Source organism: Polypterus senegalus, chromosome 3 (genome assembly GCF_016835505.1).
Source record: "Polypterus senegalus isolate Bchr_013 chromosome 3, ASM1683550v1, whole genome shotgun sequence".
In the NCBI taxonomy this organism is placed as follows: Eukaryota; Metazoa; Chordata; class Cladistia; order Polypteriformes; family Polypteridae; genus Polypterus; species Polypterus senegalus.
The window spans coordinates 56053920-56126008 of NC_053156.1; the positions used below are offsets into that span (position 1 = coordinate 56053920).

Below are 72089 nucleotides of genomic sequence, written 5' to 3' on the forward strand. Positions count from 1 at the left end.
TTGGCAGGTGGGCGTGGCACCAATGCCACATTTGAGTACCGAGAAAGAAACAGAATAGGTGAGGGTTAGTATTCAAATATAACTATCATGTTACTTATGTTTTAGTGCTAATGACTAACAACAGAGATGCAGTCTGTACAGTTAATCAGCAGCTCTAGTCAGGATATGCTAAACTGAAATAGTGAGTCTTCAGCCGGGATTTAAAGGCTGAGACTGAAGGGGCATCTCTTAAAGAAGCAGGAAGACCATTCCACAGTTTAGGGGCCCTGTAACTAAAAGCTCGACCTCCCACTGTTATTTTATTAATCCTTGGAATCCTAAGCAGACCGGCATCTTGAGATCTTAATGTGCTCAGGTTTGTAAGTCATGATAAGTTCAGACAAGTAAGCGGACCTTGGCCATTTAATGCTTTATATGTTAAAAGGAGGATTTTGAAATCTGCCCTAAACTTAACTGGGAGCCAGTGTAAGATTTAAGAACTGGAGTTATGTGTTCATATTTTCTTGTTCTTGTAATAATTCTTGCAGCGCATTTTGGATTAACTGGAGGCTGTATAGAGAACAGTTTGAACAGCCAGTGAACACCGCATTGCAGTAGTCAATCCTACTAGAGATAAATGCATGAATTAATTTCTCAGAATCCTGTTTATTTAGAAAGCGCCTTAATTTCCTAACATTTTTAAGATGGAAAAACATGTTTTGGACAACTTTGTAATATGCTTTAAATGACATGCTAGAGTCAAAGATAACTCCTAGATTGCGGGCTGATTCAGTAAAATTAATTGGGATTCCAACTGAGTTAAATGATGACAAAATATTGCTGTGATCAGCGTCATTCCCTCCAACAATTAACATCTCTGTTTTATCTGTATTTAAAGACAAGTAGTTCTCATTCATCCATTCCTTTAATTCACTAACACAACTAATTAAAGACAACATCGGAGAAACTTCATTTGATTTAAATGAAAGGTATAACTGGGTGTCATCTGCATACGAGTGAAAATTAACATTATGTTTCCTAATGAGAGATCCCAGTGGAAGCATGTAAAGTGAAAACAGTAAAGGTCCCAGTACTGAGCCCTGCGGACACCATATTGAACTTCTGTGTATAATGATGGAGTACTGTCAGCACATTTCTGTACATATTGGAATCGATTTGATAAATAAGAACTGAACCAAGCGAGCACGGGCCTGTAAGCCCAACATCGTTTTCTAGCCTGTGCAGTAAAATAGAATGGTCAATGGTGTCAAATGCTGCACTTAAGTCCAACAACATAATTACAGTGGAATTTCCTTCATCAGAGGATATCAGAATGTCATTTACAACCCGTGTTAGTGCCGTTTCTGTACTATGACCAGTGTGAAAACCAGACTGGAATTTCTCAAATAAATTGTAATGCGTAAGGTGTGACTGAAGCTGACTGGCGACTACTTTTTCTAGTATTTTAGAGAGAAATGGTAAATTTGAAATAGGCCTATAATTATTTAGTATGTGTGGGTCTAGGTCTGACTTTTTAAGTAAAGGTTTAATGACTGACACTTTTAGTGCATCAGGTACTGTGCCATGCAGTAATGAACTATTGATAATGGTTAGAATAGGGCTGCAAGAACATCCATTGCACTTTTTACTAGTTTTGTTGGCACTGAATCTAGGGAACAAGTAGTGGGCTTCATTTTAGTAATTAAAGTTAAGACTTCCTGCTCAGTTACAGGATTAAAATTATTAAAGTGCTGAATGCAATGTGAGACAGGGTCTGCTAAGCTAGTATTTGGTTTGTACTGTGATGCTGAGATCTGGGATCTTATATTTTTAATTTTCTCATTGAAGAAGTTCATAAAGTCTGTACTGCTAATATCTGTTGGTATTTTGCACTGTTGATCTGAATTCCCATTTGTTAATTTAGCCACTGTTCTAAACAGTACCCTAGGATTTTTATTATTGCTATCTATTAATGTAGAATAGTATTCTGAGCGAGCTTTAAAGAGGGCTTTTTTATATTTATTAACACTCTCTGTCCATGCAATTTGAAAGACATGTAGCTTTGTTGTTCTCCATCTGCTCCAGTTTTGACACTCTAATTTAAGAGCTAGTGTTTTCATTAAACCAGGGAGAGTTTCTATGTGCTTTGATCACTTTTGTTTTAGGGGAGCCACTGTGTCCAGAGCATCTCTCAAGGTCACATTATAATGTGATGTTAGCTGATCTAAATTGTTTTCCACATTTACATTTGATGTTAACTGATCTAAATGGTTTTCCACAATTACACTCAACTTACTCAAGGCATCTATAAATTTTGAAGCAGAATTACAATCTAGATGTCACACTGTCTTTGTCTTTGGTTAGGATGAAGACCATCTCTTCTGAAAAATCCAGGCCTTTCCCAAAAATCATCCCAATTGTTCACAAACGCTATGCTTTTATTTGCACACCAGGTTTCTAGCCAGCAGTGAAGGGAATGCAATCTGCTATAAATCACATCCCCTCTATACAATCTTGGTAAGGGACCAGATACAATTAAATTCCGACATTTTCTTTTAGCTTTGGTGCATAGAGAGATGAAGTTACGCTTTAATACCTCAGATTGCTGTAAATAAATATCATTAGTGCCGACATGCAGCAATAAGGTAGATACTTATCATCTGCAACACGGTCCAATGCGGCCACTATGCCAAAAATCTTGGCCCCTGCGAGGCACTTAACATTAACTGCTGGTTTAACATAGTTTGGAATTCTAACATTCCGCACAATGGAATCGCCAATTATGAGCACTTTATTATTCTCAGTTTCCACAGGCACGCTGCGGAGAGCTGAGAATCTGTTGTGGGTCCGAATTGGTGACCTGTTTTCCGGGGGATTACATTTTGGATTCTTAGACCCCCGTCTTACTGTTACCCACTCGCCCTGTGGCTGAATTGGTGCTGCTGATTTCGGCCGCGCAATGACTACAGTGGGACCTGAAGAGACTGAAGCCGAATCAGAAGTAGCCGAATTGTCTAAACAAACCGAGTCAATCCAATTTTCGGTTTGCCTAATCGCTATCAAATTCCTAACGAGGTCCTCCAATTCGCGTATTTTCCCGACCAACTCTAAATTAACTGATCACTTTTGCCAGGTGAAGCTATCTGCACTGTCGGCCGGAAAACCTGAACTATACATGCTGCAGGACACACAACATATAAACGTGCCCTCAATGGGCAGAGAGCAGATAGAACTTACGTTAAGTGTTGAAGTCATCTTTGCCGTTTTTATAGGTGCTTCGGCGCTTTCTGTGTTCAGCTGAATCACTAAGAGACCGTCGGCTTTAAGTTTCCACCACCCGCTGAGCGATCGACTTTAATTTCTCACTGCTGGTTATTTCTACTGGTCAGCTGCCGGCTTTACCTCAGATGAACTTGCTCAGGTGCTTGCGAAGGGCTACGTGCCTGTGGGAGACGCCGCTGCTCTGTGCTTCCGCTCGCTGATCCGCTCTGTGCTTCCGCTCGCTGATCCGCTCTGTGCTTCCGCTCGCTGATCCGCTCTGTGCTTCCGCTCGCTGATCCGCTCTGTGCTTCCACTCGCTGATCCGCTCTGTGCTCCAAGCAGCCTCCAAGTGTTTCCAATCCTTCAGTCCATGATTCCTTATCACTTCCGGGTCAGATAAAAAGTCCTTTTCTTCACCCTGGAAGTATGTCATTCCTCTTGTCCATGTGACTCAGACGTACTTCTGGGGCGTAGGGCAAATAGTCTTTGTTCCTTCCTGCAGCATCCTCTAACGGCCCGGATGGTATCCAGCAGGGCTGAGGATAAAAACTCCATTGTCCAGGATTCCCTGCTGGTCTTCGGGGCACCTCCATGCTGGCGGCCTGGGGGTATTGACCGGCCATATGCCACTATATATATATATATATATATATATATATATATATAATAGAGCAAAATCAGTTGAGCTATAAAGCACTGTAACTTATTATTTATGGACTGCTGATTAATTATTCTTATTTCTTGCAACACAAGAGTACTTATGGCATAAGAAAATACTTTGATCCCTTCAAAGCTGAAAGTGTGTAGTATAATCGCTGCTTATAAGTAAAGTTGTCATGTCTGCTACTCTAAGTTTCTAGTCTCTTACTCATTAGTGAACATTCAGGAAAATTCTCTCTGCAGTACATTGGTGAAGGAGCTGAAAAAATTACATATTTAAAATTTTTAGATACTTGGAAAATGTAAAGACACCCAAAGTGCATGCTTTTAGAATTAAATGCAGGCTGTAGGGGAAAAAAAAAAATCCATTCTGCATTTGATATCTTAAGTCAGAATTTGATGTCAGCCAGTTTGACAGAATCACAAATGATAGTATCAGCATGTTTACTTTATGTTGTGTACTTTTTTTGTGTATTTTCTTAGAAAATAGTCATATATGAAAGTCTTGCCATACAAATGTTGCAATGTAAAGCATGATGTGTTGTGCTCTAACAGTTTCAGAGTTAGGTTGTACAATGTCCAGAATATAATGGAACCTTGAGATACAGTTGACTTTCAAGAAAAGGCTTGTTGGTTTGCACAGAGTGAGAGAGGGTTGTGTCGATTTTCATCTGTTATTTCAGAGCAGTGGAACTTAAAGGGGCTTCCAATAATTTTCAATGCTGTCATTCAGTGCAGGGTAGTAAATTAGGCAATTGTTTGCTGTATACACTTTAGTGCTGTCATTAGACTATTATGGATTTTGTCTCAACTGCCTATGTTTTAAAATGAAAATGCATCACAATAACAAAGCCTAAAAAAGGCAAGGAGTACAAGAATAGGCTATTTTGTTTTCTATTAATCCTTCATATTAAGTAATTTAGTAACTGCCGAACCTGCTAAATTAAGAGCTGCAGTTATAGCCATTTTCTCTCAAATGCTGATTGGGGGTTTGCAGCTGGATTTCTGTATCCTTGTTAAATCTGCTGTCTTAATAAGCCCTGTGTGCCAGTAAAAATGGGCAATATTCACCTTGTCTTCACCATCACTGGCTCTCCAACAGCCACACTTTCTGCCTCTAAACCAAGTATCAGTCCCATCTCCACATTTTAAAATGCGTATTGTATTATAGAGAAGTAATTGTCACTTTCTTTGTACTTTGTATTCATTATAATCCACCAGCAAAAATATTAATCACTTTATCTGCATTAGCAAGCTTTCATTGAGGCTTATTAGACATTATTTTTGTTTAACATTGTGATATCAAAAACAGTTTTATATTTTAAATTTTAATGGCACATTTGATTAGTTTGACTGTCAACTCTAAATCAGCTTGTATAGATGGTGTATTTGTTGGTTCCCTGAAATATAAAAGCATCCTGTCTAGGGTTCATTTCTTCCCTGCGTTTGATCCTGCTGGGATAGGCTCATTACTGTTCTCTAATAGTCCAGTATTCTGCTTTACCAGCCTCTATTTCCCGTTGGGATTAATAAAGTATCTATCTATCTATCTATCTATCTATCTATCTATCTATCTATCTATCTATCTATCTATCTATCTATCTATCTATCTATCTATCTATCTATCTATCTATCTATCTATCTATCTATCTATCTATCTATCTATCTATCTATCTATCTATTTCACTCATGGCACCTAAGCAGAGTGTTCCTAAATCATCTGTCTCGTCATCTGTCATTTCCAGGACATCTTTAACCTAACACAACTGTTCCCACTGACCGACCCTACTTTTATCATGTCCTGCATTCCAATTACAGTATGGGTCACCTTCACTTGTTTGTTTGCACTGATGTTCCACATCTTCCTCAGCTACTGCTTGCTTTACTCTTCCTACTGTGTTCAGCTCCATTCTATAAAACAACTCCCATATTCTCATAATGTACTTGTACTGGATGTGTCCATTCCTCTAACCTCTGAAATCACAGCTTTCTGACACTCTGTAGAGCTCATGGATTAAAATTCCATCTTCTCATCATCTATGCCTTTGTTGAAAGTAAGACTCAAATATAATTTCTCCTGTTGCTCATTGTGCATATTAATGTGTGTAGGCAGCCATGAAGTTTATTCAATATTGAATATGTCACTGTGATCAGTGGACATAATAAAGTTCTCACCAATATAACCTGCTTATGAAATATTATTCTTTCATGTACAATTTTTATTTTACTTCCACTTATTAATATTATGTTACTTTGCTTACTCTTCCTTTTTATTATACATGTTTACTTTTTTATTTTCACAATTATGCAGCATCAGTCTCTGAGAAAGTATTGCATGGGCTCAGCCAGGAGAAATACTAGAAAGTTCCTTGTTTTGAAAGATTTCTAGAAAAAGCAACACAAAGCTCATAATTAAATACTGATTGGTTTATTAAACCAAAACAATATTATCTTAAAGATATAAAAAGTGTTACCACACCCTTACAGCTGAGAACCCACAACCACTGGACCTCAGCCATGCTACATCACCTTAAACCATCACCTGCTCAACCTTGGGACTTTTAAATGGCAGGTTTTCATTAACTTCTACCCTCTAAACTTGTGCATATTAAGAACACATCTGGAAAGACAACATCCAGAGCACTGAAATATATCAGGTAACAGAGAGAGAGACTGAGACAAAACATCCTATGTGCTGCAATTGCCTCCATTCTGTGGATTTTCCAATTAGGTTTCCCTAGCACAGTGGTTCTCAACCTGTGCGGCAGGCCCCCCTAGGGGGGCATGAAGATGTGAAAAAAAGGAAACAAGACTCAAAAATATGAAAAAAACATCTGTTGAAACCAAAACAAATTAACTTAAACTACATTCTGATACTAGAACAATAAATATAGTTAGATAAATGTCGAAAAAAGTTAAGTAGGTATAATAAAATATGCATCTACATTTCAAAAAAATGTTAGGGGGGGCGCGATTAAAACTGTTATGAAAACTTGGGTTGCAAATACTTAAAGGTTGAGAAACACTGCCCTAGCAGAACCTGACATGGATTGTATGCTGCATGATGCTTTAATACCATCTAAGTATATAAGTTGTATTTGTGTAATGATTTGTTGTGGTGGTGGTGGTTATTTTGCTGCTGTTACGGCTTTGAGGCAGTACTATAAGCAGATTACATTTCACAACTGATCATTTTAATTGATATCAGGAGAGGGCAAAATACACTGGGTAATGATGTGGAAGGTGATTGGTTAAATGTAAACCCATGTATTGGCCACATTATAACATGTATGAAGATTTATGCCACCAAGATATAGAAAGGTTGTTGTTTTTAATTATTTTTCCAAAGCAATATCCATTTGTTTTCTGCTAAAGTCTTACCAGTTAGAAGATTTTCTTAAATGTGAAAAAGGTCTACCATAATTTGTTTTGATTTCATCAACAAAAGTTCAGATTTCATTACATGTGTGCTGACTTTAATATCCACTGCTTTAATTTCTATTTGTGAATACAAAATAAATTACATTTTTATTTTGAGTTAAAATGCTCTCATTTTTGAGGTAATGCATGTTTTAGTGTTTACTGCAGAGATTGCTAATACATGAAAAAAGCATTTGTAAATGGCACTAATGCATCTCTTTTATTGTTTTCTGATTTGCAAACTCTTGAAAGCATTAGATGTCATGAATGAAGGAAAGTTATTGTTGTATTAAAAATAGCAAAACAATTACTCTTTTCTAAAAAAAAGCCAGTAAATATTTTTTTACAAAATATTAATTAGATAGTGAATAATCAACCTGAGCATAAAGAGAGCAATGTGTAAGCAAAGCCTAGAGTATGGATACTCAACTCTGGTCCTTCAGGTCCACAGTGGCTTCAGATTTTTGTTTCAGCCAAATTTTTAATCAGAACCCATTTATTTTCTACTAAAACGATATGCTTTTGGGTTTAGTTTCAGTTAACTCACTTATTACAGTTCAGAACCCATAATTGCCTAGTTTAGTTTTAAACAGCTGCATTTAAGTTATAATTGGTGCCTGTTTTCACAACCAGCCATCAGTTAATAATGAGGTGCAAAGGACAAAGGAGCCACCAGCTCTCTAGATAACATGTCTCTGTTAATAATGTATACTGTATACTGTACACAGGTTTTAAGTATCTGTGTTAATACAATATTTTGAAATAAATTATTGCAGAAGGAAAGCGCCACAGGGATCAAATCTGTTATGGAACACAAAACATATGAATAATGTTCTCAGAAAATGAAAAATGTATAATGTGATAAACATTTGTTGTCTTAGAAGAATGAAAGCACTAACAACCCTTATAATTAAATGACAATTTTCATTATCTGCTTGGCCTAGCATATTGATTATGAAACTGGTTAGAATGAAAACCTGCATTCACCGAGGACCTCCAGTACCAGAGTTGAGTACCCCTGTCTTAGAGCCTTTCTACCACCAGCACAGATCACAACAAATGCTCTTCTAAGCAAAGTTTTTATTTGGTCAAGTTGGACACAATATTTGGTAGAACAGTTACAGTATTACATCATTAACATATTACTTTTCATGTAAATTGTTACATTTCCTCCAGGTACACCTAAGGAACAGTTTTCCCAAAACAGGAACAGCCACAGCAGGTTTGTGGCAGGATGGCATGCTCTTTTAAACACTTAATATTTAGTCTGCTTTTTTAACCTTACAAAATCATACTTTTTGTTGCCCAATAAACAAATTATGTCCATTTAGGTCAGATTAGCCTGATATTAAATCATCTTTACTGACCACCTTTATCTGTACTGTTATTTTTAAACACCTTAATTCAAGGTGACTTCCAAAACAGTGATACACATGCAGTGAAGACCACTATAAAGAAAAAAAAACTATTGTCAACTGAATACACATGCAATGCAATACATTTTAGTGGTTGGCAATTAATGCAAAGCAATTGATAATTGTCATACATGTGTGCCTTCGGTAGAGGCTCTGGTGTTGGTAATCCCATGCCTATCTGCAGAGGTGCAAATATAACACTACCCACAACCCAAAAAACATCATGCCTACAGTGAAGTATGGTAAGAGCAGCATTATGCTATGGAGCTGCTTATCATAAGCAGGGGCTGGACATCTGGTCAACAAAGAAGGAAGAATGGCTGGTAAAAAAAACACAAGCAAGTACTGTTCATAGGACAATCATCTCAAACAAAGCCAAAGAAATCATGGAGTGGCTTGATGAAGAAGAGGTAAACATTCTGCAATGGCCCAGTCAATGCCCTGATTTCATCCCTACTGACAATATGTGGCACTAGACTGAAACTGCAAAGTGAAGACCTGCTTTCTCCAAAAAACTAAACAGCTATTATTGCTTAAATTTTGGCAACCCTAAAAAATTTGAGCAGTGGCGTTTTTAGAATGAAAATTCTAGGGCCATACCAGACTTTTTCTATATGTGTGCGGACTTATCTAACATTTGCAAGAACTTACCTAATTAATAATGTCTGTCACTCTTCTGCTAATGACTAATGGAACATGCGTGTTCATGCATTTATCACATCACAAAAAAATAAACTACAAAATAGGATGCTGGTACGTGGTCTGTCTCAGTTGGCAACAGACCATTGTGATTCTCTTGGACATCATCATTCTCTGACAAAATACAGCAATATAGACTTAAACATGAAGTAAATTGAGGACTTTGTAACTACCCGCTGCCCATATATTGGTTATGAATTGCCTAAACTGAAAGATAACACCTCAGTTTTAGAAATGAACAGCTGTTAGGTGAAAAGTGACAAGCCATAATCACATTGAAATAACATGTAGACTACATACACTACCCGACCTGAACTGTACAGTACATATCTGTTAACAGCGTCAACTACCATGCTGTCAGGTGTTTGACGCTGCAAAGGCCAACAAACAATTAAAGAGTCAACTTTCCACATAAATATCTGTTCTTTCTGCACAAAGACCGTGAACCTCTTTGAAACAGCAGCGTCATTCTGCTGGCTTGTTTTCCATGAAGTGAAATGAACACATGTAGGCTTCCTTGGTCGATTTTTTAAATTTAGCATGGCCTGCCTCTGTAGTAGGTAAGGCTCAAAATGCATTCCGGATATTGATAACGTTTTTGTTCCAAATGACTGTACGTATCATTAAGGGAACTTATGGTACTGGCTATTTGCTAATTTGCACTGTATTACTTTGACTGGGAAACATTTAAAAACTGTTGGCCCACATTTTAATATGAGTGATGACCTTTAAACTCCAGCACTAAACGGGAATGGTTCAGGATGCACATGTGCACCTACAGCCAACACTGAGCATATGACAGAAAATTAGAAAAAAAATCTTAGGAAGACAAAACTGAAGGTTGTTGTACACATTTTAATAATAAAAATACAACTTCTAAGAGAAATGTTACTTAATGTAAACAACTTTTGGTGGTTCTTAATACTGAATACCACTGGTGATGATTGAATACTTATGCACGCTGCATTTTTCAAGGATTCTTTCTCATAAAACATTATTACAATAAAAAATTAATTTTGTGTTTCATTGGTTTTACATACAAACATCACAAAACAGAATTTAAGTGTAGGATTTCTTATTCTGTAAAAAATAGAGCTGGCCAAGGGCCTGTATTATTTTTCAAGGCACTGTATATACACTATCAATTAAACGTTTGGACACACACAGAAATGTTCATTGTTTGACAGAAGTTGATAACTTTTTAATCAAGATACCATTAAATTGATTTAACATTAGTAATGTTGCTAATGGCTATTAGTGCTTGAAATGACTGATATTTTATTTATTGTTCATATATGACTGCAAAGTCCCATTTTCATCAGCCACTTCTTCAGCATCCTAATAGCAAACTCCGATAGCTTATACTTAATTAGTTGTTTCAAATGCTAATTAGTTATTAGAAAAACCCTTGCAATTGCTTTAGCGTGACTGAAACCTGTTATTTTTTTTCACTTGGGTTGCAAGGTCCTGGAATTCCTAAAGTTCTGTTCTGGGTTCAAAAATGGCCAAAACAAAACATTTTTTTCAAGAAACATGCCATTCTATTGTTTTTCCATGTGCCAAATTTCCAAGAAAATGAAGACTTTGTACAAATGTGTCTATTATTCTCTTGAGAGAAGAACTGGATCTAACCAGGACTGAAAAAAGAAAGTGACAGCCCAGTTTCACAACTGCATAAGAGGATAGGATACAGACATCAGACAGAATCTAAAGATTGAGAAACAAAGCCATACAGGTTCTCAGTTGGCTTCTTCCTTAAATACATAGCAAATACTAGATTCATCAGTAACAGTGAAATATTGACTCCAGATGCTGGTGTAAAAGACAGAGTTTCAAAGAAAACACCATATCTAAACCTGAGAAATAAAAAGTAAAGATTAAAAAGTCTGAATTGGTGTAAGCTGTCCTAATTTTGGATGTCCATAAGACATACATAATGAATAATGATAGTGTCAGATATTTAAAATATTAAAATGTATACTTCAGTTTAAATGTTTAAAGTCTAAGTATTATCACTTGTAATAGAAATTTGTAATGTTTCACTCTCTGATAGAGGTCCATAGACAGCTAGATTGCTACTAAAGGATCAAAAATCAAAAACTACATCATATTCACAATCATTGACCTTGAAATAGTGTTAAACAATACCTCACATGCTGATTTTTTGAATTTGTAATTTTTAGCTTTTTAGGAATAGTCTTGGAGAGGTAGGATTAATGGCAAATAATCAGATATCAGCAATATTATCATATTCATGATTAGCAACCTCGAAATAGCATAAAACAACACTCCACATGCCTACATCACTGATCTCAAAGTTTTTTTAAAAGGAGTAAATTTGACTACTGCTGTTCCATTAGGTGGTGAACCCCTGGTGTCGGTTGATGTGACATGCACAGCTTCAAGTCCTTCTGATCATTTTTGCTGAAAACACCAATTATTTTACACTTTATCATAAGGGTGTCATTTCCTGCATCATTAATGTCATCATTAATGGGGGCTCCCATGATCTCAGGAATCCAGATCCCAGATTTACAAGAGCCCATCCCCCTTCTCCCACTGTTCGTTCGTACAACTCGCATGAAATTTATCAACAATTTATCCCTTACCAATGCCCCCACCCCATAACTGAGCAATTACCCCCAGCAGGACCACACCACACCCCTAAACCTCATGAGGAAGCACATTTCCATCTAACCTACATGTGGGACAAGAGGCATAATTAGAGGAAGGACTAAGCCACTGTTAACTGCTAAAGCTAATAACTCGCCTGGTCTAGAAGGTCAAAAATAGGGGAGAAAACTCCAAAATAGGCTGATGTCTTGCATAACTTGACATCAAGATGAGTTGAACTGCACATAATATGGGGGCTTGTCTTGTACTGGTAAGTCAGGACAAAAAAAAAAAAACTGATGATTTTGTTTAAAAATGGGCAAAAGAACTCAGACATTGGACAGAAGATGACTGGAAAAGTGTATTATGATTAGCACCCTGAAGTCAGGTTTCAGCAGTGCTAATGAAATTACAAAGGTTTCTCTAATAACCAATTAACATTTAAATATAACTAAATATAAGCAAGAGGAGTTTACCATTAGGATACTGAAGGAATGGTTGCTGAAAACGGGACTTCACAGTCTTATGTGAAGAACAAAAAAAAATTTTAAATAGCCATTTCAAGCAGTAATAACTATTAGCAACACTTGTAATGTCTGGTCTAAATTTTAAAATCAATTTAATGGAATCTTGATAAAAAGTTATCAATTACTATTAAAAAAAACTGAACATTTCTGGATGTGTCCAAACGTTTTACCAGTAGTGAACGTGCAAGCTTATATTAAGGGCTGATAAATAGGACGGTTTCGTCGGCTTCGTAAATTCATTTCTGTGAACGATTATATAGCAAAATGAATTTTGTTTTAGTTCTGCGAGTGCTGCTGTGTTCGTATATGTTATGGAGGCAAAAGTATAGGTGTCTTTTTATTCCTCGGTCAAATTTGGCATTAGCATCCGGCAATCCTGCCTTGCGGGAATTCCAGAGAGAGAGACTCGTTCGCATTCCGAAGCCAGAAGTGTATTACCGCCAGACGCCTTGAGAAGGTGCTGCGGGTGTAATGGAACGACTTCCCGCAGGCGCGCACGCGTAGACGAACACCCTAAGCGCGCGTGCTCACGAATCCAATAGAGTCTACGGCTCGGGGGAGGGCGCGAGTGAGTGAAGGCGGGGCACACCGAGTGGGCGGCACAGAGCTGGGTTCAGATCCAGGTATCGGGAGGGAAAAGCCACTGGCTCATCCTTTCCTCTGTGCCCTGAGTCCAGCTGACAGCCTTTTCGCGGTCATTCTCACGATGAGACTCTGGGGTGCCTGTGCTTGCCTTTTTCTGATGCTCTGTATATCAGGGTTGCGGTCGGAAGAAGAAAGCGACAAATCGCAGAAAGTTGTAGAACATGTGGAAACTGAAATTCTGGTGAGGAAGCGCCGGGTGGTAGTAATGGGTTTTAGGGTGTGCGATAGGGTTGATTCTTGACGCACCGATGCCGGGTAGCCGTGCCGGCGAGACGGGATGCTATGGCTGGAGTTTGTGTATGCCCTCAGGCTCGAGTTTGTGTGTACCCAGTTATGCCACGTTTATGCACCGATGAGGCCAGTTGGGATACAAAGCGCTCACGGTTCCCCACTGGAGGAGATTGGAAGGGGCGCGGGGGGTTATTCTGTTTTGTGGGCAACTTAATCGTTTCCATTTGCTTAATATGCATTTTCTCTGTGTTAAAGGTGGAGCCTGAAACGTGCACAGAGACTTCCGACGTCGGGGACACTCTACACATTCACTACACGGTGAGACGCTTTCGTTTTCTTCCCGGAAAATAAGTGGACATGAAGTGCTCTGGAAAATTCAGGGGTCTAGGGGATTGGGGATGACCTGTGACTCAAGGAAAGAAAGGGGAGGTGAATGGGTCCGTACGAACCCCGTATTGCCTGAGCGATGCCAATTAAACTGAGCAACACGTCAGCACTGTGCCGCTGATTGTGGACGTGACGTTTACTAAGCAGCCTAGCGTCCCGCACAGGGTTCGGATGGTTTTCTGTTCTTCCGATAGCCTGACATATTGACGATTTTGGCATTCAGGCCTTGCCTTTGCCAGTCACACAAGAATAATACAGGTTGTGACTGTCTCTCAAATATTTCTTCGATGTGCAGATGGTTCCAGGCGTTACATGGAACTCATTCCTCGATGTTCAAAGGCCATTGACAGATTCACCACCTGCCTCAACGATATCAATGATTGCAATATTTTAAGCATCTTTCAATTTTTTTTAAACTGAAGTATGTTATATTGGGTCTCTAGTGCAGTTCCTCCTTTTTGAAGACTTAAGTTGTGTCAAATCTGTGACAAGCTTAGACCTTAAACTTGTAGCAGTAAACACATGAATCTAATTTTGTGTTACTGTCACAACTCGACTCTATATTATCATAGTATTGGCCAAAATCTTTTTTTTTTTTTTCACCTTTTGCCGGCATAATTGCAGGTTTATCTATCGTACACTTCCCTAGTGAATTATCTACAAATTGTAACAAGTACAAAATACAGGACTAGAGACTAGAACTTGGAGAAAATTAAGACACTGCAGTCTTTCCGTTAAGAATCTTGTGTGTAACTGCTGTTAACCTAGAAAGCAAATTTCCTTGAATACTGACTCTGACAGTCACAGTGTATGGACCTGTGAGACTATGTGCCAATGGTGATGCCAGAAAACTACATAAAGCTGCATTTACAAATTTTAAAGAACTTTAAGTTAGTTTTTGTGGTTTCTGCTCAGCTAAATCTCTTTTCATAGGACTTCTTCAATTGAAATGCACACACCAAGTTTGAAGGGCCTCATGTTCCCTCTTGTTTTTAAAATTGTTCTTCTGGCATTGCTTCTCTGAAATGGAGTGTACTGTTCTTTACGTTACAATGATTTTGTAATGTTTGATTTGATTTCTCTATTTGCATACAGTGCATCTTTAATTTCTTCTCTAAATATCAGGTATTTTATAGGCCCTTCTTACTGCCTCTGTATACTAGATGTTTTTTGTTTCTGTTACTACTGCATTTTTCATTTTGTTGTTCTCATCACTCTCCCAGTTTGATAACTTATTCCTTATGAGTTTTTGATCAGTAAAGAACACAGGTGTGGTAGTGAATAAAAGACTGATCTCTTTATGTCATGGCAAATGGTCAGCCACAACATCTCTGATTTTCAAATCCATGGCAAGTTCTCAACTGTCAACTTCATGGCTTTGGTCTATTCCAGGTGGTTATGTTTATCATTTTGCTTAAGTGAGTAGACTGTCAAGTTTTACATCTACTGCATGGGCTTATGTAGTGATAAGCCTTAATGTAATGTAAGGCAACAAAGATATTATATGTTGTATTGTCTCTGTTTATAGGCATAAGAATAATGTAACTGTTATAATAAGCTTGTCAACTTTTACCCCTTTGAATTTCTAACCAAGATACAGACAATGTGGTTTTCTGTTGTATTACACTGCTAGGGATTTGGGTCAATGTAATGTTCATTTTTACTGCATTCATCATAGCTTAGTGAGATTTTACAGAAGCTGTAAATTCAATATTGGTCTCTTGCTTACATAAAATAAATCTGATTTGTGCACAATATATTCTTCATCCGCTTTTAGCAGAGAATACCTTCAGATTGAACTTTCACAACTTTTTTAAATCAACATCTCTTAATTTATTCCTTTCATAATGTGAAAAACATAATTATATTGCACATATTTTTAATTGATTTTTTTAACTCTTATGAAAACTACTGCATAGCATCATTCTTTCGTTATACAGTATGTGCACCTTGAACACCAGTCGGTAAGCTTGTGGTGGAGATTGATCTTTCATCCGTGTAGTTTATGGGCCCATGATAGAGCCTTTTATATTACCATTTTGACTCTACTTGCTTAATTACATTTGCCTGAGCACCACAATGTGTGACAGAATGTCACCTGGCAATGTGTATTTTTCAGAATATCGGATGCTATTTTTTATATGGTGTGAAAGTTTATGGTCCATGTTTTAATGAAAAGAGTAACTATTTGTCTTAAGTATATTCATATTCAGATTCCACTTAGGCTTTCATTGCAGAATTAGTTTTAAAATAATTTCTGGCCTCCACTTATTTCTGTCATAATTGTGAATACCTTTATTAGGTCTCTTCTTAATCTCTGTTTGCTTAGGTTGATAAGATTTCTTTAGCCTCTCTCTTTAATTCTTTAAAGTAAGATTAGAAAATGACTCAATGAATGAATGACTGTTTTTGAGTATACCTTGTGATGACCTTGTGCATGGTTACAAGTATGTCCTTTTCTGCTGTATTAGGCTCTGGTACCCATCAGCCCTGCACTGCAATGAAATGTTTGAAAAATGAATGCATCATGTTCTCTGGGCGTACTCAAATGCCCTTCATGAGTACTAAGAACATGTTCTACAAGCATATTCTGTAGTTTAATTGCAGGTTTTCTAGATTTGTACTCCACATATTGAGGAATTAAAGCTCCATTTTAACCTTTTAATCGCTTCTGTACACTTGTTATGGGTACTGAAATACATTTGCTTCTTTTCACTGAGGTTTTTGACAATATGTAATTTATGGGTCTTTCTTTTACTTGTTGTTTGCGCTTTGTATTTCAGAGTAGTACAATACCTTACATGTGCCTCTAAAGTCCAGTAAAATTCACTTAAATGTTGCAAATATTTGAGTGGTGGCCATGCAGCCACTTGAATTCACCAATAACTGATATAAAGCTTATACGATTATAATACATAGAATCTTATTATATAATACGCTACCATGGCTGTTTGTTTGTCTGTCCAGGATTTTAAATCACCTGTAACTCGCAAACCATTTGACCCATTGACCTGAAATTTGGTACACAAATATAACGTGACATCTACTATCCGCTTTCGGGGTGCTGATTGACCTCCAAGATTATTCCTTTTTATTTTTATTTCATTATATTGTAGAGTCAACTCTCGGGAGCGGGGCAACTGTGCAGCACATGCGTATGGTCACTGTTCTAATCCCTACCACCTTTGCCGTTACTTCCCCTACCTCTTCATATCTTAAATCATTCTTGAGGCAGATTGAAGACTTAAGTGCCAGTTTATGTGAAAAATTAAAGAAAACATACTAAGTAATTGCAACACAGCAGTTTTAATACGAAAAGATGCCAACGAAAGAAGAAAAGAAGACCTACTCAGGAAGCAGCAAGTATATCAACCTCTGAGCAAACAAATGCTCAACGTACAGAGAAAGCGTATGAAAACTGTAAGTCAAGTATATTCACTGCACGTTATCGTGCAGTATGCTGTTACTGGTAAAAGTATAATTTTTTTACATTCTATTTCATATTATAAATAGTTATTTATTTTAACCATTCTGGGCAGCTCTTTGAGACTATGTTTGTACAGATTTTATTTTTTACATTTTAAAATGTGTCTTTAAACATTGAAACATACTATTAAATGAGTATGTGCATTCTGCAATGCCTAATATTAAACCTGGAAAGTGTAAATGACTATGTCAGAAACCAGACCCAAGGTCCCTGGAGCTGTGAGACAGACATGTTAATCATTGTCCTGGTCCTGGTGTGAAATATGCTGTTCTTTCAGATTGTTATGGGAAACATTGAATTGGGATTTTTTGATAATTTTAATTAATGAAAACCTACTGCTGTTCCCATATTCAATTCACTGCCTCTTGGTGGTGGTTGTTTTATTCTACAAACATTCCAAACAGCTATTTCTGTCACATATTCTCAGCTGATTACTAATAGCTTTTTATCACTTGATTAATGTTTAAAACTTGAAAAGCTTTTCAGAAAGAAATCACTAAATAAAGTGCTAATATGTTCACTTAAAAGCCTCTGTGTGGGCAGAGACAGGTGTGAAACACTTGTGAAAAGAAAAAAGACACAAAATAAAGGCTTGGTAAAAGAGTTTCCTATTTCACAGGCAAGTATTGACCATCACAGACAAACTGCTACATTTCCTCCCAGAATGTATTTTCATCTCTTCACACTCATGCTCCCTATAACATGGAACTGGGCTAATGTTTGGCCAAAATGGTGGCCTAAGAGGCAGTTTTCAGTTTATAAGCATTAAAAAAACACTTTATCTGAGACGAAGCAATATTTCTAATACATCACATTGTATGCTTTATCTGTCTTCCAAATCGTAAGACCTAACCTCTTTCATTTTGAAAGGGTTATGATTTCAAGATGGCAAAAGAAGGGAAAATGTAACACTAAGTATAGCAATAGCAATATTGATTATCATGTCTGGTGAATGTTGTCTCCCAACAGCTGTAGTAGTATTGTGACACGTGCAGAGTTCAGTGAAAATTTTACTTGTTTGCCAACTTTATAATAATAACTAGCCATGTGCGCCCAACTACGTTGCGCGTGTTAAAGTTGTCTGTGAAGGGCTCCCTGTTTAAACGCAGCTGCCAGTCGTGAACTGGGCCCTTCGTCGCACAGCATTATGATTTTTTTATAAGGGAAACAAAATTACAAAAGAAAACCCTTGGACATTGATTCGATAGGAACGGCCTACTCGGAATCACTGTCCGAATAGTAATTATGTGGTGGTGTAGGAGCATTTCTGCTTCTGTCCGTTCACAGTCCGTCTCGTTCTCAGGACGCTATCGTTTCCTCTCACAATGTCTTCTCAATCTTTCTCCAGTCTCGCAGGTTGCTTTGTGGCAATCCAAAGAGTAAGGCAATATACATGGAGCAATGGTTATAAAAGGGGGACACATAGGTATCCAGGCTCTTTAAAGCATAAATTGGGATCACTTCACTGACATGTGAGCAAGCCACGGTACAACTGTGAGACGCGCAGTACTCGCCGGCTACAACGTAACAATAGTAATTTCCGGAACGTGCTGTTACATTGTCATTCATTTTACCCACTGTCTTTCTTTCATTCATATGTTACTTAGGCACATACCTTTTATCTTCGGCAATCTCATTCTCGAACCAGGCCTCAGGAGCTAACCAGCGTAACACTGTCCACCACCCCTTTCATTATTCCGGCACATTGTTGACATCTGTGAGTAACAACAACGTACTAAACTGGAAGGGTGTCTACGCATGCATGGAATTCACGCATGGACACACAAAGCTCAAGATCTAAATGAAGATTATATATAAAGATTAGTTAATTTAAAGCACAACAATTTGTTTAGTTTGAATGTCTGTGTTTTGAGGTGTGACTGGAGTACTACAGTCTTTAGTAGTATAAGCCTGGAGGAGATTCTTAATGCAATGTCTATGTTTTAGCTGTCTCTCTACTGCCATCTAGTGCTTCTTCTTCTAATTCACGGACAAACAAAGATCAAGATCCAAGTGAAGATTATATATAGAGATACATTTTATTTCTGTAGCTCCTTCACCATGCTCAAGGCATTTCACTACTCTCTGACACCATGATCAATAATAATATATTGACAGAACATCAGAAAATTATGTGTAAACTTATGTTTTGGTTTTGTTTTCAAAAAATATAAATGGTCAGTTTTGGTTATTTATATATATATATATTTTATTGTGTCTTCTATTTTTCTATTCATTTTGTAAAGCACTTTGAGCTACATTTTTTTGTATGAATATGTGCTATATAAATAAATGTTGAATAACCCCCCCAATTACATTGAGTTACCCCACGTAATTTTTCTATATATTACCTTTGATTCTTGTAAGTCTAAGCATTATCCTCTGATGAAGGTCCCTGGCAGGGGCTGAAAGCTCAGGAATAAAAACTACTTTATGATACTGTACGTGATTCATTTTCTCCCTTTGTGGATCTCCAGCTGCAAGTATATATATATATATATATATATATATATATATATATAGCTTTTGTAAATGTACAGAATACAGAAGTATTATTAGTGGAGCGTAATGGAGGCATTTCACCTTACAGAATCTGTCTGCATCAATTCTTTTTTGTGTCAGTCTCTTTTAAGAATTTAAAAAATATATGTAGATTTTTAAGTTGCATATATTTTCAAAATAATATTAACATTTGTTATAGGGGCACATGATGTCATCTTTTTTTGCATTAAGCCTTTATTATTAACAACAGGTTAAGATTTACTTGTATTATTTTGTTTTAAAGGGAAAGCTATTAAATGGGCAGGTTTTTGATACCTCTTTATCTCGGGACCCCCTGGTTGTGGAACTGGGAAGAAAGACTGTAATTCCAGGTGAGAAACTGGTGAATGTTCTTTTGATGTGAGAGCATGGACCCCTTTACAAGCATTGGTAGTCATGCAGCTAAAATGTAGTATCTAAAAAAATTGCACTGATTATGTTTAATTTTTGAAAAGCTACTTTTATCTTTTACTGGGGGGGGGAAAACTTAAACGGTAAGGAGTCCTTGAATGAACAGAAGAAGATGCCTTATTGGCTGCGACTGTAAAGTGAGTGACCTTGTTTCTAATCATGGAGGGACTTTGTGGTTAATAATTACTGCCTGCTGCCATTGTCGCCATTTAATACTCTATGTACTCAAAGTTTCATAGAGTTTGCAGTAGTCAGCCATAGATATGAAAAAGGACACATTCAGCATGGATTTCTTTTAAATAAACAGACCGACATTTAAACACTTCTCATCTTTGAAACACTAGACTACCTTGTAATGTAGTACTTGCTGTTCTGAAAATGACTTTGATTGTGTTACCCATGAGAGGTGCATTATAACGGATACCCTGGCATGTATGAATGCCTAGTATGTTAAGAAGCAGACAAACAGATGCATGTACAAGGACACTTCCCACATTTCTTCATCTATACCCTCAAGCTGTGAGATGCATGAATTTAACATTTATCTTTATTGTGTTCTTAACTAATTTGATATATGTGTAAGTATTTTTGTTAAAATGATTGTACAGTATATTTGTAAGAATGATTTATTATAGCAATTTCACCAAATCAATTTTTTATGCCTCTGGCATTGTTATATCAATACATAGTATTAAAGTAAAATAGATTCTTATATTTTGGTGCTTTTTATAATGTACTTTATAATAGTGCTTGCTGTGAAGTTTAACAGATAAGCTCTCTGGCCTATCTGTTTTAATCCTCTGGTGTCAGCACTATACAATATTTCCTGTCTCTTTTCTTTACTGCAGGTCTAGAGCAGGGTTTGCTGGGAGTCTGTGCTGGGTGAGTCTTTACTCTGTGTTGGGTTTATTCAAGAATAAGTTCATATTAGCTTTGGAATCTTTTTTTTTTTTTTTTTTTAATGGGAATCCACAGTAATCGGGGCCACGGGACATAGACATAACATTCATTCTCAGCAGTAGGATAATTAAACTAATTTATTTAACCCAACCCTAGCTTTATACCAAATGAATAATTTGTTTTTTCAACATCAGTATTGTGTTTAGTTATATTAGCTACATGCATGACCCTTGTTGAGCATGTTTAACGTCAGTTAATTGGTGTTCAAAATGGGCATGTATGTTTATTAAAATGAAGAAGTATACATGCAGTAGAGTGTAATGGTACTCTGCTCAGTCTGTGTATACTATGGAGCGGTAAAATAGTATAGTTTTGTACTTCTATTCCTTGGTGCACATTTGCTGTGCAAAAAATGAAGCAAAGGAAGGGGAAAAGGATTATTATTTATTTATCCTGGATGAAGGTATTTTTAAACTACATAAATCCCTTTATCTATGATGAGAGCTAAACTTAAGTCACATTTCTCTTTAAAAGCTAATAGCTCCTCAGTGGCTATTACCAAGAATATCATGAAAATGATAATATTTTATTGTCAGACAAGTGTGAAATTTTTCATGCATCACAGCAGCTCCATCTACAGCACCATCCAAATAACCCCAGCTAAAATTAAAAATACATACATTTAGCATGACACCATCACAAAACACAATATTTATGTTCAATTGAACTAGTGTGATGCATAAAGGAGTTCCTCATGCACCTTGCTTCTGTGCTGCACTGTACTGTACTGTACTGTTTGTGTTTTCAATTTTACAATTTTCTGACTCATGATCTTCATGTTTTAAAAATACAGACTACACTTCCTCTTCATGCCCACTGCGGTGAAAGAAGAGAGAATGTTTTATCTGGATTGGCCACATTGGAAGATTTACACATATTTCTCATGGGTGGGGGTTAATTTGTTTTGAACCTAGTTTTGTAAAACTTGACTTACTTGTATGGAATGTTATTTAATTTTAATAAAATCCAGAAAAAGAGGGAAAAAATTTATTTGATCTTGAGGGTTAGTTCCTGCTTTGCAGCTAAACTTTTCATAGGCCATAGCACCTATGACTCTGGATTGAGTTAAACTTGTTCAGTAATGATAAATGGATGTGTAAACGGCATTTGTCCATAAGTGTATTATTTGCTGTGTAACTATATTGCTTATCCCGAGCCATTTAACTAGGAAAAGAGTTAGGAATGACTGTATAACCCATTCAGCATCAGTAACATTCTGTGGCACAGAGCAACTGACAAAAACTGAACTGGAACTCTACTCTGTTGCAGGAGTTGCATAGGAGGGGGGCATATAAAATAAATGCTGGGAAGTTAGTGGAGGTTAGCCATTCCCCAAGCAGCTGCTGTAAAACAGCATAGCTGGCTCTACTGTATGATGATATCCAATTCCAAGATGAATAGCATGCACTGAAAAAACGTCAATTAGGTGTGCTATTTACAGTTCACAACAGGAGATATATTCTTTCAAAAAGATGTTGTTTATTAATAACATGCAGTCAACAAAAAGGCACTACACCCCACAATATACAGTAAATGTTTGAGGGATATATTTCTTTTAAATCTGAACAATACAAGAAACACAACCTGAAAACGTCGACAAAAGTGAAGCAGGCAAGCTATGCTTTCATGGAACAGGATGGCTGATGATCACTCACATACTTAATGGAGCTAGGTGGAACCATGGTCATACAAATGATGTTCTTAGTACGTATTGCATGCTGTTGACACTCGTATCTACTGTATATTCAGTGGCTTCATGCAACTTTAGCTTTACCTTGTATTGAATGAAGAAGTAATTTTAAAGGTTTGTCCTAAACCTCTGAGAAAGTCATCCTCATGGTAGTCTTTAATTCTTTATCACTCAGTGTGTTTCTTCATGGTGGTACCACGCTTAGGGCTGCTGCACATTAGAACTCCAGGAGACAGATTTTTAAATCCCAACACCGTCATATTTTACACATTCTTTCAGGTATATGCCAAAGATATATATAAATATACAGCGGGAAAATAAGTATTGAACGCTTCAACGTTTTTCTCAGTAAATATATTTCTAACGGGGCTATTGACATGATATTTACACCAGATGTCGGTAACAACCCAAGTAATCCACACATACACATACAAAGAGATCAAAACAACTAATTCCACTAATTAAGTTATGTGTAATAAAGTGGAATGACACAGGGAAAAAGTATTAAACACATGAAGGAAAGGAAATGCAAAAAGGAATGGAAAGCCAAGAAACCAGTTGAAATCTGTCAGTATTTAGAAAGCAATCTGCCCCCTATCAGTGCAAATTAATATTAGCTGGTTTAGTCCTAATTGATGGCCTATAAAAAGGTTTCTTATTACCAAGGGGTCACACAAGAAGCATCTCATGATGAGCAAAAGCAAAGAGCTCTCTCAAGTCCTTCACAACCTTACTATTGTAAAACATACTGATGGCATTGGTTACAGATGTATTTCTAAACCTCTGAATGTTCCAGTGAGCTCCATTGGGGCCATAATCCAGAAGTGGAGAGAACATTATTTCACCGTAAACCAGTCACAACCAGGTGTTCCTCACAAGATTTCTGATAGAAGAGTTAAAAAAATAATCAGAAGAGTTATCCAACAGCCAAGGACTACTTGTGGAGAGCTTCAGAAAGACCTGGAATCAGCAGGTAAAGTTGTTTCAAAGAAAACAATAAGTAATGCACTCAACCACCATGGTGTCACCGCTCAAGACTCCACTGCTGAAGAAAAAGCATGTTGAAGCTTGTTTAAAGTTTGCTGCACAACATTTGGACAAGCCAATGAAATACTGGGAGAATATAGTCTGGTCAGATGAGACCAAAATTTTACTCTTTGGATGTCATTGCATACACCATGTTTGGAGGAGAAATGGCACGCACATCAACCCAAAAGCATGCTGTTTTTCAGCCTATTCTACTGGCAGACTTTCTATAATTGAAGGAAGGATGAATGGAGAAATGTACCAGGACATTCTTGATAAGAATCTGCTGCCATCTACCAGAATGCTGAAGATGAAACAAGGGTGGACATTTCAGCAAGAGAATGATCCCAAACACACAGCCAAGGAAATTCTCAATTGATTTCAGAGAAAGAAAATAAAGCTGTTAGAATGGCCGTCAATTACCCAACTTGAGTCCAATTGAAAGTCTATGGAAAGAACTGAAGATCACAGTTCATAGAAAAGGCCCCTAGAACCTTCAAGATTTGAAGACAGTTTGTGTGGAAGAATGGGCCAAAATCACACCTGAGCAATGCACGTGACTAGTTTCTCCATACAGGAGTCTTGAAGCTATCATTACCAACAAAGGGTTTTTTTTTTTTTAAGTAAGTATTACATTTCAGTAATCATGTTCAATACTTATTCCCTGTGTCATTCCACTTTATTACTGTTACCGAGATCTGGTGTAAATTTCATGTCTACTGCTCCATTAGAAATATATTTACTGAGAAAAACGTTGACGTGTTCATTACTTATTTTTCCCATTGTATATGATAAGTTGTCACTTTGTACACACTTGGCTTCAAACACTCATTAAATAGAATATCTCTCTCTCACTCTCTAGCTCTCTCTCTCTCTCTATCCTCGTTTCAAGATCTAACAATGTCAAATTTTATTACTCACAGGCAAAAATTAAAAGTTACCATTCCACCTCACATGGCCTATGGCAAACGTGGATTCCCACCCTCAATTCCAAGTAAGTGTCAATTTGGTTCCCTTTTTCTGTTGGTACTATGTGTTGGACGAATCATAAAATAAAATCAGTTTCATTTTAAGTTAGTTATTCCATTAGCTGAGCAGTTGAGGGTCATCAAGCACCCAATTTGAATTATTAAAAATAGATCATTAACACTCCCTGCGTAGAGTTTGCATGTTCTCCCCGTGTCTGCGTGGGTTTCCTCCGGGCACTCCGGTTTCCTCCCACAATCCAAAGACATGCAGGTTAGGTGGATTGGCGATTCTAAATTGGCCCTAGTGTGTGCTTGGTGTGTGGGTGTGTTTGTGTGTGTCCTGCGGTGGGTTGGCACCCTGCCCAGGATTGGTTCCTGCCTTGTGCCCTGTGTTGGCTGGGATTGGCTCCAACAGACCCCCGTGACCCTGTATTCGGATTCAGCGGGTTAGAAAATGGATGGATGGAACAAATTAAATGTGTAATTTTCAATCCTTTTCTCAGAGATGCAATACAAATACAAATAGAAATATGTGAAAGGTAGTGGATATCCTACAGTTAAATGTTCAGTCAGTAGTCTTCACTAAATCCTTGGACCCTCTGTTAAATGACAGTGTCAGTGGGTTGAAAGTGTAGATATCGACTCCTGCAGTCGACAGTGACTGGATAAAAAAGAAAGCCATCGCACAACAGTTACCTGTTGTTGACAAAATATCATATTGTGCTTATACTGTTAGATATCACAGTTGTGATACATCTTCCAATATAAAGAAAAAAATCAAAACACTCTCCAGTACCATGTGACAGAGTTAAACTCCATTAATACAAAATAGAAAATCAAACTTGCTTCTAATATGGTGTCAAAAGACAATCTATGTTATCCAGACTGCATTGGTTCCTAACTAATGTGCATAACTTGTAATATTAGTTTACAGAACTGTTGACCTATGTTATTGAATTACTGAATCACTAATTATAATAAAACTCATACAATTTTAATTTATTGCAAAAAAGACTAAGAATACAGTAAATTTAGTAAGCAAAAGTAAAACCTTAATTCAAACGTTTATTTTCCCAAAGCACTAACTGTCAAGGAAGTAACTGAATAATAGTAATGTCTTACATAAGGCAACAGTTTATTTTTTCTGTACAGCAGTAGCCTCTATTGGCTCTATAATATACAGCCTGTTTCAGCTGTGCATCAAAGTTTCCCTTGCACTTATAAATATGGGATTGGAACTCGGTGGGTATAGTCAGTGCAAAATGGATGGCATATTATTTTTTTGTATAGTTTGTGATTATTTTGGAATAATTTTCATTTATTTCATGCCAGGTGAAACTTATTAATAGATGAGGTAGTAATATTAATTTGCATGCAACTTTTTTTCCTGCACATTTTTACTTACTGTTGGTGTGTTTTGGGAAGGACTGATTTTTTTGTGTGCAAGGAGGTGTGTTAAAATGAAGTTTAAAGTTTTTTATTTAGTCATGTTTACATACTGTAAGAAGATGTAAAAATTGTCTTCTCATTTGACATAAAAAGCACATAAAGACAACAACTTTACAAATTCAAAAACATTTACATAATTTACCAGTTGAAAAAGGTTAATGATATACAGTATGTACCCTATTTATGAAGATACTCGCTATACTTCTGATATCACCTAAAGTGCGTTTTTTTTTGGGGGTTTTTTTTTCCCCTCGTTAACTTATATGGAACTTAGGGAGAAAGCAGTTCCTGGGGTAGTCTGTAAGAGCTGTATCTAGTGGGTTGCTGTCATCAACTGAGATGATTCCCAGTTTCTTCACCTCCCTCCAGCACACACAAATCAACTTGTCCACATCAACTCCAATAATTTTGGTTGTCTGTTCTGCACGTGGCTCCTTCTTTATCCTCTTTATTGAAGTCATCACCTATTTTGGAATGACATTTGATATACGCTCGGCCTAATTTAATTTTAAACATTGTTTTGATGAGTCATTTCAGCTTGAGCTTAAACAGGACGTTATTGTGGTGTTGTGGTCTTCTGGTAGCACCCTATTTCATGTGTATTGTGTAACAGTAATTACAGTTTGGTCACTTAAGACGAAGGGTTAAGTCAATAAAAAGATGAGAAATTTGTTCTTTGTTTTGTGACCTTGAATTTCCATCTAGCCTAGTTGATGTGTTTAGTGGTTGGCTCACTGCATTTTGCTTTACCATTCTATTTTGCTCCAAGCTCTGGTTTTTGGTTTTGGGCTGCTTTTCTGTTTTATTCTCTAGTTTTATTAGGTTTTTAAGGTTTTAGGTTCTTGTTTAAGGTTGCTATTTATAGTTGTCTCTGTAAAAATTCTAAATTATGGTTTGATTTTCTGCCTTTGCCCTTGGTTTAGGAACAGCTGTTCTTCACTTTTTGTTTTGTTTTTAATATTCAGGATTGATTTTTGTAGAAGATTTTCAATTGTATTTATTCAGTAACAGTTTCTAATTTCTTCCCAAACTTTTAAGCTTTAAAAAAATCCTTTATTATCTATTACTGGTAAAGAGAATTTTACTTAAGCGTGAAGGAAGGTCTTTGGGCTAGTAGTAGTAGTAGTAGTAGTTTTCTTTTTATTGATAATAGTTGGTTGCAAACATTTTTTTAAAACATTTAAATTACTTAGCTGACACTTTTTTCCAAAGCGACTTACAACATTTGAGATACAATTGGTTATATTTATTTATTTATTTTTTTTGTTTGTTTTTCCAATAGGAGCACAGGCAAGTGAAGTAACTTGCTCAGGGTCACACAGTGTCAATGGTGGGATTTGAACCCACAACCTGAGGGTTTGAACTCTAAAGCCTTAACCATTGTACCACACGGCTTGCCTTTTTTTTTTTACTTATTAATAAACTGTTATGCTAAATAATACACCTTTTCCAGAATGTTTAGGGTTCTTTAGAGTTAATTACTAATTTTTGGTTCATTAAGTGCAATAAAATCCAACTGAAAACTATCTCCATAAAAAGATTCTTGTGTTGTATGTTTTTTAAATAAGTTACAGACTCTTCCCAGTCATTTAATTTTGAGGACCTGGGTTGGGCTTTAGTTTTGGTCTATTCTGGGTGGTCCTGGGCTTAACTAAGCCTCCCTTCTAATAACTTGCTATAGTATTACTTGCATATTCCCCATGAAACAGGCAATTTAATTTGGGAGTGTATTGAAGGATGCACAGCTACATGGGGTGGGGTGCAGGAATATGCTCGACATATATTTTTTTCTCCATAAATACTGCTTTGTGTGTGTACACAAGTGGGAATAATATGGAAGACTATGGCATCATTAATTTAATTGCTCGTTCCTATGAAAGATTTTGCGACCGAGTGTTGTGCTCACTTACTGTACTCTTTTGAAATGGATGCTTGCTTAAAATTAGAGCTAGGTTAGGAATTTCTTTTTCTTTGGGAAAAATGCTGGAATATTTGTCTGGTTAACCATTTTTGTAACCACAGCAGTTAGGTAAGTATTGACATTGGCTGCATTTGGTTAGTATCTTCAGTTTTGAAGTCAAACTACTAACATATTACTTGGCACCAAGTGGTTTTTCATGTCCCAGTCTAAATTAAATAGTTATCCTTATTTATAGCTAAAACACTTTCCTCCTCATCCAATTCAATCAAAGGTGACATTTGTGATTGGAGGGTACAGTGTCTGATATTCCTGCAAAAAGTTTCAAGTGTATCAGCAAATATAAGTTCTGTGAATTTAGTGAATGTCAAAACAAAATAAAAAACAATGTGATGTTACACAGTCCTACTTCCTTTATAAACATGAGCATGACTTCCACTGTCTCCAACCAGATGATTATGTTAGATACCTTGACTGAAGTGGTTTTAAGTGCAAGTTGACTACATTAATATCTACATTATTAAATTATTCTGAAAAAATAGTAAAACAATAGGGTGTCAATAGTGTATGAACTGAATTGTATAGTTGTATAAGTATAGAAATAGATTTATTTAATTAATAGTGTTTTTATACGATTAATTCAGTAAACAAAACAAACAAAAAAAAAAGGAACAGTGCTTAGGTGGCTAGGGTAACAGAAGACCACTTAGGGCAGCATTGTATCTAAATATCTGAACAGAGATTGGAGTGAAATAACCTTTGTATTTAGTAGACTGAAGTTGTCAATGTTTGTATTAACAATTTACTTTGTTAAATAGTTACGATATCAGGATAATTCTTACCTTTTCTACACCACTTTTCTTTATGACAGTTTATGGTGGTAACATGTTTAAGAAGATAGGACCAGATCACTTTCCTCTCCTAGCAGTTTCACCAGGGGATTTACCAGGTGATCCCACTTTATTTAAGATCTCTAATCCGTTTAGCAGGTTCTGATTTGGCAATTGGCTCCATTCCAGTGTGCTGTAACTGTTACATATGCCAAGGTGCTTTGAAAGCATAATCACTAGATGCTTAAACTACCTCAGCTGGCTCATGTGAATCTGGAGTAGTCAGCGAACCCTGCGGAATTTGCTTCCTTGTGAGTATGAGCACAGAAGTATTCACCCAACTACGCAAAATGCATTAAAGCCAATGGGCAAGGATGAACTGAAATAGTTTTTATATTATATTATTAGTTATATAATAGTCTAATGGTATTAAGTGTCTCTCAAATATGTTGGACCAGTTATTGTTGGCAGAAGTTTGATCTGAGCGGTGAAACAGAAATACTAACCACTTTGCCACCGTGCCTCAAACAAAAAAAGACGCAGACAGAATGAAAAACACAAAAAGAATGCAAGAAATGGCCTTAAAATGAGCAATAATTTAAAAAAAAAAAAAAATAAAAAAGTATATATAGATCATTGTGTTCACGGAGTTCTGATCTTGGGGCATACGTTAACTGTGCGACAAATCAGAGGTGTGGGACTGACTCCTTCCATTACAGTCATGGCGCTGGGTGCAGCTGGACCATCTTTTTATTTGTTTCCAATCTCTGTGCAGATTCTTCACTCTTTTTTCTTCCATCAAAAACATATAAATGCCTTGTAAATAGTAATAAATTGTTATTGTTTTTCATTTCACAGTGTCTCATGTTTTCTTTCTAAGGGAGGAGGACAACTCCCTTAAGGCTTCCTTTGGCTTATAGCTGACGCATGGCTAATTATACATGCAAAATTAGTTATGTGGCATAAGCCAGTTTACAGGGATCAGTGGCACTACTCCTGCTAATATTCTCATTATGGTCAGCTAATGTACCCCTCAGATTCAAATTCTACTTTTTTTATGCATGCAGATGCAAATCCTCTGGAGTACCAATCACTGTTAAGATCAGGAATGCACAAATTAGATCAGGTAGCGATCACACAGTATTATAATACACATACCTAAACTTCTGTGCATGGCTGGTACAGCTCTGGCCTTGCAAAGCATCATGGTGTGGTGCACTGGGAAACAATGTTCATCTAAACAAACTGCATGCCAATTTTCCAGAAATATATTCAGTGAACAACATCACTAGTGAACACATGAACATATTCACTTCAAAAACCACTTTGTCCAATCAACACTAATTTGTAGCTACAAAACTATTATGTTGGGATTTAGGATCATCAAGTTCCACACCCTATCACAGAACATAAAAGGCACTGGAATGTCATTTTGTCTGCTTATATCCACAGTCTCATTCTTTCAGCAGCAAGCCAAAATTCTGGCACAGAGAGGTGGATGTGGACATAAACCAAATAAAAAATTGAGAGTTTAATTTAAAGACATAACTCTTCCCTTATTGTCTTATATTACACCTTCTGTACTGTAGACACCATGTCAGTCTCTTGGCCATTCAAATATTCCTTTCTACCTTTCCTTATTAAACAATGTCAATGGGTATTTACACTTGTGGTACCTACTCCTCCATTACCTTGCACAGAGTAAACCAATTTTTTTCTGGTATATAATTGTGACAACGAGCAGGAAACCGTTCTAGTAAATGCTGGAGACTGCAGCCAGATGATTCTTAAATGATAAGATTATCCTCGAAAACCTGGAATTTTCAGAACTTTCTCTCTCTGAAACAGGATACTGGCCAAGGTAAAGTTGCATCTTTATATCCTCTTTATGAGGATCACAAACCAGTTGGGGGACAACATGCATCCCACATGGAACACATTTGACTTAACACTAGAAATGTGTACATAATTGTTAGTGTACAAATACAGAGAAGATGGCATGAGACAGCTTTTTGGGACTCTGTACGCTCACATCTCACATAAGCTTAGCAAGTCCTAAGCAGTCAACAGCACGCTTCCATGAAACCGGTTGCCTAATGTGATATACTAAACCACTCACTCCAAGTAGTCTGCGATTCACTCAAGCTTGATTTAGTCATAGGTGTGAGTTCTGTATGTATGAGAACTGACAGCCAATAAAACCTCATCTGAAAGTACATTGCATATAGTGCAGCGACAAGAAATAAGAAACAAGCAAGTTTTGGAGTACCAGGTGAAAACACACATGAAAATAATACAGTTTGCATGCATTCTCCAGTCCTTGAGTTGGGAATCAAACCAAGGTGCCTGAAACTGTGAAGTAACATTGCAGATCACAATGATGCTGAGCAGTCTTAGATGGATAGATACTTTATTAATCCCAAGGGGAAATTCACAGTCCGGAATGGGAAGAAAGAAGAACAAACAGAGCAGTATCGCCAGCGGGAGAGCCATGCTTGCAATGGCCGACGCTTGGGAGGAGTCACGGAGCGGCCTTACAAGTCCGGAGAAACCTCCAGGGACCAACGATCGCTCGGAGGTACGCGCCGGGAACATTATCGATAACCCGATTAAAATAACACACTTTGTCCCGTGCATGTACCTCGGAGATGATCACCTGGAGGCTCCGCGGGAGACATATCAGCAGCATACTGATAAAAAAAACCAATATTAAATAGTGATAAAAATGCAGGTATAACAGACAGTAACTTTGTATAATGTTAACGTTTACCCCCTAGGTGGAACTGAAGAGTCGACATAGTGTGGGGGAGGAACGATCTCCTCAGTCTGTCGCTGAAGCTGCTCCTCTGTCTGGAGATGATACTGTTCAGTGGATGCAGTGGATTCTCCATGATTGACAGGAGCCTGCTCAGCGCCCGTCGCTCCGCCACAGATATCAAACTGTCCAGCTCCATGCCTACAATAGAGCCTGCCTTCATCACCAGTTTGTCCAGGCGTGAGGCGTCCCTCTTATTTATGCTGCCTCCCCAGCACAACACCGCGTAGAAGAGGGCAGTCGCCACAACCATCTGATAGAACATCTGCAGCATCTTATTGCAGATGTTGAAGGTCCAATACAAAATTATTCAAGTAGAAAATAAATGGTGGAAGTATTATGGATTTATAAAGAATCTGCAAATGTTTTGTAATCAAAACTAAAATAAACTAAATGTACATTTGAGTCATTTGGCATCACAACAGAGAGAACATTATTATTGAAGACAGAAAATAAGTAAAGATGGGAATCATAAATATAAAATAAAAAGAGAGGTGGATTTTCAGATGAGATTTGAAAGCTAGAATTAATGTTCCAAATAGTAGGAGCTACGCTCGTACAATGGCACAAAAGGTGTGTTTGCCTGCATAGCATATTCGGCCTTTGAGAGAGAGAGAAGGTCACCCTCTTAAGATCTTGGGTGTTCTGGAGGCTGTATTGATTATACAGAAGACTATTTTTGAGTGCCTCTTTGTTGACATTATAAGTGCCAATAGTAATGGCATATTGAAAGAGAGAGAGAGTGGTCCCTTTACCAGCAGCTGGAGGGAAAAAAGTCAGCCAACCATAAATGGTCTACTCGTCTTGTTTGTAAAAATACAAAAAAAAAATGATGGTTTGGCTTGGTCCTAAACATATTTTTGGTCAAAGCTCAAGAATGGTAGAGCCAATTAGAGAGGTTTTATTTTTGTATTAAGTACAGAAAAGATTGTCTAGGAGTATTTAAATTAAAAAATGTAAAGATTTTTTTTTGTCTTGGATAAACAGTATTTAGCCTTTTACACATTCAGAATACTTTGTAAATCTTTTGTATAGAGAGGAGGAATTTGGTTTGCTTGGGTTGTGATATTTTAATACTTTTGGAGTTTTCAAGGTGACATTGAGAACAAGAAAACCAATGCTTAATTGCTTGTGAGTTTAGTTTTGCAGGTTAGAAGGAAAGAAAAGTGTGCTGTAAATGTCTGTTTAAGGCAAAACCATATTAATGATTAAACACTTAAATTATCAAATGAGGGCTTGTTCATTTTCTGAAGCTGCTGAATCCAAAATAGGGAGGAGCATTTTTTGTAAACCAGGGACCCATTCCTGACCGGGACATTATTCCATCATAGTACATATACACACACTATGCTCACGCATACAGAGCAAATTTGAAGTAAAAAAAAACATACATTTTTGTTATTGGAGGAAAGTTTAATACCTAGAAAAGATCCACAAAGACATGGGACAAATGTACAAACTCCACTCAGACAGTAACAACAAATCAACAATTAACCAGTTAAATAGATCCTATCAAAACGATCAAATAGCCCTCACTTATTGCCACATGTCTTGAAGGAAACTAATAAACTGTGTGGCCACTTTATTAGATACATTTGCTTTATTGTGTGTTGGACCTAAAAACTTGTTGAACATGTGGATCTGGCATACTAAGTCATGTTCCTGCTTTCTTCTCATTTTAGGGTACAAACAAAAATCTATTATATTACTGTTGCAAGTACTAGGGTGTTGTACAGAGTTAGCCATTATGAATGTAGTGAGAAGTCAAGTAAAATGACACCTTTTATTGGCTAACTAAAAAAGATTACAATATGCAGGCTTTCAAGGTAGCTCAGGCCCCTTCTTTAGGCAAGTGGATCTTGAATGTAATGTCAATATTAAAAGTCACCTAAACTTGAGTAGGTGCTACCCAAGAACAATAGGTATATGGATAACCACAGAAACAGCATCAGAGATTATAAATGACAGAGAGATAGACAGACAGAAACCGAGTATGCAATGCCAAATGCTTAGAATTATATTTGATTGCCATCAGAACATGTAAGGCCATGTCAGATATTAAAAACAAAGAGTCAAAACCATCAGCGATTTTTAGAGAGGGAAAGACACCAGTTATTTTTACAATGTCAGGTATATTCAACTGTTAAAGTAATACTAAGGCAAGGTGAAAAGAAAAAAATACTGTAATAAAAATAAAAGCACATGAGCAGATTTAGCTTTTCACCAGTTTGCAGACTCTGGACCTTCTTTTTTAGCTAACAATGAATTATACGTGTTATTCAGTAGAGATACTGCCAACCGAATTATTGTATGAATTGAAGTTTGTGTCGCTGCACTGTTAAACAGCCTTTCTAAACCTTGTGATTTGTCAACAACAGCATGTAAAGTGTAGAAAACAATTTACTTTTCAAAAAGGATTTCTTAGTACTGTGCAAAGTAAGAAGCAAGCTGTTGTCAACAAAATGCAAGCACTTTACAGGTAAGCTAAAATGTTTATCACTCGTGATCCATATCCAGGATGGTTTCATTAGGTGTTTCATATAATGGTTTTGAGGATCAGTACTTTTCAATGTCAGACTTTTGAATTATTATATAGTATAAGTGTAAGAAAAGTCAGCAGCTCATTATAACTGACATCAGACCACATAAGTAATTTCAGTCACAATTACAGCTAAAATGACATATCAGCAACATATTAACAGGCTGAAATTCTGTATAAGATCATTTGTATCTGCTAAATCTTCCTTGCCACCTGGAGATCAGTCAATGGTAGGTTTGACAGTTGTCCAAACCTCTTGTTACACCAGCTCATTTAGAAGTGGTGTCAGAGTTTACCATTCATCCAGAATCATCACCTTCATATGCTGCAGTGACCATTGTTGAACAACTAACATGACACATGGATTTTTTTCTTGACATTTCCTTTCTGACAGCCTTTATCTCCCATGATACCAAAAATGCTGTCCAATAGCCACCCTCCGTCACTGCCTGCAATTCACTGGAGACATGTAAATTCAGGGATGCCTGGATTCATGTGACTAGTGGTGGATGAGTGATCTCAGTAATAACTGTAAAAGGGACTGGATTGTCCAGGCTAGTGGTAATAATGTTTATTTTAAAAAAGAAAAAAAACAATGTGTTCTTCAAACATCTTAAATAATTTTGGGGGATCTTTGCTATAGCTTATGGTTATCCCATGTAGACGTCCAGCCATGAGTATACTTTATTAGATGGAGTTAGTGAAACTTGATGAAGGCCACAGAGCTGAAACAATGCATTCTCTTCATTACTTTTCATACCTATCACTGCGATTCACTTTTAAATTCTACAGACTTGCAAAATCAATATTTTAGAGAACTTTTGGAGATGCGTTATTTAGGAGACTTGAATGTTTTTTATTGAAAAAAGTCAAGAATATCACTGGGGAACAAAGTTGAATCAAACCCTCCTTTTAGCTGGTATGTGTTAGCACAATTCCACAATTGTGTAATCAGTGGTATTTATGGGGTTAGAAGGAGATAATTCTATACCTTTTTGTACCACTAGTATAATTTAGCAACAGATTGAACTGGAAAGTAAACCTTTTAATTGCTAACATTTCTTCCACGCAACATATTTATTTCTTCATTAACAGTTTGTACTGAGCCCGATGGTAATTTAAGTTGAGTTTTATATCACCGAGAACAAGGGGCTGTATTCACCAATGGGGGGACAATTTATTGCAATAATTCAGGTGGCTTGATTTACTCTTTTAGGGGCTGTTTGTTACCTGACAATTTACTAAACATGTATTTAGCTGCTTCCATGCAATTGATGTTCTAAAAAGGAAAATTTACTCCAGTGTGCATTTAAAATGATTACCTATTGTCACTGTATTCTCAAAAGATTTTTTTAATACAGCCTTTAGGGCAGGACATGTTGTGTTGTACAAGATACTGGAAACAGAGGATGCAATGATATTCCTGTTAATTTGTAAAACACTAATTTGAAAAACAGTGGATTATATTGCCAGAGTAGATTCTGGGTGAGGAAGAAATTAGCTTCAGTAAGACTAGCAGTTGGTGGCCATTGAGTCTGTATCATCATTTGAATCTTTTCTCTAAGAACAGACTTCTTTGACTGCCTCGTGAACGTATCTAATCCCCTGCCCTCCGCAGCAGGTCATAAGAGTTTGTTTTATATTGTTTCTACTTTTCTGATGTTAGCCATGTAATTCTGCTAGATCTCATCATGTGGGTCGGGACCTTCCTACAAAACCCTGTCTCCACTCTCTGACATAAGTGTCAGTGTAATTAAAAAAAATGATAGTGCGAAAAGAAGCAAGTTGCTGCAGTGATGGTGACTCAAACCTAGCAGCCTGAAGTCCAGTTGGCATTTGCTAAAAAGCAAAGAGTGTGTGCAAATCCATCTTCCAGAAATGAGGTACAGTACTTGGCTTCTCAGAATCGCTTTTATCTGGATATACAGTAGCTACACAAAAACAACAGACACAGCACTTGGCAACACACTTCATATTTATTTCATCACCTCCTTTGTAAAAGAAATTTTCAGTTTAATCACTGTGTTCACTTCTTTTGTTCTAAATCGATTTGTAAAGTTTGAATGAACTTATTCACTGTGCTAAGCACTTTGTAGTGGTAGTTGAAATAAAAAGAGTTTCAGCATAGCCAACAATTCTTTTTTTAAATTCATAAAACATGTGTTTGCAGGTGATGCGGCGCTGGAGTTTGAAGTGGACGTGGTGACCCTTTCCAAGCAGACACCTTGGCAGCGAGTTGTAAACAACGTTATACCTTTAGTCTGCTTGGCACTGGTGCCTGGCTTGCTCTGCCTAATAGGAGTCTACTTGTATACCAAATCTAGCACACCCAAGGTATCGAAAAAGAAGTTAAAGGAAGAGAAAAAGAAGAGTAAAAAGAAATAAATTGGTTGTTTTTAACAAAGGTCTACTTTTCTTTTATTCAGTAAGTACAATCTTTTAGATTTGTTCCTATCAATGCAGTTTTTTTTTTTGGTTTTTTTTTACCAATATTCCCCTCAGGCAGGATCATAAGATGATGATCTTACAATTGTAGTAAGGTGAGAACAGAAAACCAGTCCACCTCAAGGTACTCTCATGGAGAGAAGGATAAATTTAGAGTTATTAATCAAAGGAATGTCTTTGGATTATGGACTGAGGGGTAAGTACCTGAAGGAAACAGGGAAACCCACAATACATAAACTGATTCCCAAATATTAAACTCTTTAAATGGCCTAATCTAAAAAGTTAATATTAATAAGCAATCAAAGCAATTTTTAAAATGGAGTCAGGCTCCAGATCCGCAACTTAAGAATATTATTACTAAATAAAGAACATTAGTACCTGCTGTAAGCATCACTGTTCGTGAAGTATTATTAAAAGGTACAATAAGGACTTACTTGATTGGTAACTGAAATCACTGCTCTCAAAAATTATATATTTTTTTGTTTCATTCTAGCAAAATGCTTGATTTTGAAATAGCTAACAAGTCAAATTAAAGCAACTTTGAATGGGAAACATCCTACCAGATAAAAGAGTAGGCTTTATTGTAATTTTTTTACAATTTATTCTCTACTAGGGGACTTTGCCCCCTGCTCGCTTCACTCGCCAACCCACGGCCCTGCGCTATGCGGTTTCGCTGCTCATGTATGGGGATGCGGATGTACAATTTAAACAGATTTTTATTTTCAAGGAATTGTTACATATGCATAATAGAACTAACTATTTTACATTACAGAGAGATTACATCTTGCCTGAAGAAGGGGCCTGAGTTGCCTCGAAAGCTTGCATATTGTAATCTTTTTAGTTAGCCAATAAAAGGTGTCATTTTGCTTGGCTCTTCTCTACATTCATAATGGCTAACACGGTACAACACCCTAGTACTACAGACATTACAGAGAGTAATTAACCATATTAAAAAATAGTAAAATGTAATCATTTGAAAGTAATCATTTCATGTTGCGTTAGACTTATTCGGTGAGTAATACAATTTCATTCAGTTTGGCATTGAAATTCACACACAAATACTTTTTAAACTTGTACTGTAAAACTTCAGTAAAAGCAATTTTTTTTAGTTACATTTTCATCAATATCGCATTGAATTTTGATTCTGTGTTTGGACTTTCGTCGTGACAACACCACGTGCCCATGATTGAATTTCATTTCTTTCTCTCTATTAAATAAAACAACTTTTTCAAATGTTTGGCTCTGAGATTTGTTGTCTTTGCAAAAGCTATTCTAACAGGAAACTGTTAATGTTTTAATACGAATGGCATATCAAGATCTCCTTTGTTGTCTAATGATATCCATGGAAGATTTACTACATTACCTTTCTTGGATACATCCTTCTTTCTACAGTAATGTTTGTTGGAAGACCAGATGTTGTTAACAGTTGTAGATATTCTTCGGGATATTTTAAATTGATGTTTTCATGTTCCACACGATCACCACCTACTGTTTCAGCATAGTCTATTGATATCCATTTAATCAATTTGACATGTAACAGATCGACATTTTTGGCGTTAATTCGTTTGAGTTCATCGTTTCTCAGTGCTAGCATTGCCTGTGTACTCATTTCTTCTGTTGATATATTATTTGGACATAATGCGTCTTCTTTAATTCAGATCTTAATGTGAGGACAACTTTAAAATTTAGAAAAGCTGTGAGAGCAGGAACTATGTCTGAAAAAAGCACTCACACGAATGAGACGTGAGAGTCCCGTGTGTACTTAAATATGGTTGAGAGGAATGCATGACTTGAAAAAATTACTTCAAAAAAGTCTTGTCTCATCACAGCATCTTTTTTTATATAATAGATATAAATCTTAAAAGATTACAGGATGAAGATAAAAAATATCTATCTCTATCCCCTTCTGTGCACTTGGCTCAGTATTTATTTGCTTTTAATTACCTTTATATAGGTTCCACTAAATTGGATTATATGGATTCCTTTCTCAATTTTAGAACTCCTTAATGACCCTGTTTTTGAGAAAGATTGAAAGTGCGGACAGTACGGTAAGGCACAAATTATAAAATTAGTGAGTAACCAAGCTGTGTGAATTATTGACTTGTCATATACCACTGGAGGTGGCTCAATATCTGCATTTTTTTTATTGCAGTCATTATAAAAAATTCTAGAAATGTGACTCGTGTGACATTTTGGAGAGACTGGCTATGAACAGCATCAGTGAGGGTTAATGCTACATTTTATCAACAAGTTAATGGTGAACAGCACCTGAACTGCCTTAACACTTTCCCAGTTAGATACAAAAATTTTTCTATACATTTAGTGCCATCAGATATTTTGTTATGTATTACAAAGTGGATGTTGCCTCCTTTTGTTGGGTTTTCATTGGCACACATGACATTGACCGTAGCACACAGCAGAATGACAGAGATACAGAAAACAGTTGCACCCCTCAGGCCACCGCAATCCAGGAAGACACTACATTATGGCTGAACTATTCTGCACCACTACTAATATTTGGTCAGCTTCTTTTCTGAGTTTCCTTTTATAACATGAAGTGTAAATCAAAGATGTACTGATATGTTTGCAGTTACACATACAGTAAAAGGACATTCATCTAAAGCTTGCAGACACAAGCTGGGTTAATTAGAAATGTACTTTGGTCCACTCTGTAGTGGCAACACCTTCCTTTAAAACATAGCTATATGCATCTTTTTCTCTGTTGAAATTAATGATTCTTTTTATCAGGAAGGCAATCCATCCATCTTTGAAGCCAGCAGGCCCATGTATCTTTTTGGGGACTAGAGGCTTTTAAAGCTGGAATCCCTCAGAATAGCCTTGGAGGTGCACAATAGCACTGGAACCCATTTTTCCAAAACAAGCTACAGAATTTGCCAGCAACTGAACCCAGCTTGGGAAATGTGAAAAGAAGCTTTACATATAATTCAGTACTAACTTACAACTCTCATGCTTTTCTCTACAAAGTTGCAAAGAACTTAACACTATCAGCAAGTGAATACAATGTCACACCATGGATATGGACAAAGGACCACATGTGAATGAGTGCACTCTGTGGCAAGCAAAGTTCAGCACTTGAGTGACATGTAAATCCAACACAGCAAAGAACATCATCATCCTTAAAGACCTGATGTCTTAAAACTGTTTTACCCGAGCCAAGAAATATTAAAAGTCAACATACCTGACTGCTAACTGTAATAAGCGTTTAGCCAATTTGGAGACTAAAGAGTCTGAAGTCACGGCCTAATGATTTAGTTCACTCTCACCCACAACTGTGCATCACAACAGGGAGAGTGGACCGTGACAAATTAAGTCAAGTCAAGTTAGGGAGCATTCACTGGTACAGTGCGTCTCAGCACCCACTACACGGCGAAACAACTCGGGATCCCAGTTGGCAACCCCCCGGAAATGCCCCTCCATCTGCCGCAGCCAGGTGTTATGTGGGCGTCCCCTTGGCCTAGTCCAGCCACTCGGGTCCCCAACAATGAGGATCTTACGAGCCGGATCACCCTCAGGGAAACACACCACATGGCCATAGTGCTGTAACTGACGCTCCCTCACAATGCAGGTAATGTGCCTCATTCGGGACTCCATGAGCAACCGCTCATTCGACACAAAGTCAAACCAACGGTACCCAAGGATTTTCTGGAGAGAGACAGTACCAAAGGAGTCCAGTCTTCGTCTCAAGTCAATGGATAGCGTCCATGTCTCACAAGCATATAGCAAGACAGGAAGCACCAGGACGCTAAAGACTTGGACCTTCGTCCTTTTGCATAGATATCTGGAGCGCCACACACCCCTTTCCAGTAACCTCATGACCCCCCAGGCTCTCCCAATCCATCTACTGACTTCAGAGGAAGAGTCACCAGAGACATGAATGACACTGCCAAGGTAAGTAAACCTCTCAACAAGGTCAACACTCTCTCTGCAGACAGACACACTGCTGATGGCTGTGCCCAAGAGGTCATTAAAGGCCTGGATCTTTGTTTTTATCCAGAACACTCGCAAGTCCAGACACTCGGACTCCTCACTGAGTCTCTTGAGTGCACCGATGAGAGCCTCCATTGACTCCGTGAAGCGCCTTCCACATACGCAGGTCTTTGATCCATCACATCCCTCAGTGCTGATGGACTGAATCGACCACTGTTGTGAAGTATTTCCACGTTCCAGGTGCCTTTCCTTCATGTTGCTTGCCATATGACATTCTCTTGTTGGAGTCTGTCATTTGCAAATGAGTAAGCAACAACTATGAAGGGAAATACTAATCCAGCAATAAACATTCAGCTCTCCCGTGTTATGTGGCTAACATGCACCCTTGAAAATGCTTCTTAATTCACCAGTACTGGCCTGCCATGCCTGACTGTGACTGGTCTTCTTATCTTTATGCAAGTCAGAAGTTTCCTTTGTAATTCTTAGTAATTCTGGTGTTTATTTATTTATTGACCAGTAACGGTGCACTGTACAATACACTTTGTGAATACACTTGACTTGAGCATTCATAGTTTTCATCCTCTTTCTCTGTACGTTTAGCATTCGTTTGCTCAGAGGTTGATGCGCTTGCTGCTTCCTGAGCAGCTCTTCTTTTCTCCACCCTAGCGGCCTGCTTCTTCTCTTCTTTCATCGGCATATTTTCGTGTTAAAACTGATTAAGTCAGTGTTCATGTTGGAATAACAGTATGTTTTCCTTAAATTTTCATAATTTAGCTGGCACTTAAGTCTTCAATCTGCCTCAATTGAAGAGGTAGGTAAGTGAGGGCGAAAGTGGTAGGGAATGAGAACGGTGCCCGTACACGTGCGCCACACGGCCGCCCTGCTGGCCACTGCTGAGAGTTGCTTCTACAATAAAATAAAATAAAAATAAAAAGAGGAATAACCTTGGAGGTCAATCATCACCCTAAAAGCACATAGTCACGCAGTACACGTGTACCAAATTTCAGGTCAATAGTTCAAATGGTTTGCGATTTAAAATCCTGGACAGACAAACAGACAGCCACGGTAGCATATTATATAATAAGATGTTCTATAGAAGCTACATATCTCCCCCATGGGACAAATACATTTTTATCTATAGTATCTATCTATCTACTATTTCTCTGGGGCAAAGATCTGGGATTCATCCGGTTCAGATGACATTTGTAGGTAGCTGTCCACTGTCAGTGTTACTGTGTCTATCATAGCCATCTTGTTTTTTTAACAATAGTCCCCTGCTGCTACTCCCCATCCAGGACTAGACCTGACACAACCTTGTTTCACTATTTTGGTGATTTTAGATAAAGTTTCAGCTTGATGGTTTTGCACCTCACATTAAGGAACATTCTATGGTTGGGATATCGTTTAAATGTTAGCCAGCTGGCTGTACGCCATCCACCTCTTTGTACGAAGACAAATATTTCTACTGCCATGTCTGACGGTGACTGTCAGGCTATGTTCTAAAACCACCCTGTCTGCAGTACACCCTACTGCATTTTGTAAAGCCTAACTTAACTTGTCAGATGTTATCATGGTTGGATTAGTCTTGTACGATGATTAAAGAGCTGAAGCTACAAACTGGCCTCTGAACTGTAAAGCACTTTGAGCTACGTCATTTGTATGAAAATGTGCTATAGAAATAAACGTTGTTGTTGAACGTATAAACGCAACTGATGACTTGGGCCCTCACTGCTCTGTAGGCTGCAGTAACACATTGGATCACACAGGGACACCCAGTGTTCACAAAGTTCAAAATCTCAGCCATGCTTTCATTTTCTGAACCTACCTTTTCCCACGATATGGTGACGGGAAGGACAATCGTGTCTCGGGTGCATCAGGAACACAAGATACTCAAATTGATCCCCAATCACACAGCTGAAATTTTAGCCCTCCATGACTCACCACTTCACTTAAACTGTTTGTACTTCCATCGTAAAAGACACATTTAAACAGGGCCTGGATTTGTACTTTGTTAAATGCTTTGGGATGGTGTTAATTGTAAAAAAAAAGTCCTGTATAAAATAAAACATTCATAAATTTTGTGTTAAATATCTTCTTTATTTGTTACAAATCTATAGTTGTTTGCATACTTAAGTTCTGCACTCATAAGCTGTTGTGCACTTGGTGTGACATTCAGTATAAGTGCAATGTACAGTCAGGTCCACAGGAACATTGACACAAGTTTCATTTTTTTGGCTCTGTACGCCACCACAATGACTTCAAAATGGGTTAGGGTGAGGTTTAGGGTTAGTGTAAACTTTCAGCTTTACGTTAAGGGGTTTCATCTAAACAGTCATTTAGGAATGACAGCCATTTTTATACATGGTTCCCCTATCTTCAGGGACTCAAAGGTATTTGGACATTTGACTGACGAGCTGTTCCATAGCCAGGTGGGAGCAGATCCCTCATTATTTCATTAACTGTTGAACAGGTAGAAAGTCTGGAGGTGATTGTAATTGTGGAATTTGCATTTGGAAGCTGTCACTGTGAACTCTCAATATGTCCATTCAAGTGAAAACAGGCCATCATTAGGCTGAGAAATCAAAACAAACCCTTTAGAAAGATAGCAGAAACACTAGGAGTGGTGAAAAAACCATCTGGTACATTCGTAAAGAGAAAGAACACACTGGTGAGCTCAGCAACACCACAAGGCCTGGGCAACCATGGAGGACAACTGTGCTGGATGACTGCAGAAGCCTGTCTTTGATGAAGAAAAAACAATTCAAGACATTTAGTCAAACCAAGAACAGTCTCCGGAAGGTAGGCATATCATTGCCAAAGTCTACAATCAACAGAAGACGTCATGAAAGTAAAGACAGAGGGTGTACCACAAGGTGCAAACCACTGAACCTGAAGCACAGGAAGGACATTTTAGACTTTGCCAGAAAACATTTTTTCCAGACCAGTTCGGGAACAGTTTTCCTTGGACAAAGGAAACTAAGATAAATATATACCAGAATGTTGCAAAGAGAAGAGTATGGAGAAGAGAAGAAACAGTTCATGATCCTTGAAACACGGAGGAGCAGTTTAATGGTATAGGCATGCATGCCTACAATTGGAAGTCAGTCACCAGTGTTTATTGATGATATGACTGCTGGCAGAAGTAGCAGGATGAATTCCGAAGTGTACCAGGCTATACTGTCTGCTCAGATTCAGCCAAACACTGCAAAACAGATAGGACAACTCTTCACAGTACAGATGGACAATGAGCCAAAACATAACGCAAAGGTAAACCAAGTGCTTTCCAACACAAAGTAGTGGAAGTCTCGTGAAAGGCCAAGTCAATCAAATTGACCTCAACCCATTTGGACATGCATTTCACTTGTTGAAGACAAAACCGATGGCAGAACGTCCAACTAACAAGCAGCAACTGCAGACAGCTGCAGTAAAGGACTGGCAAAGTATCACTGGTGTAAAATCCCAGCACTTGGGCTCCAGACTTCATTGACTGTAAAGGATTTTCAATCAAGTATTGAAAATGATCATTATATTTATGATTATCTTAATTTGTCCAGATACTTTTGAGCCCCTTAAAATAGTGGGACCATGTATATAAATGGCTGTCATTCCTAAACAGCTCATACAATATTTTTGGTTAACCACTTAAATTAAAGCTGAAAGTCTGCACTTCACATAATGATTTGTCTCTTTCAAATTCATTGTTACTGTCCAAATACTATTTTACCTAACTGTAAAACATTATTTTGCAGTTACTGTACACTGCCAGTGATCAAAAATATATATGCAAATAATAAGAACAGAAAAAGGGAAAGATTATTCCCATGCAAAAAAATATGGATGAGAAAGGTAAAGACAGTATTTTGACGGTGTGGCCTGCAGAGGGCACTCCTGCCACCCAAACCTGACACAGACAGACTCAGGACACAAGTTCAGCAGACACTTTTTACTTTTTTTCCCTGTGGGAAATGCCTTCCCCTGTTTCTCACCTGTACAACACAGCTAGAGCACATGCACAGTACACAAAAACACACTTCTTTCTTTTTCTTCTTCTTCTCTCTCCCTCTCTCTTTCTCTCTCGGTCTGCCTAAACTCCACCTGGCAAGCTTCGTCCTCCACCTCCCAACTCTGGCTCCTGGAGTAGTGGTACTATATCATAGATAGATTAGATAGATATGAAAGGCACTATATTGTACATAGATCGATAGATATGAAAGGCACTATATTGTACATAGATAGATAGATATGAAAGGCACTATATTGTACATAGATAGATAGATAGATATGAAAGGCACTATATTGTACATAGATAGATAGATAGATGTGAAAGGCACTATATTGTACATAGATAGATAGATAGATATGAAAGGCACTATATTGTAGATAGATAGATAGATAGATAGATATGAAAGGCACTATATTGTACATAGATAGATAGATAGATAGATAGATAGATAGACACTATCTAACAATGACAGACACATAGATAAGTAGACTGTCTTTACCTGTCCCAAGGGAAAATTTAGCTTTTACAGATAATTGCTAATAATAAACAAAATTTTATAAGTGATGCCTACATTCAACATTAGTTATCTCCAGTTACATTAGTTGTACAGTAATAGCCTTAGTTAACAAGCAGTATGGCCTAGCAGCTGATGTTTTTATAGGTTTATGAAGTTATTACTATTATATGTACAGAGTACAGTGAAATTCGTACTTGCATGTGCTAATCAATAAGCAACACATCACCAGTCTCTTTGCCTGGAAGCTCCTGTCTTCCTTACCTGAACAAAGTTGGGGGCCTCACACCAGCGACAGAAGCTGCAGTTTTATTTTTGGTTGCTAAAAGCACAGTGTATTTATTGCAAATAAATGCATATTCTGGAGTATATTTTTACACTTCATTATCACCACCAAATGTTTGTCACACCACTCATGATTACTACAGAACACATAATATCACCAAGGCTCCAAGTATGATATTCACAAAATAAGAAATTTTACAATCCTACTGAGCAATTCAATAGCATTTTTTAAATTTAAATCTCATAATAAGATTTAATTATGACAGCATACTGTAAGACTGCTAGTTTAGTCAAAATCACCACTGCATTCTGTGACTTGAGCAAGTCACGCCCAGCTGCAGACTTCAGTAAAGAAATGCAATGTTAACGTATGGTGGTGTAAAGGTTAGCACTGCTGCATCTTGGCTCCTGAGGTTTGGGTACAAACCCAGTCCTGGGTACTGCCCATGTGGAGTTTGTAATTTCTGCAATTCTGCTGTTCATGGGGTTACCATTCTACATCACCAAGACATGCAGGTTGTGTGTTTCTTCTATCTGATGATATATTTAATGTATACCTGTAATATTCATTGGCTGTTGTTTGTGCTGTATTACTCTCACTAGTCTGTGGGAGACCTGCAAGTAAGAATCCAACTATGCTGTGTATACAACAGTGAATTCAAATTTAAAAGCTAAACGCTCCAAGTATTAGTGGGTGTGCTTATGTGCAGTAAATGTGTCCTGTGATGGACTGGCACCCCTTTCGGGGCTTGTTACTACATTATACCAAGTAGCCACAGGTTCTCTGATAAACTGAACTGGGTAAGCAGATGCATGGATGTACGCTTGTGACTTGTAAGGCACTTTAGGCAGAAGCATCAGCTAATGTGCTTTAAAAGTGTATTCAATGGATTGACACACATTGCGTGCCGTTTCACATGATTGTAACAGCTACAGCACAAAGAGCTGATGTTCTGGCCCAAGAGACAGGTGATGCTGTTATGTACTATATAACCATAGAATTAAAATATGACAAGGAGTTAAAAAAGACAAAACCATTCTGGTCAGAGAGAATTCTTAATTCAAAAATTTAAGAACAAATCTTTCCGGGAAAAGACAAACAAGTTTTAAGGATTTAAGATACAGCTATGAAAAGTCAAACCATTCTGATTAGTGAGGACACCCACCTCCCCGGGGTGCCCGCTCTTCTAAATAGTGCGCTGAACAATGTGTGCTGCCTCTATGATGTTGTGAGATGGCCTTGCCACCCTGTTTTCTATGACAGGCACGGCCACTGGCTCTGCTCTGGCATTTGTGCGGTGGTTGACAATGAACAGGGGATTGAGCTCAGTCAGGATTTCATCGCTCACAGAGATTCCATCAAGGTACTGCTTGAGAAGAAGCCTAAGCTGGGAGTTTTCCTGGAACAGCCTTCTCTTCTCGCAGTCCAAAGCTAATTGGTCCAACTGGACTTTGTTGTAACGTTGCCAGAATTTTTCCATTGTTGCATAGTCCTTCAGTGCCTGGAAGGAAGGAACATGTAAACTTTACTGAATTGCAAAAGAAGAACTCTACGATGATAAATGACAGTTTTACTGGGATGAGGAACTAGGTCACAAGAAAAATCACATTTATTAGGTGACACCTACGTCAACCGGGCATGTGTGTGGGAGGAGAGGTGACTCTGAGGCTAGGGATCTGCACTGGCAATCGGAAGGTTGCGGATTGAATCCAATAAATGCCAAAAGGGACTCTGCTCCATTGGGCCCTTGAGCAAGGCCGTTAACCTGCATTTGCTGAGTGCTTTGAGTAGTGAGAAAAGCACTATATAAATGATAGATAGATAGATAGATAGATAGATAGATAGATAGATAGATAGATAGATAGATAGATAGATAGATAGATAGATAGATAGATAGATAGATAGATAGATAGATAGATACTTTATTAATCCCAAGGGGAAATTCACATAATCCAGCAGCAGTATACTGATACAAAGAAACAATATTAAATTAAATAGTAATAAAAATGAAAAAATTAAAATAAAATTAATGTTCGCATTTACTCCCCCGGGTGGAATTGAAGAGTTGCATAGTGTGGGGGAGGAACGATCTCCTCAGTCTGTCAGTGGAGCAGGACAGTGACAAAAGTCTGTCACTAAAGCTACTCCTCTGTCTGGTGATGACACTGTTCAGTGGATGCTGTGGATTCTTCATGATTGACAGGAGTTTGCTTAATGCCCGTCTCTCTGCCACAGATGTTAAAACTGTCCAACTTTAATCCTACAATAGAGCCTGCCTTCTTAACAAGTTTGTCCAGGCGTGAGGCGTCTTTCAGCTTTATGCTGCCACCCCAGCACACCACCGCGTAGAAGAGGGCACTCGCCACAACCGTCTGGTAGAACATCTGCAGCATCTTACTGCAGATGTTGAAGGATGCCAACCTTCTCAGAAAGTATAGTCTGCTCTGACCTTTCTTACATAGAGCATCAGTATTGGCAGTCCAGTCCAATTAAATTAAATTAAATTAAATGCAAAGAATTATTAAGAGGAGCATTTGAAAAGTCGCTGTCATCTCATGTTAGGGTACAGAAAAGTTTAACTGGGAAAGAGAAGAAGCAGCAACATACCACACCATATTGTATTTAAACATAAAAAACAAGAGAAAACAGGAGGAAACTTAAAGAATGGCATTCACATGCCAACCCGATGGGTACCTGTGCCAGTGGTTCAACAGCAGGCTGTGCAGCCACAGCTTCTACCTGGCTTCTTTCTTCTAAACCTAGTGAGGAGCTATAAAATGGCAACACTTTCTCCTCTTCTGTTTCCAGTTTGCGACACATGTCTGCCAGCTTCACGATGCGTTCCCCCTAAAAGGCAGGCATAACAGAAGAGGACGTAATGAGAATGTGGAGAAACATTATCCCCTGAAATATTGCATGCAACATTTTATAAAGATCTAACAAATAATCATTCTGTTTCGTGTCTTTCAGAACAATATACACAAAGAAACAATAACTTTATAATTTCCATGTATCTAAAATCCAACGTCTGTCTGTCTGTATGTCTGTCCGCTTTTCACAACAGAACTACTTAATGGATTTAGATTTTTTTAATACATATATATATATATATATAATTTGCTTGAACATTCCTGTTGATTTTGCAATTTCTGTCATTGCGCTATGTATTATAGTTCGCTTGCAGTACCAATTTATTTGCACAAATCCGAGAGTCATGCAGCGGGGCAGGAACCTCCTCACTCACGCTCCAGCCTTGGGGTGTGTACCTTACCTCCGCTTAGCTAGCGAATGAGAGAACTACTTAACGGATTTAGATCTGTTTTTTTTTTCTATCATTTGTTTGAACATTCCGGTTGATTTTGCGACTTCTCTCATCACGCTACGAATCATAGTTCGCCTTTAGGAGCGATATATTCACGCTAATCTGAGACAGAGGCTGCTGGCCAAGGATGAAGCATAACATCAGGATTAGGGAGCCGGGCAGGGCACTCCTCACTGTCCTGCTTCACTACTACATGGGCAGAGCCACGGGGGGAGGCTAGTAACAAATAAATTGGAAACAACAAGACTACAACAGTCGTACAGTGATTAGGTTTCTTCATCAAAGCTACAAACGCCTGTCCCAGGTATGTCCTGTGGAATTTCCTTGTGTTATCACAGGTTTTCGTGATGGTTTCCATCCAACATCTCAAAGACATGCAGGTCTCTCTGACTTGGCTAGGTCTGAGTGATTGTGCCTTGCAATGGACTGGAGTCTTGTTCAGAGTGGAGTCCTTACATGAATCTTGTAAAGAAATAATAGTAAGTAGGCTGATGTAATGGATGGCTTAACTTAAAGACAACTACACAGCGTCTGGCCTGCTTTGTGCCTTATCCACTATTTGGTTCCTTCCTTCTATCTATTTTTGTATACTTTTGGACTTTTTTTTGTGTAGCACCTACCACTGTCCTATGTAAAGCTCTGAACAATCAAAACCAGTAACAATTAAAGAAAAAAGCCATTCATCCAAAGTGCAAACAAGTAACATGAGAATGCGACCTAAAAAAGTACTAAACAACAGCGCAGATTATATAGCAAAGTGTAAGAGCTGATACCATACTGTAATGCCGGCAGCACTGTGAGAATTATGTTTTTTGATTTCTCCAGTGCCTACAATACCATCCAGCCATCCCCTTTAAGTGATAACTTAGAGATATGCAGGTGGATGAGCCTAAGGTGTCCTGAGTAATGGACTATGTCAGAAAGACCACAGTTTATGAGAAACACTGGAACACCATAAGAAACAGCACCAGTATAACAGTATACCTCAGACTATACATATAACAGCAGGTCATGTCACTTGCAGAAATTCTCTTATGATTCTGCACTAATAGGGTGTATTGATAAGGGGAATGAGACAAAGTATAGGAGTCAGGAGGAGAATTTTGGTTTGTGGTGTAGAAAGAATTGTCTGCAACTCAACAAAATATCTGGTCATTGGCTTTTGCCACACCAAAGTGGCAAAACATCAGGTTACTGTTCAGAAGTGCTGACATAGAGGTGCTGCATTCCTACAGTCACCTGTGGGTCCACACCAGTGAAAAGCTGGCCTGGTCTAGTAACACACAGAAACTATGCAAAAATAGCAAGCACACTGTTTTTTTCCTTAGGAAACTGATTTCTTTTAACATATGAGCAGACATTCTTTCCACGTTCTACAACTCTGTGATGACCAGTGGGATTTTCTGCTGGTAACATCATCTCAAAAGAGACTTAAAAAAATCAGCAAGCTGATTTAGAAAGCAGGCCCAGTTATGTGAAGCACTGCTGACCACCTGGAGATAACAGCTGAAGAGAGAATGAAGACAAAACAGATGGTTTCTGAACAATGCTGTACATCATCTCTATGACACCCTGTTAAATAAGAAAACTATGCCAACCAGTTTTTCAGCAGAAATGTGTCACAAAACTCTGCTGGGGCTTCGTCAAAGCTATGGCAATATGCCTTTATGATGCCTCACTATGACTGCTCTCTTATCTTTAGCCAAGTCAGAAGTTTTTTCTTCTTTTTTTGTAATGTGTGTGTGTGTCTGAGGGAGGTTTGTTGTTCCATGATATATTTTTATGTTCTTGAGCTTCTGAAAAAGCTAAAACATGAGACAGCTAGTTACTATCTATCTATACTATCTATCTACTATCTATTGTCAGAGATGCCTGGGGTGGCGACTCAGCCGGGATGCCCAGGAGGACCAGAAGAGGGCTTACGTCCACCTCAGACCACGTGGGGGCGACCACCCTGGTTCCTTTGGGGGCCACGGGTACTGAGCTTTGAAGCTCTACCCTGTAGGAGCCCATGGTCACCGCCTGGGGGCACCCCTGTGCCTAGAGAGCCCTGGACCTCAGCACTTCCGCCACACCCAGAAGTGCTGGGGGGAAAGAGGATCAGGGACACCCGGAGTGCATCCGGGTACACAGCTGGTGCTTCCGCCGCACAGGGGCGTGTCGGCGGACGGTCACTGGAGGACACCTGGAGCACAGCCGGGTGCGTATAAAAGGGGCCGCCTCCCTTCAGACAATGGCTGGAGTCGGGAGTGTAGAAGGACAGAGCTTGGTGGAGGAGGCAAGGAGGCGGCCTGAAGAAGTGAGGCACTGTGTTATGGCCAGGACTTTGGGAGTTGTTGTGAGCACTTCTGTAAATATGGCACTTATTAATAAACGTGTGTTGGGTGACATTAACACGTCCACCTGTCTGTGTCCGGGCCGGCTTCCACACTATCTAGACTAAAAAAGAATAACCGGATGTGCCCACTGATCATTTTATGTGACCCAAAAAAAATTCAATAGGCCAACCAAACAGTTCAAAGTATGCACAAATAAAGCAGTTATACCTGGCATGTGTGAATAAAAGACATTTAAAGACAACTACAAGGCAGGATGCAGATAGCTTTGGAATGCTATTTGCCTATTACTTTTGTGTACAAATATGAGCATGAATGGTAAAATGAAACAAAACACTAACGAATTTCCATGCAATACAAATGCATCCATTCACCCATTATATGAGTATTATGTTATAGGTGTCAGAGGAAATTTAGGACACATTAAGTGCAATTCCACAACCCAAGCTAGACATGTCACCGATCCAGCACAGTCAAGAAGACACTGTAATATTGTCAGGGAGCAAGAAATAGCTAAATTTGGTTTTCAACCAAGACACATACAGGTCCTTAAACCAATTCTTTTATTTAGGCAGATGAGTAAAGAAAACCTCAGACCAGGCAACTATTTCAAAAAATTAACCACTTAACTGTTCATCATTTTTTTCATTCTCCTTTTTCCTCACAATGCCCTACCATATGATTAATCTCTGTATAGACAGTGCAAATAAAATGCCTACCAGTCATTACTATTACTGAATGACATTTTCTCAAATAAAAATAGCATTCTTGTACAAAATTCAGTATTCCGGGATAGATTTTGCTGCATCAAGATCTTGAACCAGATAAAGTGGCTTGAAACAAGTTACAAAATGCATGCATGGCATAACACTCAGGTGTGTTCAGGGACTTTGTAAATTGTTCGTAAAGTTGAAAAGTTTAATTTTTGTTTTATTACTTGTCATCACATTGATGAAATACATTTAAAACTGTGATTCTAGAATTAAATTATATATATTGCATGAGTACATCAAATATACACTGCTTACAAAAATTAAAGGAACACTTTTTTCATTGGGCCTGGCATGAAATAAATTAAACCTGTCTGATAATTTTCTGGTTGGTTAAGCAGCTGAGTTCATTGTTAATCACTTTCAGCTGTATTGGTGTTCATGGACTTAACGACAGGTGCACTAAAGTGGCAACAATTAGAAAACCCTCAAAACAGGACTGGTTTTACATGTGGAGGTCATTTCAAGTTTCTCCCTCTTGATCTTTTTTGGCTGGTTTTCCACTCGTGCTAGTTTTGGCTTGAGTAATCATCTCTACTGGCAGTATGAGGCGATTCCTTAACCCTACAGAAGTTGCACAGGTTGTCCAACTTCTCCAGGATGGCACATCCACATGTGCTGCAGCAAGAAGGTTTAATGTGTCTCCCAGCACAATCTCCAGAACATGGAGGAGTTTTCAGGAGACTGGCTGTTATTCTCGGAGAGCTGGACAGGGCCGTAGAAGGTCCTCAACCCATCAGCAGGACCGATACCTGCTCCTTTGTGCAAGGCGGAACAGGCTGAGCACTGCTCGTGCCCTACAGAATGACCTCCAGAGGGCCACTGGTGTGAATGTCTCTACCCAAACAATCAGGAACAGACTTCATGAAGATGGCCTGAGGGCCCGACGTCCTGTAGTGGGCCCTGTGCTCACTGCCCAGCACCGTGGAGCTCGACTGGCATTTGCTCAAGAACACCAGAATTGGCAAGTCCGCCACTGGCCCTGTACTTTTACAGACGAGCAGGTTCACCCTGAGCAGCTGTGATAGGCGTGAAAGAGTCTGAGAAGACAAGGAGAACGATATGCTTCCTGCAACGTCGTTCAACATGACAGGTTTGGTGGTGGGTCAGTGATGGTCTGGGGAGGCATATCCATGGAGGGACGCACAGACATCTACTGCGTAGGAAATGGTGCTCTGACTGCCATAAGGTATCGAGATGAAATCCTTGAACCCATTGTCAGACCCTACGCTGGTGCAGTAGGTCCTGGTTTCCTCCTAATGCACGACAATACCCGGCCTCATGTGGCAAGAGTATGCAGGCAGTACCTGGAGGATGAAGGAATTGAAACAATTGAATGGCCTTCACGATCCCGTGACTTAAACCCAATAGAACATCTGTGGGACATTATGTTTCGGTCCATTAGGCCGCCAGGTTGCTCCTCAGACTGTACAACAGCTCAGGGATGCCCTCATACAGATCTGGGAGGAAATGCCACAAGACACCATCCGTCGTCTCATTAGGAGCATGCCCCGACGTTGTCAAGCATGCATACAAGCTCATGGGGGCCACACAAGATACTGAAAAGCATTTTGAGTAGCAGAAATTAAGTTTTTGAAAAAATGGAATAGCCTGCCACATCTTCATTTTACTCTGATTTTAGGGTGTCTACACAATTGAGCCCTCTGTAGGCAGAAAACTTTTATTTCCATTAAAAGACTTGGCATCCTTTTGTTCCTAAGACATTGCCCTGTCGTTATTTGTATAGATATCCAACTTCATATTGAGATCTGATGTATCTAATGTGTTTCTTTAAAGTGTTCCTTTAATTTTTGTGAGCAGTATATGTTTTAAAAACATATTACAATAACACTGCAACAAATGAAATCTAAGCAAGTGAAAAGTATTTATATCATGACATTAAATCTTGTTTTCCTTATTATAAGAATTATTGACTTGTTAAAAGACTTAGTATTTACAATTATTTAGCATGCTTTAAGAAATCTTGCCAAATAATTTTTGCTTACTCCATTGGCAGATAATTTTGCTAAATAAAAGGCAAACAACTCTCATTTAATGTTTTTTTTGTCTAGTTTTTGCATATGCATTTTTTGCAGTGAATGTATTTCTTGTATAGCCCAAAATTACTCAAGGAATGCCTCAATATGCTTTAACAGGCCTTGTTTTTTTTTTTTTTTTTTTGCATTTCCCCCAGCCTTGACTCCCTAACAAGACAAGAAAAAACTTCTAAAAATATAAACCTTGAAGATCTTAGGAAAGGCAATCCAGAGAGAATTAACCAATTCCACATATGTTGGGTGTGCAATGGGTGTCAAAAAATTTGGTAATTACAATACGCAAAACATCCATCCATCCATCCAATTATCCAACCCGCTATATCCTAACTACAGGGTCATGGGGGTCTGCTGGAGCCAATCCCAGCCAACACAGGGCACAAGGCAGGAAACAAACCCCGGGCAGGGCCTTAGCCCAACCACAGATACACAAAACAGGACATAAGTATTCATGTACAATATCATGTAATTAGAAACTAAGCCCAAATGGTGGCTCAGTAACTTTCACAGATGGCAGATTTCAACTCAAGTAATGTAAAACTTGCATTGTTTGATAATCTAATTTTAGTTGTTGGTTGTGGAGAGTCTATGGCTAATTGTATTTTTTTCTTTAAATTTTGAAAGCAGTTCCTGATGGAGAATTACCAATCTACATTCAAGTCCAATCATGACTGTTCTGCCATTTCAATAACTTTTGTCTGGTATTTCTTTTTTCCTTCTACAGTAGCTATTAGATTTATAAAAGAGGAAGATATGCTAAGAGTAAATTAGTCAGCCATTGAGGCCACACCAGTGGTTTCCAACCTTTTTCTGGCCATGCCCCACCTAGGCATCTCTAAATTCATGATGTCCCCCACTGTAACATATACCTTATTCTTATAAATACCTATTCAAAAAGTGAACTCCTACTCATAATGTCATTAATTTGGTCTAAACAAGTGTCCAAAGAACATGGAAACAAAAGAGGGAAAGGATAGTTGAAGTACTTGCAAAGAAATCACTAAGAAATTGTTAAAAAAAATATACATTATATATAATATGAAGTAATATGGAAATACAGCAAATACAGTTTTCAAAACATAATAAGAGACATGATATTCATAAATATAAAATAACTTTAATGACAGCTTTTTCTGTAATATTTTGATCATTTTATACTGTATTTTAGTTATATTGCAAAATTTTATAATCATTGTTACAATTCATATTATTTTAATGGTAAAAATGATTTTTAAGTAGAAAAACACAAGCCGGTTGTAAAATCATAAATTAAAGGGTTCTTCACCATCCCTTCTATGTTTATATAAATATATAAATGTCTCTGTAAAAAATAAAAATAATTTGTTTCTATTTTTCTATCATTTCTGTTTTTTCATTTTATAAATTGTTTAATGTACCTAAATTCTCAAATTGACCCCCTAAAAAATCAAATTGCCCGCCAGTAGGGCATGCGCCCCACGTTGGGAATCACCGGGCCACACAGAATGTTCAAGATAGGAAGTTTCAACAGTCTTCCGATTCTTTTTGCAGGGAACATTTTGAAACTTTCGTAATTTGTACAGCATGCTCTATTTGTGATGTCTCAACAAAAAATGAACTTACCTGATATATTTCCTAGAAGAATACATGTATTAAAATTCGTTGAAATCAGTGAGTTGTATTGTTTCATATCGGACACACGGACAGACACAACAACATTAAAATGAAAAGACAGCGTTTTCCCAAAGCCAGATTGCATGGAACCAGAGCCTCCTAACAGTACTGAGTACTTATAAATCAAGAATATTCTTGCAAGTTTACTTTCTTGCATATGAAACTACATGCCATTATTTAATGTTTTCTCCAGTGAATGGTAATTTGAGTGAAATGCACTACAAATCTGATGAGAGCGCTCAAATTAGAGGTTAATATAAGGAAGGCGTGTGGAACTGCCAAAGGTGCAGGAGATGAATCCTTTTTTTAATGGCCCACAGGATTGAGGTAAAGTCTGTGGCCCATACTGCTCTTACCTTGCTCATTATGTGATTGAGCTTTTTTGCTGTTGCACTGCTCTGAAGAGTGAGCTGCACCAGTTGTTTCTTCCCTGAGGCACGAATCTGGTTCATTTCAGCCTTGACCCCTCCAGATTGCTGCTGAAACCTCTCTTTCTGCTCCTTTAAGCATCGAATTTGTTCTTCGCTTTCCCGGGCATTTGTTGAAAACTGGTTACGAAGAGCTGCAATCGAGTCCTGTAATAGAAAAACATTCTTTTCAATTTTTGAGACCAAGAAAGTACAATAGCAAATCTCAAAAAGATGTGCTAATTTGGGGATAATGAAGTGTAAAAATATACTCCAGAATATGCATTTATTTGCAATAAATACACTGTGCTTTTAGCAACCAAAAATAAAACTGCAGCTTCTGTCGCTGGTGTGAGGCCCCCAACTTTGTTCAGGTAAGGAAGACAGGAGCTTCCAGGCAAAGAGACTGGTGATGTGTTGCTTATTGATTAGCACATGCAAGTACGAATTTCACTGTACTCTGTACATATAATAGTAATAACTTCATAAACCTATAAAAACATCAGCTGCTAGGCCATACTGCTTGTTAACTAAGGTTATTACTGGACAACTAATGTAACTGGAGATAACTAATGTTGAATGTAGGCATCACTTATAAAATTTTGTTTATTATTAGCAATTATCTGTAAAAGTTAAATTTTCCCTTGGGACAGGTAAAGACAGTCTACTTATCTATGTGTCTGTCATTGTTAGATAGTGTCTATCTATCTATCTATCTATTTAATAGTGTAATTTTGACTTTCAGTTTCAATACTGATTCAAACACATTGATTTTCTTCAAAAATGACGTCATTGTATTTAAACATACTCCACCGTGACCTATTAGCAGGAATAAAAATACAATCACAAAACACAGAAACAAATACCTCACATTGCTGAACAGCCATTTAAATGAAGGGTCACATGATCCAATAGCGCTATTTTTTAATTTCCCAGGCTCTTTTTTTAGACTACCTTAATTCAATTAAGTCTATAAAAAAATTATTTCAGAGATTATAAAGCTAATAGTCTTCGCTTCTATGATCAAGATGAAGCTAAAAAGTTCTGCAACAAACTCAATAAAGCTCAAGGCCAGACAGAATTAATGGATGCCTGCTTTCAGATATTACGGGATTTGTAACAACAGCCCAAGCTATGGACACATGCCAGTGGTATTCAGTTTGCCACAAATGCACACTCAAAAGTCCCGAATAAGTTCAGAGCAGGCGCCCTAACATCCCATATCATTAATCCTTTGGGAAGCAGATTAAAAGGGAGTTGATATACAAACCACAGACGGATGCTGCCTCTTTGCCAATTTACAATGTTGATTTACCAATGCTGATTATAATAATTCTCAACAATTGATTTGTAAGAAATTATGTGTTTCATTTATGAAATGTTTTTCCATTGTGTATAAATTTTATCATTTTGGTGGTGACACCACTGCTTCAGCATCTTTCAGATGTAAGTGGGCAAATCATTTATGGCAAAGACCACAGCTGGGGTTAACACAGTAACACACTATTGTTAACCAATTACAATTCTCAGTGTAACTCATTAGAGTTTAAAGTATTGTAATCACATTACAGTTACAGACTTACATTAGTTGTGTTAAACAAGTACGTCTAACCAAGTAATATATAAATGCTGTAATTGCCTTGAAGAGCCAAAATTCAGCTTCATATAACATATGACTACCTGATCTTCATCCCTCAGCTGATTTGCACTACACATGCACATTATATTCATGTTGTTGTGGAGTACATTGAGTTTTAGAACACTGTCAGATCTGCACCAGAGATGCGATATTACATGATAGTTCATTTTACTTCAGAATTGTACTTTATGTCTGCTAAGAAATAAAAATTTCACGTCATACTGTGAAAGGTAAAACTTTTTAGTTTTACAGTGTATTGAAATAATATGTTTAGAGAGAGAGAACTGGGACAATGTTTGAGAGAACTGAATTCTAGTTTAAGGAGAGAAAAAGACTGAGAGAAGTGAACCAAAGCGTGTATCTGAGAACTTTATGATTAAACATATCTATGATAATATTTTTTTCCTTGTGATGTACAGCCCCTTGAAAAAATGACTCATAAGGAATTAGCTTTACAAAAAGGGCATTGGTTATCAAATCAAATGGAAACACTTTAAGCATCATGTGTTACACAAAGTACCCAGATGTCAGTCAGTCAGTCATTATCCAACACGCTGTATCCTAACACAGGGTTACGGGGTCTGCTGAAGCTAATCCCAGCTAGTACAGGGTGCAAGGCAGGAACAAATCCCGGGCAGGGCGCCAGCCCACAGCAGGGCACACACACACCCATACACCAAGCACACACTAGAGACAATTTAGGATCGCCAATGTACCTAACCTGCATGTCTTTGGACTGTGGGAGGAAACCCACGCAGACACGGGGAGAACATGCAGACTTCATGCAGGGAGGACCCGGGAAGCAAACCCAGGTCTCCTAACTGTGAGGCAGCAGTACCCAGATGTGCTTTTCGATTTTTTTTATCATGTTCCCACAAAAATGGAGATGTCTGTGTACAAATAAATTATCTCAGACTTTACCTTAATTGTTAGAGAAAGTAAGATAATAAATTACAAGATATAGATGCTTTCTTTTTGACCATCACATGTTTTGTTTGATAGTGTAATGAGGATCCAGATGACAGAAACACAAATGTATTGATTGTTTTATGCAATAAACTCTGCAGGTAGCTGGACCAACCTGATCAATAAGTGCTCTTGCCTGCTAGCTATCATGCTAGCAATAACTTTATCATTTACCAGTTCATGTTTGCAAGTGTTTGAGTGAATAAGTCTGTTTTACTTTTAATTGCTAATAAGATTTATTTATTCATTAAAAACTCTTTTGTTGAACTAATGGTCGTTTACTTGCTGGTTCATTGCATATGTAGAAATGGGCCATTTAATGTTGTTATGTACAGTAGTTTTCTTGATTAGCTGCTGAATTCACATCCACAGATATTAGTTATGTCGTCCTTATTGAAATTCTGAAAGGACATTTGGGTGTTACTTTTCTGCTTTGGAACTCATATATATTTCTACAGCTTTAAGAAGTAATGTAGAATTAAAATAATTAGTAATCTGATTACTTTTCCAGAAAGTAATGAATAAAGTAGTCCGTCTCCAATTTGAGAGCAGGCATTGGTAGTTTAGAATGGATTCATTTGGTTGAATAACTATTCCAGCTAATGCCAATGAGATCTGTTGCTAGCCACATGACTGGGCATTGTCTAATCACTAATCACTAAAAGGATATTTAAGATGTCAGCATCATATTATACATTAAAGTATCGGGTTCTTTTAAAGAATTAAAACCCAGTGTCAACTTTGGTTGTGAGGTTTTAACACAAATTTGTTGTGGAAGTTTCTGGCTTTATTTTGCTTCACTATTAAGTGTCTCATTCTTATTTTGGCGACCCTGTTTTCCAACGCTATAACTCTGTTTATCATCAAAACAAATCAAATCAACTTGTGCTTGTCACATACAAATTATACACACAGCACAATATGGAGTGAAATATTTAATTGCTTAACGCCAATGACCGTGCCTTTAAAAAGAATAATAAAAGGACAATAACAATAATATTAAAATAGAATAAATAAATTCTTTGCATTTATATAGCGCTTTTTCTCACTACTCAAAGCGCTCAGCAATTAAAGGTTAAGGGCCATGCTCAAGGTCCCAAAAGAGCAGAGTCCCTATTGGAATTTATGGGATTCGAACCAGCAACCTTCTGATCGCCAGTGCAGATCCCTAGCCTCAGAGCCACCACTCCGCCTATTATTATTATAATGGTATTTATAGACTTGTAAATACATGATAATACAAAATAATATCTAAATAAATAACTTAATAACTTTATGTGAGAAAGTTAACAACACAACACCATGTACATCTCGACACTTTCCTTATTCAAGATGCAGTTGGACTGTGGACAGAAACTCCTCCTCAGTCTCTCTGAGTTGGCCTTCAGGCAATGGTACCAAACTGCAGTATAGAAAAGTGGCCACTGTTTGGATGGCTGAAATCACTGATAATTCTTTAATAATGCCCTGGTCTGACATTACTTGGCGCTGATGCCTCGAAGCTGTAGAGTGCACACCTAGTGAAGTTGCCCAATTCACTAATATCTGCCTAGGGTTCTTATTTAATCGTTTCCTAAAAAAGTCTCTGCCCTCTTTTTTGAACCTTTCTGATTAAAAGAATGTGCTGTCCTTCCTTGGCGACAGGCTCTGGAAGTGAAGCCTGGCACATCCTCACTCATCTGATCCCATCCAGCCTGGGATGCGCTTACAAACAGCTACCTTGCACTCTTGCCGGCCTGCAAAGAGCTCTCTGCACTCTGCTACAATGTTTTCTCTCAAATTCAGAAATGGGAATTGAGCAACTTATAATACTACAACATGTTTTACATTTTTTTTTTTGTGGACCCCCACCACAGTTTTGATTTCCAGACTTTTCGGAGGGTCCATGGGGTTTATTAGAGTTCCTAGGCCCCATGGGACCTCATTCATTTAACACACTGTCTCAAGGTCCTTCTACTTTATCCTGCCACTATCTATGCAGGTAGTGAAGGACTGTTGTTTGTATTCACGGTTGCTGTTGTGTTCCTGCCTTTTCTGCTGTTGTACTGTTTTGTTTTTCTATAATAATTGTTATTGTAGAAATGAAGGTTGAAATTTCAGTCCATCAACAAGAGCTGTTTTTTTTGATACCAGTATAGATTGTACAAAAAGTGCACAGACATTTTAAGTGACTCACTCACTCAGGTCACACAGTAAATGAGTGGCATTGATTAAACCAGCAGCTTTCTGGTGTAAAGTTAAATGTTAAACAAAATGACATACAAACCAAGCTTTTTTCCAGTTTGTCTTCTAGTTAACTGGTTTGCTCAGAGTCACAAGTGAGTTAGTGTTGAAGATTGAAGTAGCAAACAATAACTTGCCCACTATGCCATTACAAGAAATATTACACATCTTTATCCATCAACATACAAAAAACACAAACTTGTGCAAACTGTAACCCAATCTTTCTTAGTGAAACTCCCTATGAAAATATTTGATCTGCTTATTTTCCACCGTAAACCTGTAGCTGACAAAAGTCCTTCTGAGTGTAACAGACTAGCTGCAGCATGGCTATTGTCATCATTACTAGAAATGGTTAATAGAATAACCCGAAATACTGTATCTTTGTGGCCTATGACAAAGTGTGACACATTGGACTCCCCTAAAATTATCAACATTTCCCACATTACTAAGCAACTGAATATTTCATAGAAGCAGAAAACTAAAGGAAGAAAGAGAACAATACACCCACCCTATTATCTGTTACACAAATAACCATCTCCTGAGCATTCAAAACTGCTGATGCCATCTCTGTAGCGACACAAGATTTAAATTTTACTATCTTTGGAGAAATTCTAAATGAAAATATATCAAAACTTGAACAGTACAGCATGTGGTAAATGGCTAACAGGGGCACAAATGGGAAAGGGCAGAACGATAACAGGGCACAGGCACTGCAGGATTCATAAATAAAATACAAGACCACATTGTTAACTAGAAAGGAATTAAAAATATCTCCTGTGGGTGGTGTGGCATAAATGTTTACAGAGTGCCCTGAAAGGAAATACTCAGAGGCAGGCCATTATGAATGGGCAGAAGACCCTACAGCGTGTGGTGGAGGACAGGCAGTACTAGCACCACCAAGAGTGCCAGGTTACTTTAAGTCTGTACTGGAGCTGAGGAATGAAAGAATAATTGGGTTTCCTAGGGAAAGATTCTCAGTGAGATGACCCCAGAACTTTCAAGGAGCAACTGAGTGCAGAAATTATTCCATGGAGGGCTCTGAAGGTAACCCAAGGCCACCCCATAAACATGGCTCATAGAGCTTAAAATCACAATGGAACTTGAGTCTAAGTATTGACTGGAAAATAGGCCGCCAGATTGGCTCCAGTTTAGGAGGTGAGTGGCAAAGCAGCACACGTATGAGCCTTGGTAGTTTTAAACCAGGGGACGGCAACCCCACAAGACAGACCGAAAGTTAAATCCAAGGCTTTCAAGAATAAGGCCCACTTATTTCTAACTGCTTTATGTAAATATTAACCATGTACTCAACATTAAGATGAGTATCTAGAAGCTACAGGCCACAAACTTTCCAAAAACACTAGTAGTGTTAGTAGTAGTAGTAGTTTGTAAAACATGGGGTATTAATACCAACACATTTTGCAGTACAGGTCTGTCCCTGAGATTCTCAGCAGCAGAATGCTTTGACCTGGTTTAGTCATGGTCAGCACAAATGTAAGAACATAATAGGCCATTCAACCCAACAAAACTTGTCCCTCAATATTCACCAAAATGTTTACATGATGTGAAGGTTCTCAAAGTAACAACTGCTTAGTATAATGAACTTGTATTATCAGCTACCCTGCCACACAACATATCCCACATATCTATTGTTGTCTAAATAAAGAAAAACATTGTAACATTTGAGTGTAATGAACCTTTATCTTCATCTCTAATGTTTTCAACAATGTTTTTAAGGAAGAAGTGATAAAAAAAACTACATTAGCATCCACCCAACTCACTTTTATACTATTTTATTTTATCAAGTCACCTCTTACTTAATCTCTAATGTGTCAAAGGCTTATGGAGATTCTTCCCAAAGCATTATTATGGTATTCATTATAGGTTTATACGGTCATTATTGTCAGGTGTACAAAGTACAGTGAAATTCCTATTTGCACATTCTAATCAACATGCAGCAGGTCACCCCACACTCACATGTGCCATGAGTGAGTAGAACTACCTTAATTTGATTGTTGGCAATAATGGAAGTTGCAGATTCTTTCCAAGTTTACATCTGTTCTTGGGCCTCAGTTATAAATCTTCCATATGTACAAAAAGAGGCTTGAAATAAGTGTACACAGCTTTCAACACAAACATGGGGATTTAAAAAAGAAAATTTGAATGGAGAACGTGTGCATATTTAACAAGTATAATTCTGACCCAAGTGTACGCAACATTTTGAAGAAACTGAAAAATGACGACACCCTTGATCAAGCAGGGAAATGCAGTCAAACCAACTAAATGGCAACTCACGTAATCTATATCACCAAGCCACTATTATAATGTGTGTTGATGTGACAAACAAATTACACCTCAAAGTGATGAATATCTCTGTTAAGGGGGCCAATATCGCATATTTGTACTGAAGAACTGGTCGACAGATAGGAATATCTCAGCCAAGCTTCATTCTGTCATGCCTCCTGTGCTAGAAGCCTTTAACTGACTGGTGAGGTGTTACATCCACTTTTCGTATAGTGTGGGTGCACATACATAAAACATAACATGTTTGTGCCAAAATAAAAAGTCAACTGCAGCAGAGTCCAGTTCACCTAATGTAACTGGAGCACTTAACTGCACTCATGGCAACTAGCAAAACTGAAGCTGCTTTTTTAACTGTGAGCAGTGACATCCCATTAACACACCAGTCATCTGTGATGCCAAGGTGAGATTGACAAACGTCATTGCTTGGTGGCCTGGGTCAACCCATGATTAATTTATTTTGAGGTAAAGTACCTTTGACAGACATGATGGTGCTGTACATGGTGACTAGCTTATGGGTAAGTTAAATGGCTGAACCCTCTGTGTTTTATATGGTTTGTACTATTTATTGCAACAGCAATCGTGTCATTACATTTGCCAAGTAGTAGTGGCTATCTGTTCAGACACTGGCACCTTAGGCCTTTCTCTGACACCCAGAATGCAGAGGAGGGGTGCTATAATGATAAAAATGATCTTGTGTGCTTAGTGGCAGAGCACAGCCAGATACTCTTGAATGCAGTTGACAGGGTCTCGATGCATCAGGAGGGAGACGTTACTCTACCAGCCAATGAAGTATTGTGATTGCCTATGTACAGTAGGTGGTTGATTAGCATGCTCCATATATGGGTCATTCAAAGCAGTGTTCAAGGTGCATTCATGTACGTGCACTTACAAGGTGATTGTGATTTATAAAGGGTAAATTACATACAAATTTGCGTACACCAAGTTTTATACATTTTATTTTCCTCATACGCATTTTTTTGCCATGTGCATGTTTTCACACTCAAATCCATGCAAAGTTTTATAAATGGGGTCCCTCGTCTTTGTATTCCAGTGATTTCCCTTATCCAAACAAAATGCTTGTTACATAGCTCTAAACTGACCTGGCATTAGTAAGCATGGATGTGTACATGAGCATACCTTGTGATTGACTATCATCATATTCAGTGTTAATTTTCATGTACCCAGAGAAAACAAACGTACAGTAGGTAAATTGAGATAGTGGCCCCACACGAACACTGACAGAGCCAGGATTTGAGTCTAATGTCTTGGAGATGTAAAGATAGTAGCAGTGATATCAACTGCACCATACTGCTGACCCATGCTGATCCAATTGTTCAAAGCAATTCCTGTGTGGCAGCTACGGCTTCTAGATATTGGAATAAATTGGTCTGAACATAAAACAGAAGAGCCAACCTGGATCCTTTGTATTTTTTTCATCTGCATATCAATTTCTTTAGCACTCTTCTCATCTTTAGCTTTCAGCGTTTCAAAGGCAATCCTGCGGTCCTCTGTAGCTTCAGTGTAACTTCGCTGAGCCTGCTGAAACTGCTGCCAAAGGTCCTCAACTCTGCCTTCCAAAAGAATCCGTAAAGAGTGCTTCTCTTCAATATTCTGAAATAGAGTTGTAGAAGGTAAACAGTTCATAGTCACTCATGTTCTGTACATTTCAATCCCGTAATAATCACCTCACTTTCTGACAGAGCCAAGCAGCATCTGTGCTGTCAGACTTTGATGTGTGGAAGCAGCTTGTGTCAGCAACAGAGCAAAGTACAGAATTGGAAAAGAATACTCAAAGAAAGCTACGGTTTGTGAACTCTCTGTCTTAGCTATGTGTACCTGTGGATTGCAAAGGAAAAAAGAATTTCTCTAATGCCATAAAAAAGAAGTCTGAACCAAAACTATCTGTACTGATTACACTATGCTTTCAGTGGGACCAATGTGAATTTCTGAGGGTGGGAATCTGTACCTTATTTTTGATGTCATCTCGAGTGCTGTGGAATTCTTGCCTGAGCTCATTTTCCCGGTCTGTATAATTCAGTTCCATTGCAAAGCATATATCTTCTAGTCGGGAGATCTCTGTTTGATGTTGGGTGATAATCAACTCCCTGTTTTAAAATATCACATATAAAAAATACAGATAGTAAATTTTGTATGATATTGTTATATTGCAGAACCAGATGCAACTTATACAACTCATATGGTGACAGTTCTAGTGACTTTGGTTTAGTTTGGGTCACAACACAGATACTCACATTGTAGATTTGCATGTTCTCTCTATGATCAAGTGTTATTTTTTCCTGCCAGTTTAGTTTCCTCCCAAACACCAAGGAGGTATGTATAAGGTCATGTGCTGGTTAAATTATCCAATCATTAGTGTGTGTATGCACATGTGTTCTACAATGGATGAATGTCAGATAATTAAATGGGACTCCTTTCTCTGTCCTTCATGAATGCTACAAATAAGGCCTTTTGAAGTCAGCCTTGTCCCAAAACCTCGTAGCAGTACCCTTGGCAAGTTCGTATTATTGAAACTTACAGAACTTTCTTAAAATCTGTCCTTTAGTCTCACTGTTAAAAAGCATGGTAAAAGTTAGGATATAGTGGGTTGGATAATGGATGGATGGATGGATGGATGGATTATTTTGTGGTATTTTATTTTTGGTTTTGATTCTGTCTACCACACTTCTGGTATGTTGAGTAGCTGAGAATAGGAATTGTTATGTTATGTACAGTATAGCAATTTAAATTAAAGGAAATGTCTTTTAGTTTTCTTGAGTAGGCCCACAATGTACCCTGTTTCTTTGCATTCAAATCTATACTAATAAAAGGCAAAGCCCTCACTCACTCACTCACTCACTCACTCATCACTAATTCTCCAACTTCCCGTGTGGGTGGAAGGCTGAAATTTGGCAGGTTCATTCCTTACAGCTTCCTTACAAAAGTTGGGCAGGTTTTATATCGAAATTCTACGCGTAATGGTCATAACTGGAAGCAGTTTTTCCATTTACTGTAATGGAGATGAGCTTCAACGCCGTGGGGCGGAGTTTCGTGTGACATCATCACGCCTCCCACGTAATCACGCAGTACATAGAAAACCAGGAAGAGCTCAAAAAGCGCTTAAGAAAACATGCATTATATAATTGAGAAGGCAGCGAAACAATAAGAAGCGGCGAAAGTGACATATACAACCATATTCATGAGTTCTGCTACTGAAACAAAGCACGCATGTAAACCTACACTTTAAATTAAGTTCATAGACAGGCTACGCTGGCTTGTAATTTAGTGCCTGCCCATATAAGGCCGTCCGTCAGCGCAATCCAATAGCAAACTGCCACGGGTAAATATTCACGGGTGAAGGACTGTGCTTATGGAGAGGAAGATGAGATGGTCAGGGTGGTGTTTGACACAAACTCAGCGAAACTGCGAGAGAAAGTTTTAAGTGCCAGGACTAAGGTAACATTAAATACAGCCACGGACATAGCACGAGATGGCACCAGCACAACTGGGGAACTTCGATGCATGTACACCGAGCGGCTCACGTGAACTGACGCAGTGCACAGATAAAGGCAACAGTTCCAAAGAGCTGAACAAAACCGAATTACACAATTGAAAAGGCAGCAAAAAATATGAAGCGCCTGATAAGCATATTCATAAATCCAGCTACTGCGAAACAAAGCACACGGTGGAAAAAGTCAATGTCCCGCTAAAGGAAGACAGTGTAAAAAACCCGTGCATGCAGTGTGTCAGGTCTCAGATAAAGAAGAAGACGAGCTGTTTATTGATGCAGTAAGAAACGAATCGATGAATGAAACCTGTCATCTTTACAACGATTGACAAACACGGAATGTAACTTGAACACAACACATCCTACAAATACGAACCTGATTGAAAGAAATAATGATAATCAAATCCTTGATGACAGCAACGCTCAGTAACACTCACAAAACAAATACTGTATATTGACAGTCATGTTACGTTATTTTTAAAATGTTCCCTTTTCTTTTCTAGCTTTTTAACACACTACTCACAGTGATACGCTGGTATATATATATGTATATATATATAACCCGATCTACATACTCAATAATGGATACTTTATTCGCCATCAATGATTGTTTTGGTAAAGCCATACTCAGTGTATTCATTAGATGAACGGTAAAAAGTAACAGCGAGGGAGGATGACTCATTGAGGCATGCAGGCTGTAGTGCGCCAACTCTATCTGAATTGCGCAATCACATTTGAAAAATATATCTTTTCAAGTTCTATTTAGTCCATATGTGTCAAACTCAAGGGTCCGGGCCACATCCGCCCGGGTGTAATTATATCCGCCCGAGATCATTTTATATACTGTATTATTGTTATTAAAGCCCGGGTATATGAAGCGCTGGTAACACAATAAACTACAGATCCCATAATGCAGCGCTTCAGCTGCCTTGCATCAGGGTAACCTGAATGCAATTCAGAAGATACAGAAAACAGCATAATTAAATAAGAATCTGACACTTCAGCGGACGTTTTAACCCGTGCACAATCACAAAGTGATTTCAAGTGAAGCTGCTTTTATGGGAGACACAAATGCACCAGTTCACCTTGCCCCACTTTCCTGTTGCCAAGTACTGTTAAACCAAGTCGTCACTACGGTGTTCCCAAATACGCACTTTGCTGATAAACTGAGCGCACTGCGCACTGAGTTTGCACGGCGCTTTGGTGACTTTGATGAACAAAAAAAGTCCGTCTACATGCGCTCGAACCTTGTGCATGTTTGGTAGCACATATCTGTGTGAGAAGCTCTTCTCAGTGATAAAGACTAACAAAACAGCACACAGGAGTCGCCTCACTGATGAGCACCTGCAATCCATCCTGAGAATCTCCACAACACAGAACCTCACAGCAAACAGAAACAAACCTGTGGCCAAAAAGATGCCAGGCGCCCAGCTCTAAAATGACATATGAGCAAAGACAACTGAATGATTTGATTTGTTATTGCACGTAAGAGCGGGAGTCAACCGTTTTAACAAACAGCGTATTGCACTGATACGAAATAGCTGTGTGTGTATATATGTAGATATGTATGTGTATATGTATAGATATGTATATATATATATATATATATGTTTATGTGTGTGTGTGCAAATATATATATATATGACAACAACACTCATCACTCACAACAGTGACAAAACAATTACATTGACAATCAGGTTACGTTATTTTCAAAATGTTTCCTTTTCTTTTCATTGCTTCTTTAACACACTACTTCTCCAAGGCTGGTATTTTGCTAGTATATATATATATATATATATAAACGTCTACATGTGGAAGTGTGTGTGTGTCTGACCGTCCCGGAAGTAAGATGTGGAGTCGGGGTAAGGGCTTCACCTCCGAGGATACACAAGCGAGGTCAGCATATAAGCAAAACAAACTCTCCAAAGAAAGTCTCATTCGCTTAGTGGCTAATACAGAAGCGAGGCGAGCACATCGGCAAAATGGTATCACTTTTACTTTTCCTCCCACCATTAATACACAAGCGAGACCAGCACGTTGGCAAAACGAAACCTCTGAAAAAAGAGTCACTCACTTAGCAGCTAATGCACAAGCAATGCGAGCACATCTGCAAAACGAAACCTCCTAGGAGAGAGATGCCCAGAGTAGTGCAGCACCACAAAGACACCTGACCAAGCCTCCTGAGCGCTCCTGGAGACCCCGTCCCTTCCAGAGAGAGCACTATATATTTGGTCATTCATTTCAGGACCCACATACAGCAGAGGCAGTGTTCTTGCACTCCATGAAAGCCTTTTCTTTGTTTAATTCACAGCAGCCATTTTCTTTATTTTCTTATCTTAGAACCCCAACCCTTAATGTATGTTTCATCCAATCCGTGATACAGTTTGTGTGTCAACTATAAAAATATGTATTGGTATTTAGTGTTATAATATAGATTTATATATTTTATCATCAGTGGCATGGGGTAGATACTAAATTTGTAACTGATGTTACGTTTAATGATACAATCAAGAGCTGATTTTCTCTACTTTTTCAAAACAGGAATGGTACCTCTCTGTGCTGAACTGTTTCTTCAGCTCTTCCTCCTCTGTGCAGTATAGCTCCCATAGACTATGCAGCCGCCCCCTTTGCAACTCAAAGAGATGATCCAAGTTGTGAAGGTGGGCCCTTATCGCCATGGCATACTGATCCTGCGCCTCTTCCAGATCTTGAACTAGAGACTACAAGGACACACAGGTAACAAATAAGTGCATTTTTTACTAACCAGGGTCTTTAAACTAAGCAACATAAACATCTTTCTTGTAGACATAAATGAGTCGGTTCTTAGTTTAGTTTTGACAGTCACCGCATTCTGCTAAACTACTGACATTGAGTTTTGAAAAGGGGCAATGAAGGAATACATTGGAACTTTCTGTCTGAGTTACTGGTTACTATGTCATTGTATTGTTTACCTGCAAGTACAACAGACACTGACGCTTCAGATGCAATATATGGAATGCTTACAATTTCTTTGGCTTGGAACAAAAGGCCTATTCCATGCTAGACTTACCTTGATAATACTGTCCTTACGATCAACAACTCTCTCAAATGTCTGGCTCAAGATCTCAATGTCCTTCTTTAGCTCCCGTGCCTTTGTTTCCCTCATAAGAACACGCCACTGCTGAGTGAGCTTGTTCAGATTAAGTTTGCTGTTCCGTTCTTCTTTAGCAAGCTTGTCCTAAAATTAGATAAACATATTTCATTTAGATAGTGCGAGAAGGCAGCATTTCTTACTCAGAATGAATAATTAATTTTAATGTAACAACTGAATCTGCCTTAGGTGGGCATCCATCATTGTCTTATATGCATGGATAGTATACCTCTCAGGACCTGCAATAAGACTCAAGTAAGTGACCAAGTTACAAATTATGCAAATCTATGAGAGACACTGCTCCTTGTTACTTAGTCTAAGGATACTCTTATTTAACTCAGTTGAGTTCACAAGGAGGTTAAAGCAGGTAGTAATGATTAATGGATGAGGTAGTGGACTTTAAAACATAAGGCCTACAGCTCCATCCCCACTTCTGCTTCACTGTTACACCCCAAAAGGTCACTTAACTTGCATGTGTGGAAATTCTAAAAAAAGGGTGTAACAAAAAGGGTGCTGACGTGTGCTTTGCAAACGCTAGAGTCTGTTGAGAGTTGTTGGTTTGTTCTGTGGTGTGAGATTTACATTAAAAAAATACATTTTGCTCTTAAAAACTTGGGTTTTGGTTGCCTCTAAGGAACCGTGTGGGAATTTTTAAAGCATTTTTTCCCTTTAGAAGGGTTTTTTGCTTTTTTCGCCGCACAAGAGCAAAAGTAGCTGGGTGTTTGGAAGTGCGCTTGGAAAAGTTATTTGTACTTGTTCTGTTCTTGTTATCTGTACTGTATTTGAATTAGCATCGAGGAGGCAGGGTAGAAAGCAGCAGTAACTGATATAGGCATTTGTAAATAAATAACCGCATCGTCGTAACAGCAATTCCTTAGTTTAAAGGAAAAGAAAAAAAGGCCGCGGCTGACTTCAAAGCAGTAAAAGGTGGAAACTCAGTAGTGCGCAGGTAAGCGGCCTGCGTTAAGACACCGATCAGGCACAAGGAGCAGTAGGAGCAAATAAGGTAGTAAAGTTTTATTTATTTGTTTATGTTGGATTAAACAGTCCTTAGCGGTCCAGAGGCAGAACAGTTAAGTGGGCGACAGCGTATTGGTTCATTAATACGGGGGAATACAAACAGTGCGAGTGAAGAGCTTATAAGTAAGAAGAGCGCAAAGTTAGAAGAGACAGAGAAAAGTAAAGTTAACCTCATAGAAAGGCAAATAGCAGGCAGCTGAGAGGGAGAACAGTACAGGAGCTTAAGGGGAAAAGGTGTAAAATATCTGTAGCAGATCTTAGTGTTACCATTTAAGTTAAGGAGCAGCTGAAAGAAGAAGAAATTTAATTTTAAGAAAAAAAAATATAGTTAAGGCAGCTTAGTAATCCCAAATCAAATTTTAATAATGAGGCCAGTGCAATGCAAGTCCTGTTGGATGTTGGACTTTTAGATGATGGTTTGGAAGAGCCAGTTGTCTATGAGGGCTACATCTGCAAGAGATGCCAGCTGATCCAGCACCTCGAGCTCAGGGTCGCTGAACTGGAGGAGGAGTTGGCTGACCTGCGTTGTAATAGAGAATTGGCGGACTTGGCCCAGGTGTCCTTTAGAGATAGTGTGCACCCCTAAGGTGGCGCTGGAAGAGATCCCAGACCAGACAGGTAGAAATAGGTGGGTCACGGTCACAAGGCGTAAAGTAAAGGGTGCACACTGTCCGGGGCATCAACCCCAGAATTAGAAGTGTCTAACGTTATCATGTCCTGGCGGAGCTGGACGGTGACTCTGATAATTCTGAGGTGGTAGGCAGGGTTGAGGAGCCCCAACGGGCCACCTCAAAACCAGTTCCCAAAAAGAGAGAGGTAGTGATAGTTGGGGACTCAATCATTAGGGGGATTGAAGCGCAGGTGTGCTCCAGAGAGAGAGAGTCTCGTACGGTGTGTTGCCTTCCGGGAGCACAGGTGGGAGACCTCCTGGAAGGGTGGATAGGCTCTTGGCCAGAGCGGGTGGATCCAGTTGTCATTGTCCACGTTGGAACAAATGACATACATAAGGGTAGTCTGTCAGTTCTGCGATCCAAATTCAAAGAGTTAGGTACCAAGCTGAGGAGCAGAACTGACAAGGTAGTCTTCTCCGAAGTTC

General features: G+C 38.2%; 2 protein-coding genes across 2 annotated transcripts in view; one reads left to right on the forward strand and one right to left on the reverse strand.

Moving 5' to 3' along the window:
• The first annotated feature begins 13183 nt into the window (after window positions 1-13183).
• On the forward strand, window positions 13184-36871 carry fkbp11 (FKBP prolyl isomerase 11). Its single transcript, XM_039747245.1, has 6 exons — window positions 13184-13400; window positions 13706-13768; window positions 20110-20197; window positions 21125-21158; window positions 24876-24946; window positions 36642-36871. The coding sequence occupies exons 1-6, from the start codon at window positions 13281-13283 to the stop codon at window positions 36854-36856; spliced, it is 591 nt and encodes a 196-aa protein (XP_039603179.1). The 5' UTR covers window positions 13184-13280; the 3' UTR covers window positions 36857-36871.
• A 9832-nt stretch (window positions 36872-46703) lies between these two features.
• The window catches only part of ccdc65 (coiled-coil domain containing 65), a 37794-nt gene continuing 12408 nt past the window's right edge, over window positions 46704-72089 (reverse strand). Inside the window, exons 3-9 of the mRNA XM_039747246.1 lie at window positions 69893-70060; window positions 69394-69563; window positions 65305-65443; window positions 64752-64949; window positions 56159-56377; window positions 48362-48514; window positions 46704-47168 (exon numbers count right to left, since the gene is read on the reverse strand). Coding sequence (XP_039603180.1) covers window positions 46854-47168; window positions 48362-48514; window positions 56159-56377; window positions 64752-64949; window positions 65305-65443; window positions 69394-69563; window positions 69893-70060 — 1362 coding nt within the window. The 3' untranslated portion in view covers window positions 46704-46853. The remainder of the gene's footprint in view (window positions 47169-48361; window positions 48515-56158; window positions 56378-64751; window positions 64950-65304; window positions 65444-69393; window positions 69564-69892; window positions 70061-72089) is intronic.

Bases quoted from the DNA above. Each gene is read 5' to 3' on its own strand.
- fkbp11 (XM_039747245.1), top strand. From the start codon at position 13,281: ATGAGACTCTGGGGTGCCTGTGCTTGCCTTTTTCTGATGCTCTGTATA. The intron at 13,401-13,705 runs GTGAGGAAGCGC...TCTGTGTTAAAG, and splicing joins ATGTGGAAACTGAAATTCTG to GTGGAGCCTGAAACGTGCAC. The intron at 13,769-20,109 runs GTGAGACGCTTT...TTTGTTTTAAAG, and splicing joins CTCTACACATTCACTACACG to GGAAAGCTATTAAATGGGCA.